This window comes from Scyliorhinus canicula, chromosome 4, assembly GCF_902713615.1.
Source record: "Scyliorhinus canicula chromosome 4, sScyCan1.1, whole genome shotgun sequence".
Lineage (NCBI taxonomy): Eukaryota > Metazoa > Chordata > Chondrichthyes > Carcharhiniformes > Scyliorhinidae > Scyliorhinus > Scyliorhinus canicula.
Window position 1 is genome coordinate 37726353 of NC_052149.1, and position 72089 is coordinate 37798441.

The 72089-nt window shown below is 46.8% G+C and overlaps 1 protein-coding gene across 1 annotated transcript; it reads left to right on the plus strand.

Moving 5' to 3' along the window:
* The first annotated feature begins 14451 nt into the window (after positions 1–14451).
* On the plus strand, positions 14452–39112 carry kiss1ra (KISS1 receptor a). Its single transcript, XM_038794066.1, is given in 6 exon segments — positions 14452–14644; positions 14646–14724; positions 20355–20479; positions 25113–25248; positions 31032–31270; positions 38005–39112. Coding segments are annotated over 6 exon segments (1098 nt in total). The 5' UTR covers positions 14452–14482; the 3' UTR covers positions 38362–39112.
* The last annotated feature ends 32977 nt before the right edge of the window (positions 39113–72089 follow it).

Sequence of the window (72089 nt, forward strand, 5' to 3'; positions counted from 1 at the left end):
GGGGGGGGGCGGGGTGGGTGGTCGTGGGATGGAGTCAAGGGAGGAGGGACAGGGAAGGTGTGAGCCTCTGTGGGAAAGGGGGTTCCACTTGGAAGGGTGGTGGTGGGGGTGGGGGGATGGCGAGTTGGGATGTGGCAGAGGAGCTGTTAATGGCCAGGCCACTTAGTTGGCAAATCGGGAGTTGATGAGGTTGTGCTGTGTGCGGCGGCCCTGGAGCACACATTGGGCAGCCTGCCCTCCCAGCATGGGCTCCATGCCTGTTTTTTCCTGGACACCCTCCTCATCCTCCTCATCAGTTGAGGCCTGGCATTCTTCCTCCTACTCTCGAATGTTGCCACTTCTTTGCACGATGTTGTGCAGGATGCAGCAGACCAGCACATTGCTCAACACCCTCCTGGGACTATATTGGAGCTCCCCACCTGAGTGGAAACACTTCTTCAGTCAGCTGATGCACTGCTCAATGGCCCTTCTGACTGCTGCATGGACATCATCATAACGGATCTCCGCATTGGTCTGGGGCCTCCGGACAGGTGTCGTTATCGATGACATCAGTGGGTAACCCTTGTCGCCCAAGAGCCAACCCCATACTCGAGGGAGCGTCTTGAAGGTGCTAGGAACGTCAGAGTGTGCCAGGATGCAAGCACTAAGCAGGCTGCCTGGGTATCGGGCACAGATGTGCATGATGTGCAGCTGGTGGTCACATACCAACTGCACATTCAGGGAGTGGAACCGTTTCCCTTTGATGAAAGGCATTCTCTAATGACAGTAGGGGGACATGCGTGCGATTGATCACGCCCTGCACCTGGGACATGCCAGTGCTGGTGGCAAATCCTGCTGCCCAGGTATCCTGTGGACCTAGTCCAGACTGCAGGTTATATAGTCTGCTGCCCAGGCACATGGGTTATCCATCACAGCATGGATGCACCTGTGTACGGATGTCTGCTCGAGACTGGAAAAGATTCAGAGGCATAATTGTTCAGGGCAAATGTTACCTTTTTTTTTCTTTTTATAAATTTAGAATAACCAATTAATTTTTTCAAAATAAGGGGCAATTTAGCGTGGCCAATCTACCTCCTCTGCACATCTTTGGGTTGTGGGGGCAAAACCCATGCAAACACAGGGAGAATGCGCAAACTCCAGACAGACAGTGACCCAGAGCCGGGATCGAACCTGGGACCACGGTGCCGTGAAGCAGCATTGCTAACAACTGCACCACCATGCTGCCCTGGCAAATGTCACCTTGACGGCCACTGGAAGCATGTGTCCTCCTCAAAACCCCTGTGGTGCGAGGTATGCCACCATCTGGCACAGGTGGTGCGTGGTCTCGCTGGTTGGCTGAAGTCTTCAGCCACACATACAATCCAGCCGCTCCTTGAAGGGCAGGAACTGACTGTATATAGGTTCTCTCATGCGGCGTCTCCTTCGCACCTCCTCTTTGGCCTGTTGAACAGCTGGCACTTAAGCCTCACCGGTTGGCCCCTGTTCTTCTGGGGCAGGCTTCTCTTGTTCAGGGTCCTCCCTGAGCTGGCCCTGCTCCTCCAGCCTCCATGCACCGCAACAGAAGCTGCGGCCTGCATAGATGGCTGTAATCTGAAATTCATTCTCCGCATGGGGGAAAAGAAACAACATATTTTCAAGATGAATATACTCGTGCCCAACCAGGTTTAATGGTGACGCTGAGTTGGACTTCAGCACCACCCTCAACACATCCCTCCCAGCCCCACCTCCACCCCTCAGCCCGTCCCCCGATGTGTTGCTGCCGCAACCTGTGTCAGTGATCAGCTGTGTGGCCCCTGTCCTGTATCCCACAATGGGGTCGATTGTAGGTTCCTCATTGGGTGGGCTGTGTGTTATCCCGCCAGCAGGGTGGCACCTGCTTGTGCGATTGAGAAGGTAACCGTGCCTCAATGCTAGAGTGTGGGCAGGTATTGCTGATAGGAGTGAGCGAGGGAAATCACTGGTTCTCACGTGAACGCCTGCAAACTGATCTAAATATGGACGGTGGCATTTCTCCATAGGTCATCCCTCATGAAAGAATAATGTACTGGCCTTGTCCTCATGCTGGGAGCTTAGCTGAAGTGTGATGTGGGTCCTGGATGTGACACATATGTTGTGACAACCTGACTGGTGACTGGATGGATGGGAGCAGGGACGCGGTGGACAGGCAGGACTTGGAGACAGCTGGTGGGCTTGAGGGGTGGAATAGCTGAGAGCGTCACTGGTGAGGCCTCTGCCCTGAGAGAGGCAGTGTGCCAGGAAGGATGCCATAGCCAAGGTATTTGTGCCCTTTGTTTGGGGTGAGCTCTGCTATTCTCCTGCTTCCCCTGCAGTGGGACTGCGCTTCTGGTGAGTGTACTGGGGAGTGGCAGCACCTGGTGTGCCACTGACTGAGCTTGGCCAGGCCCTCACATTGATAATACCGCTGGAATCTGATGATTTCCAGAGGAGCAGCCTGGGTGGGATAACCTGTGGCTCTCTGAACATTTTCAGGACACAGTGAGCAGTCAGCAGAGTGAACAGCCAGGGGTCTGTAAGTAGCACAAAAGGGGTGCATTTAAAACACAGACTGCGGCAATGGTGTCTGAGTCAGGCCACCCCAATCTCGAGGGGGACACCCCAAGTCCACTGATTTGTCACCAAGTCGCTTCCCGCTACTCCCCCCTGGCCCAGGCAGCTACCCACCTGTGGTGATATGCCTGTGCACAATTCTGCATGTAGTTAGCAATGTGGCCTCCAACCAGCTGGTGGCGATAGAGATCTATCACGTGACCCACCACATCCGTCAGTTGGTAGTAAGCCGCACAAGATAGTCGCACTTAGAGTAGCTCCAGGAGAATTCACTGAATTCATTTAGTAGCCATCGCCTGCATTATGGTTCACCAGTTATCTTTTCCACGTGCTTGTTAATAAATCATTTTTATATTTAAACGATATGTTCTCTGTACATCATTACAACAGTTATATCACATAACACAACACCCCACCCCCCCACCAAGGCTGACAATTTTGGAGCGTTTTACAAAGTTTCTTTACCTTTTCGCTCCGCCTCAGCAGGCCCCATTTGTAAATACTTGTACTAATTCGCACACATGTGACTTCCACCTATAGGGGGTGCGGAGCATCACAGAAGGGTAGAGCATGACGTTTCCAAGCTGCAAATGAGATTTAAATCCATGCAAATTACATTTTGCATGGGCCTGCTGGTGCGGGGTCCCAACTTTGATTTTGTCGCCAACGAGGGACTGGAGCATGGTGTTGGAATCGGTGCTAAGCGCACACCTCAATTTTATAATTAGGCGTGACTCTCTGCCCAATCGCAATTCCGATGCCTCGCAGCGGAGAATCCTACCCTCAGCCTCTCATCACAGGACAATTATTTAATCCCAGGAACCAATCCAGTGAAACTTTGCTGTACTGACTCCATTCCAAGTATTTCGGGCGCGATTCTCCGCCCCCCACGACGGGTCGGAGAATAGCGGGAGGGCCTTCCCGACATTTTTCCTGCCCTTTCGCTATTCTCCCCCCCCCCCCCCCGCCGAACACCCGACACGAATCGCTGCCGCCGTTTTTTTACGGCCGGCAGCGATTCACAGCTGTTCGATGGGCCGAAGTCCCAGCCCTTTACGCCGTTTTTACGAACGGCAAACACACCTGGTCTTGCCGTTCGTAAAAACGTCGTGACAAACTCGCTTTTTATAACCATGGCACCGATTGGCACGGCAGTACCACGGCCGTGCCAAGGGTGCCATGGGCCCGCGATCGGTGGGCACCGATCGCGGGCAGCGGGCCCGATGCCCGCGCACTCTTTCTCCTTCCGCCGCCCCGCAGTATCCATTCGCGGGGCGGCTGAGGGGCAACCCGGCCCGCGCATGCGCGGGTTTCGCGCAAATACGCGATGACGTCATCCGCGCATGCGCAGTTGGAGTCTTCCAATCTGCGCATGCATGGCTGACGTCATATGACGCGTCAGCCGGCGCTAACTCCGGCAAGCAGGCTTAACGATATTCGTTAAGCCCGTCATGCCGGAGCCTACGGCGTCGGGCTGCTAGCCCCGACCGGGGACCAGAATCGGTTCCCGGTCGGGAAGGGGCGCGCTGGCGTCAAACCCGCCCGGGTTTGACGCCAGCTTTACGATTTCTCCCGTTTTGGGAGAATCGCGCCCTTCATTCCTTAAATATGGAGAGCAAAACTGGGCGCAGTCCTCTAGTTGTAGTCTCCCTGAAGCCCCGTAGCAAAGACATCCTTATTCCTGTACTCCAATCCCCTAGCAATTAAGGCCAATAATTTGCCTACATAATCAGGGTCTGGTTTAGCACCGTGGGCTAAACAGCTGGCTTGTAATGCAGAACAAGGCCAACAGCGCAGGTTCAATTCCTGTACCGGCCTCCCCGACTAGGTGCTGGAATGTGGTGACTAGGGGCTTTTCACAGTAACTTCATTGAAGCCTACTTGTGACAATAAGTGATTATTAATTATTATTAATTACTTCCTGAAGCTGCGTGCTACCTTTTCTGTGCTCCTTGCATAAGCAACACACACATTTCTCTGACAATGAAAATGTTGAAGTTTCACACATTTTCAAAAATACTCTGCTCTTCTGTTCTTAGGATCAAAGGGAATAACCTCACTCCTCCCCACGCTATACTCAATCTGCCACCTTGTTACACAGTCACTTAAACTGTCTATTTCTTTTGCCCTCTTCGCAGCTTATATTGCCACTTAACGTTGTATCATATGTGAACTTAGATACGTTACTCTCAGTTTCTTTGCCTAAAACATTAATATAGTGTGCAAATAATAATCGCTTGTTGTCACAAGTAGGCATCAATGAAGTTACTGTGAAAAGCCACTTGTTCGGGGAGGCTGGAACAGGAATTGAACCCATGCTGCTGGTCTTGTTCTGCATTACAAGCCAGCTGTCTTAGCCCACTGTGCTAAACCAGCATAGTTGAAATTGAAATAGTTGAAGTTTCAGCAGTGATTCTGGCTACATTTCACTGACTTGAACTTGAAAATGCCCTGTTTCTCCCTCCTCTCTGCTTCCTGTCCGTCAACCAATCTTCAATCTATGCTCACATCCCTAAACTCATGAGCCCTTATCTTGCATGTTTGCCTTTTGTGTGTGATCTAATTGAATGGCTTTTGAAAATCTAAAAATGCTGCATCTTCCAATTCCCTTTATCTACCCTTGTACTTACATCCTCAAAAAACTCTAATAAATTTGTCAAGCATTACTTTCCTTTCACAAAACCATTTTGGCTTTGTCTGATCATACACACTATCCTTTTCTTAGTGCATTGTTCAGACTTCCTTAATAATAGGTTTCAGCATTTTCCTGATGACTGACATCAGGCTAACTGGCCTTTACCTCTCTGTTTTCTCTCTCCCTCCTTTCCTGAATAGCAGTTACATTCGTTAACTTTCAATTAACCGGGATTGTTCTGAAATCTCGAGAATTTTGGAAAATCATAACCAATAAATTGACTATCTCTGCAGCTACCTGTTTTAGAACTTAGAATATCGGTCCTGGGGATTTGTCAACTTTTCTTCCCTTAGGTTTCCCCAATATGTGCTGATATTAATGACCTTAAATTCCTCACTCTCATCAGCCCCTTGGCAACACTCTATTTCTGCGATGTAATTTGTGCCGTCCACTGTGAAGGCAAACAAAATATTTGGTCAATATCTCTTCTGTGGCCATGTGTCCCATAATGCTGCACATGTGATGTACCATCAATTCGACTCAAGACACATTTAGGATCCAAACTGCGGCTTTAATCAGCTAGTTGTGAGCCCGGTGGTCGACTACAGAGAATGACCGACCGCCAGGAACTCTGGGTACTTATACGCCGCTTCGGAGGCGGGGCCTACCTGCCTCTCAACCAATTGGAGAACAGTCACATGACTAGTCCCAACCAATCGGACGAGAGGCACATGACCAGCCAGAGCCAATGGGAAGCCAGTGCTCTGCACCAATGGCAGTGCTCATATCCATACCACCACATTCACCCCTTGTGGAGAAAGAAGGGGGGGGTAAGTGGGAGAGAGGGGGGGAGGGGGGTCCGAGGACTGGCGGTATGAGCAGCGAAAATCGATAGGGATGAGCTGCCTACTGGCTCGTGGCGAAACAAGACTACTACTAACAATAGAATAATCACAAAAATGTCCAAGAAAAATAATGGCAAAACAATACTACAACTACCAATAACAACAGAATAAAACGAAATGTCCAAAAAAAAATCCCATGGCCGCATTAGATGGAGAGGATCAGCCTGTCGGGTGCCCGTGTTGTTCTGGAGGACCTTCGCAGTGGAGCCGGTGACGTCGGGCCGATGGTCGTCCTTGCCTCCGGGAGCGTCGGTCGTAGATATGTCTCCGTACCCCGGGCCGGTGGTGGAGACGCTGTAATCAGGGGAGAGGGGGCATGTGCGCTGGGTCGTGGGGGCGCGGGGGGCACTGGGGGGAATTGGGGTTGAAGGGGGGGTGTTGGTGTAGGGGAAGAAGGCCGCACGCCGGCGGGTGCCAGGTCCCGGAGCGAGACCGTATCCTGCCGACCGTCGGGATACTCCACGTGCACATATTGTGGGTTGGCGTGGAGTAACTGGACTCGCTCAATCAACGGGTCAGACTTGTGCACCCGCACATGCTTCCTGAGGTGTTTGATTAGTGGTAGTACAGAGGAGAGACCGGATTGAATGCAGGGCGTCGGGAATGACTTCTTGCCAACGGGGAATAGGGAGATCTCTGGACCGTAGGGCCAGCAGGATGGTCTTCCAAATGGTGCCATTCTCCCGCTCGACCTGACCGTTACCCCGGGGGTTATAACTGGTCGTCCTGCGAGAGGCTATGCCCCTGCTGAGCAGGAACTGATGCAGTTCGTCACTCATAAAGGAGGACGCCCGGTCGTTGTGGATGTACGCGGGGTAACCGAACAGGGAGAAGATGGATAGGAGGGCCTTTATGACGGTTGTTGTGGTCATGTCGGGACAGGGAATGGCGAATGGGAATCGAGAGTATTCGTCGATAACACTCAAGAAATACGTGTTCCGGTTGTTGGAGGGGAGGGGACCCTTGAAGTCTATACTGAGACGTTCAAAGGGACGGGATGCCTTGATCAGATGCGCTCGTTCGGGGCGGTAAAAGTGCGGTTTGCACTCAACGCAGACGTGGCAGTCCCTAGTGACCGTCCTGACTTCCTCGACGGAGTAGGGCAGGTTGCGGGTCTTAATAAAATGGTAGAAACGGGTGACCCCTGGATGGCAGAGGTCCGTATGGAGGGAGCAGAGGCGGTCAATCTGCGCGCTGGCGCAGGTACCTCGGGATAGGGCATCGGAAGGCTCGTTGAGCTTCCCAGGACGATACAAGATATCGTAGTTGTACGTGGACAACTCGATCCGCCACCGCAAGATCTTGTCGTACTTGATCTTGCCCCTCTGTGCATTGTCAAACATGAAAGCTACTGCCCGTTGGTCTGTGAGGAGGGTAAACCTCCTGCCGGCCAGATAGTGCCTCCAGTATCGCACAGCTTCGACTATGGCCTGTGCCTCCTTTTCCACCGAGGAATGGCGGATTTCGGAAGCGTGGAGGGTTCGTGAAAAGAAGGCCACGGGTCTGCCAGCTTGGTTCAGGGTGGCCGCCAGAGCTATGTCAGACGCGTCGCTCTCGACCTGGAATGGGAGGGACTCGTCGATAGCACGCATCGTGGCCTTTGCGATATCCGCTTTGATGCGGCTAAAGGCCTGGCGGGCCTCCATCGACAGGGGAAAGGAGGTGGACTGGATGAGGGGGCGGGCTTTGTCGGCGTAGTTGGGGACCCACTGGGCGTAGTATGAGAAGAAGCCCAGGCAGCGTTTGAGGGATTTGAGAGAGTTGGGGAGAGGGAGTTCCATCAGGGGGCGCATGCGTTCGGGATCGGGGCCTATCACTCCGTTACACACTACGTAGCCAAGGATGGCTAGACGGTCGGTGCTAAACATGCACTTATCCTTATTGTAAGTTAAATTAAGGAGTTTTGTGGTTCGGAGGAATTTTTGGAGGTTGATGTCGTGGTCCTGCTGGTCGTGGCCGCAGATGGTGACGTTATCGAGATACGGGACGGTGGCCCATAAACCGTGCTTGTCGACCATTCGGTCCATCTCCCGTTGGAAGACCGAGACTCCATTTGTGACACCAAATGGAACCCTGAGGAAGTGGTAGAGGCGCCCATCTGCCTCAAACGCGGTGTACTTTCGGTCACTCGCGCGAATAGGGAGCTGGTGGTAGGCGGACTTAAGGTCCACCGTGGAGAAGACTTTGTACTTCGCGATCCTGTTAACCAGGTCGGAAATACGGGGGAGAAGATACACGTCCAGCTGCGTAAACCTGTTGATGGTCTGACTGTAATCGATGACCATCCGGTTTTTCTTCCCAGTCCGAACTACCAGCACTTGGGCTCGCCAGGGACTGTTGCTGGCCTCGATCACTCCTTCCTTAAGGAGCCTCTGGACCTCGGACCCGATGAAGGTCCGGTCCTGGGCACTGTATCGTCTGCTCCTCGTGGCGACAGGTTTACAATCTGGGGTGAGATTAGCAAACAAGGAAGGGGGGTCCACTTTGAGGGACGCGAGGCTGCAAACAGTAAGAGGAGGAATAGGGCCGCCGAATTGGAAGGTCAAGCTCTGCAGGTTGCACTGGAAGTCCAGGCCCAGGAGTACTGAAGCGCATAGGCGGGGGAGAATGAGGAGTTTGAAATTTTTGAAAACCCTCCCCTGGACTGTGAGGTCCGCTATGCAGCACCCGGTGATTTGGACGGAATGCGAACCTGAGGCCAATTCAATTTTATGTTTAACTGGGTGGATGGGGAGCGCGCAGCGTCTTACCGTGTCGGAGTGGACGAAACTTTCCGTGCTCCCGGAGTCCAGCAGGCACCTCGTTTTGTGTCCGTTGAGCTGCACCGTCATTGTAGTCTTGGCGAGCGAGCATGGTTGAGACTGATCAAGCTTGATGGAAGCCAGTCGTGGTGAGAGTTCCAGATCCCCCTCAGTGGCAGAGTAATCGCTTGCAGGGCCTTCTGAGTTGATCCAGGATGGCGGCGCCCAGGACCTGCACGTGGAGTCGTGTGTCCCAAGATGGCGGCGCCCAGGACTCGCACGTGGAGCCGGGGCCCCAAGATGGCGGCGCCCATGGCCCGCTCATGGCGTCCGGGGCCCAAGATGGCAGCGCCCGTGGGAGCCTCGTGGCGGCTGGGGGCAGAGTCAGCGGCGTCCGCGAGCCGGTCGGGGCAGCTGGGGGCACGGGTTGGGAGGACCATGGGGCTGTTGTGGGAGCCGGGAGGCGGGCCGGAGAGGTTGGTGCGCGGCATGGGGCCCTGGGGGTCCCGGGGGGGGGGGGATCCGCGGTCGCTGCAGCAAAAACCGCAGCAACAACCGGAACAGCAGCGACCGACTTGGTCTGGCAGACCACCGCGTAGTGGCCCTTCTTCCCGCAGCTCTTACACAGAGTGGAGCGGGCCGGGCAGCGTGGGCGGGGGTGCTTTGCGAGGCCACAGAAATAGCAACGGGGCCCCGCTAGTTTATCGGAGCGACCCGCAGCGCAGACTTGGGGGGGGGTCGGGGTCCACGGAGGATGGGGGTGGCGCGTGCCATAAAGTCCAGGGGGCTGCTGCGCGGCCGGGGGGCGTATGCGCGGGCATTCAGGTCAGCAACCTCCAGGGAGGTTGCCAGAGTCCGTGCCTCAACTAGGCTGAGGGTGTTCTTTTCTAACAATTGTTGGCGGATAGAAGGAGACTGCACGCCAGCAACATAAGCGTCTCTGATTAGAAGTTCCATGTGCTCCGTCGCCGAAACTTGGAGACATGCGCACGTTCTCCCTAGAGCTGCGAGGGCCTGGTAAAACTCGTCGAGGGACTCACCAGGGAACTGTTGTCTGGTCGTCAGGAGATGCCGTGCCGGCCGGAGAAAGTGTCCTTTGAGAATCTCCATGGCCGCATCAAAGTCGTCTTCGTCTTCGATCATTGCGTAGACCGACGTGCCCACGCATGAGTGGAGGATGTGGAGTTTCTGCTCCTTGGTGGGCTTGCCGGCTGCAGTCGTCAGGTAGCTATTAAAACACGCCTGCCAGTGTTTAAAGATTGCAGACGCATTTGCAGCATGCGGGCTGGTGCGGAGGCAGTCAGGCTTGATGCGAAGCTCCATTCCAAAATTCTAGCTGATTAAATTGATGTACCATCAATTCGACTCAAGACACATTTAGGATCCGAACTGTGGCTTTAATCAGCTAGTAGTTAGCCTGGTGGTCGACTACAGAGAATGGCCGACCGCCGGGCACTCTGGGTACTTATACCCCGCTTCAGAGACGGGGCCTACTTGCCTCTCGACCAATTGGAGAGCAGTCACATGACTAGTCCCAACCAATCGGACGAGAGGCACATGACCAGCCAGAGCCAATGGGAAGCCAGTGCTCTGCACCAATGGCAGTACTCATATCCATACCACCACAACTTGTAAAAGTCCTTACAGCATGTTTTTTATATTCCAGGCTAGTTACTCCTGTATACTTTTTTTCTCCCTTTTTAACAACTTTTTGGTGACTCTTTGCTGGTTACTTAAGCACTCACAATTCTCCAGCTTTCTATTACTCCTGGCATCATTATATCCCCTTTCTCCACAGTGGCACAGTGGTTAGCACTGCTGCTTCACAGTGCCAGGAACGCTGGGTTCAAATCCGGCCTTGGGTGACTGTGTGGAGTTTGCACATTCTTCCTGTGACTCCATGTGTTTCCTCCAGGTGCTCCGGTTTCATCTAACAATACAAAGGTATGTAGGTCAGGTGGATTGACATGCTACATTTTCCCTAAGTGTCCAAAGATGTGCAGGTTGGATGGAGTTACGGGGTTGCAAGGATGTGACAGAGGAGTGGGCCTCGGTAGGGTGCTCTTTCAGATGGTCGGTGCAGACTCGATGGGCCAAATGGCCTCCTTCTGCACTGTGGGGATTCTATGGTTCTAATGCTACCCTTAATTGCTTGTACGGCACAGGGAGACCTGTTTTACAGATTCTTTGATTTTAATGGAGTGTATTTTTGTTGAACATTTTACATTGTTTCTTCAACTGTTTCCTACTGTTTACCTTTTATTCTATTCACTCAATAAACCTTTGCCAACGTATCCTCACGCCTATGTAATTAGCTTTAAATTCAAGATTATTTTTTGGTGCTAGAGTACATCACTGATAATCTTAATATTGAATGCGATTGTATTATTAACACTTTGCCCCAGAAGATCTTTTACTTTGAAGGAAGATTATTCACCAATTCTGTTACTGACAGAGCTGGCAACTGCTCTGAAAAATCAATCCTGTCATACTTATTGCCACTCCCATGATCACATAAGCCTTTGTAATTTGATTTATATTCTTATGGTTAATTCATTCAAAAACATAAGAAATGCAACAAGTATACTAAACAAGATAATTTTTTTGCCAATTCTATCACAATACTCTACTCAATAAACACCCAGTAATTAAATATGAGCAAAATTGGGACTTGAATAGTGGAAAAAGACAAATAAGTTAAACGCCTTTTCATAGGTTCTTAAGGAGCTTTAAAGATGCTGTACTTTATATCACCGCTTTAGGGAAGGGTTAGATCATAAGACCATAAGGCACAAGAGCAGAAGTAGGGCATTCAGCCTGTCAAATATGCTCCGTTATTCTATGAAATCATGACTAATCTGAGCCCAGTGGTTAGCACTGTTGCTTCACAGTGCCAAGGGTCCCGGGTTTGATTCCCACTTGGGTCACTGTGCGGAGTCTACACGTTCTTCCCGTGTCTGCGTGGGTTTCCTCCGAGCGCTTCGGTTTCCTTCCACAAGCACCGAAAGACGTGCTTGCCAGGTGAACTGGACATTCTGAATTCTCCTCTGTGTACCCGAAGAGGTGCTGGAGTGTGGTGACTAGGGGATTTTCACAGTAACTTCATTGCAGTGTTAATGTAAGCCTACTTGTGACAATAATAATGATTATTATTACGTGATAATTCTCAACTTTGTTTTCCTGCCTTATCCCCATAACCGTTGATTCCCTTACTGATTAAAAATCAGTCTGTTCACATCATGTCATAATGTAAACCCAAACATCTAATTAGTCATTCGATTGAAAAGAAACATTGCTCTAGACTCTAGGATTTAAAACTTGCTGTTAGATGAAATGTATACTCCTTGGAAAGACACTAAAAAGGATATTCTAAAATATATTTTTCTCCACCTTGATCTATCAGTAGTTTAAATGAGGAGGAAAATCCACAAATAATTAAACATCACTGGACTTGGTCAAACACAAATCTCTTCATTTTCCTTCACACTCCATACAATGGTATTAAATGAAGCCACTTATTAAATACCTCTATTGCTTCACCTGCTCCTCGCCCCTCACATAAACCATTAGCTGAATCGCCAGTTCATGCAATTCATCAACTTGCTGTTCATAGTCGCGATTTCATATTCTTCTGTTCAGATCCATTCCACAAACAAGTGAAATACCAGTTCATGCAGAACTGTTAATCTGTGAGAAATGGTCACTGGGGAAATTAGACAGATGAAAGCAAGAGTAAGAAACAGTTCAAACTTATTTATTTTGATGCCACATTTTAGGTTTTAACAGTGCCACACTTCAAACCAGGTCAGATTTTGAAATGACCGAGTTAAATGTTGGCTGGTGAAATATAAGAAGACAACTCGACCATTTGGGTAAAGTCTCGCAAACCAACCCATCCAGAAAGGATCAACACTCTGACCATTGAGTTGACCATCAACTCAGACTACATCTGAGGATATAGAAGAGCAGCGAGGCTCACCCCGCGCCCCCTCCCCACACTGCTCTCACGTGTTGTCAACTCGGGGATTTATAAAGAGACAAGATTGCGAGCCGAGGGCATCAGATACCCGGTACCGTCAGCGGATCAGAGTCCCGGTACCGACAGCGGATCAGAGACCCGGTACCGACAGCGGATCAGAGTCCCGATACCGACAGAAGGGGAATCAGAGTCCCGGTACCGACAGGGGATCAGAGTCCCGGTACCGACAGCGGATCAGATTCCCGGTACCGACAGGGGATCAGAGTCCCGGTACCGACAGCGGATTAGAGTCCCGGTACCGACAGCGGATTAGAGTCCCGGTACCGACAGGGGATCAGAGTCCCGGTACCGACAGCGGATCAGAGACCCGGTACCGACAGCGGATCAGAGACCCGGTACCGACAGAAGGGGGGTCAGTGTCCCGATACCGACAGAGGATCAGATTCCCGGTACCGACAGGGGACCAGAGTCCCGGTACCGACAGCGGATCAGAGACCCGGTACCGACAGCGGATCAGATTCCCGGTACCGACAGGGGATCAGAGTCCCGGTGCCGACAGCGGATTAGAGTCCCGGTACCGACAGGGGATCAGAGTCCCGGTACCGACAGCGGATTAGAGTCCCGGTACCGACAGCGGATCAGAGTCCCGGTACCGACAGCGGATCAGAGACCCGGTACCGACAGAAGGGGGGGTCAGTGTCCCGATACCGACAGCGGATCAGAGACCCGGTCCCGACAGGGGTTCAGAGTCCCGGTACCGACAGAAGGGGGGTCAGTGTCCCGGTACCGGCAGCGGATCAGATCCCGGTACCGACAGAAGAGGGGTCAGTGTCCCGGTACCGGCAGCGGATCAGATCCCGGTACCGACAGAAGAGGGGTCAGTGTCCCGGTACCGACAGCGGATCAGAGACCCGGTACCGACAGGGGATCAGGGTCCCGGTACCGACAGCGGATCAGAGACCCGGTACCGACAGGGGATCAGGGTCCCGGTACCGACAGCGGATCAGAGTCCCGGTACCGACAGGGGATCAGAGTCCCGGTACCGACAGGGGATCAGAGTCCCGGTACCGACAGCGGATCAGAGTCCCGGTACCGACAGCGGATCAGAGTCCCGGTACCGACAGAAGAGGGGTCAGTGTCCCGGTACCGTCAGCGGTTCAGATTCCCGGTACCGACAGGGGATCAGAGTCCCGGTACCGACAGGGGATCAGATTCCCGGTACCGACAGGGGATCAGAGTCCCGGTACCGATAGCGGTTCAGATTCCCGGTACCGACAGGGGATCAGAGTCCCGGTACCGACAGGGGATCAGAGTCCCGGTACCGACAGGGGATCAGAGTCCCGGTACCGATAGGGGATCAGAGTCCCGGTACCGACAGGGGATCAGAGTCCCGGTACCGATAGGGGATCAGAGTCCCGGTACCGATAGGGGATCAGAGACCCGGTACCGTCAGAAGGGGGGTCAGGGTCCCGGTACCGACAGGGGGGGGGGGAGGGGGTCAGGGTCCCGGTACGGACAGGGGTGGGTGGGTCAGGGTCCCGGTACCGACAAGGGGGGGGGGGGGGGGGGGGTGATCAGAGTCCCGGTACCGACAGGGGAGAGGGGGGTGGGGGAGGCCGAGACCCGGTTCCCCCGCCGGGCTGCCTGTCCAGACATGGAGCCGGTTACCGGGAGCCAGGCCGCTCTCCTGGGCACCGGGACCGTGTTCGAGCTGAATGTTTCGCTGGTGAACGGAAGCTGGGACGAGGACGGAGAACCGCCTTTCCTGACGGACGCCTGGCTCGTTCCGCTCTTCTTTGCTCTCATCATGTTGCTGGGGACTGGTCGGTAACGGGCTCGTTATTTATGTGATCAGCAAACACCGGCAAATGAGGACTGCAACAAACTTCTACATCGGTAAGAATGGTCAGAGAGAGGAGAGAGGGAATGGTCAGAGAGAGGAGAGAGGGAATGGTCAGAGAGAGGAGAGGAGAGAGGGAATGGTCAGAGAGAGGAGAGGAGAGAGGGAATGGTCAGAGAGAGGAGAGGAGAGAGGGAATGGTCAGAGAGAGGAGAGGGAATGGTCAGAGAGGAGAGGAGAGAGGGAATGGTCAGAGAGAGGAGAGAGGGAATGGTCAGAGAGGAGAGAGGGAATGGTCAGAGAGAGGAGAGGAGAGGGAATGGTCAGAGAGAGGAGAGAGGGAATGGTCAGAGAGAGGAGAGGAGAGAGGGACTGGTCAGAGAGAGGAGAGAGGGAATGGTCAGAGAGAGGAGAGGAGAGAGGGAATGGTCAGAGAGAGGAGAGGAGAGAGGGAATGGTCAGAGGAGAGAGGGAATGGTCAGAGAGAGGGGAGAGGGAATGGTCAGAGAGAGGAGAGAGGGAATGGTCAGGAGAGAGAGAGGAGAGAGGGAATGGTCAGAGAGAGGAGAGAGGGAATGGCCAGAGAGAGGAGAGAGGGAATGGTCAGAGAGAGGAGAGGAGAGAGGGAATGGTCAGAGAGAGGAGAGAGGAATGGTCAGAGAGAGGGGAGAAGGAATGGTCAGAGGAGGAGAGATGGGAACTGGTCAGAGAGGATGGAGAGAGGGACTGGTCAGAGAGAGGAGAGGAGAGAGGAATGTTCAGTACGAGAGAGGGAGAGGAGAGAGGGAATGGTCAGAGAGAGGGGAGAGGGAATGGTCAGAGAGAGGGGGGAGAGGGAAGATGGTCAGAGAGAGGAGTGAGGAGGGAATGGTCAGAGAGAGGGCGGCGACGGACTGGTCCAGAGAGGCGGAGAGATTGAGAGGGAATGGTCAGGAGAGAGGAGAGAGGGAATGTATCAGAGAGAGGGAAGATGGAATGGTCAGAGCGAGGATGAGAGGGAATGGTCAGAGAGAGGGGAGAGGGAATGGTCAGAGAGAGGAGAGGAGAGAGGGAATGGTCAGAGAGAGGGGAGAGGGAATGGTCAGAGAGAGGAGAGGAGAGAGGGAATGGTCAGAGAGAGGGGAGAGGGAATGGTCAGAGAGAGGAGAGGAGAGAGGGAATGGTCAGAGGAGAGAGGGAAAGGTCAGAGAGAGGCGAGGAGAGAGGGAATGGTCAGAGAGAGGCGAGGAGAGAGGGAATGGTCAGAGAGAGGAGAGAGGGAATGGTCAGAGAGAGGAGAGGAGAGAGGGAATGGTCAGAGAAAGGAGAGGAGAGAGGGAATGGTCAGAGAGAGGCGAGGAGAGAGGGAATGGTCAGAGAGAGGAGAGGAGAGGTAATGGTCAGAGAGAGGAGAGGACAGGTGGAATGATCCAGAGTGGCAAGGAGAGAGGGAATGGAACAGAGAAAGAGGGAATAATCAGCGGGAGGAGAGGAGAGGGGGAATGGCCCAGGGTGTAGAGGAGTGGGAAATGGTCAGCGAAAGGAGAGAAGAGCAGAATGAACAGAGTTGAGATGGTGAATGGTTAAGGCGGGGGGGGGGGGGGGGGGGGGGGGGAGATTGTCTATGAGAGCAGAGGGAGAATGGTGTAAGGAGAAGTGGAGAGGGGGAATGGTGAATGGTCAGAGAGAGGCAGAGAGAGAAGGAATGATCAGCGAGGGGATAGAGGGAATGGTTCGAGAGAGGAGAGGAGAGAGGGAATGGAACAAAGAGAGGAGAGCAGAGGGAATGGACAGAGAGAGGAGCAGACAGGTCGAATGATCCAGAGAGACGAGGAGAGAGGGAATGGAACAGAGAGAGAGAGAATGATCAGCGAGAGGAGAGGAGAGGGGGAATGGAACAAAGAGAGGAGAGCAGAGGGAATGGTCAGAGAGAGGCGCGGACAGGTCGAATGATCCAGAGAGGCGAGGAGAGAGGGAATGGAACAGAGAGAGGGAGAATGGTCGAGGAGAGGAGAGGGGGAATGGCCCAGGGTGAAGAGGAGAGGGGAAATGGTCCGCGAAAGGAGAGAAGAGCGGGAATGATCAGAGTTGAGATGGTGACTGGTTAAGGGGGGGGGGGGGGGGGGGAATGGTCTACGAGAGGAGAGGGAGAATGGTGCAAGGAGAAGTGGAGAGGGGGACTGGTCAGAGGGTGGAGAGGAAAGGGGGTAATAGTCAGAGAGAGAAGAGGAGAGGGGAATGATCCAGGGAGGAGAGGAGGAAGGAAATGGTCCAGGAAGTAGCAGAGAGGGAGAAACATCAAAAAGAGGAGAAGAGAGGGGGAATAATTCAGGGAGGAGTGGAGAGGGGAAATGGTCGGAGAGAGGAGAGGGGAATGGTGAAAAAGAGGAGAGGGGGAATGGTGCAGGTAGAATTGGAAAGGGGGAATGGTCAAAAGAGGAGAAGCGAGGGGGAATATTCCAGGGAGGAGAGGAGGAATGGCCCGGAGAGGAGAGGGCAGGGTGGTCAGAGAGAGGAGAGGGAGAATGGTTCAGGGAGAGGGAGAATGGTCAAAGAGAGGAAAAGAGAGGGAGATGAGTCGTGGAGAGGGGAAATGGTCAGGGAGAGGAATTGGAGAGGGGAAAAAGAGTAATTTAGTTGTCCCACTACCTCACTCTTTCCCCATCTCCCTGTTTTTATTTCTCATTCTCTTTTGAATCTGAATCACCAGTCCAAATCCTAACTACTCCTTGCTGTCTCAGTTTTTTCCCCCCTATCGTCTTAAATCTGTGTCATCTGGCCCCTGGGCACTGTCCGTGTGGAGTTTGCACATTCTCCCCCTCGTGTCTGCGTGGATTTCACCCCCACAACCCAAAGATGTGCAGGGTAGATGGATTGGACACGCTAAATTGCCCCTTAATTGGAAAAAAATAATTAGGTACTCTAAATTTGTAAAAAGAAAATCTGTGTCCTCTGGTTATCAACCCTATTGAAGACAGTTTCTCTTTATTTACCCTATCTAAACCCGTCATGAATTTAAACACTGCTATCAAAATGTGTATTAAGCTTATATACACTGGGAACAACCTCCAATGTCTCTGGTCTTTCCAAGTAACCAATCCCTCACCTTTAGAACCATCCTAATAAATTTCTTCAGTACTCTCTCCAAAAACTGCATCTTCTTCCAAACATACAGTGCCTAGTATTGGAAACAGTATGCCAGCTAGGGGCGAACTAGTGGTTTCTGTAGATTTACAATTTTCATTTTTATTAACCTGTGTTGTACCCTTGCTGATTTCTGCATCTGCACTCTTAGATGTATGTGGGGCGGGATTCTTCGTTGGCTGACGGCAAAATCGCGAAATGTGATTGGGCGGAGAATAGGTTCCGATGTTAAAATCGCAGCGGGGGCCGATGTGACGCCAAATCGCAATTCCCATCACCTCGACAGCAGCAGTCCAGAATGCATGTATAGTAAACACCGTTTGCATGTCATTAGCCAGCCCGACCTAGTATTCTCTGGGGCCTCCGTGATTCTCCGCCTCCGATGGGCCGAGTTCCTGATGGTGCAGTTCCCTTGTGCTTTTAAAAATTGGGAAACCAGCATCGTGGCTGCTGAGGGAGAGAGGTGGGGATACGGAAAATGTCCAACATCGCCATAGTTTGCTGACAGTTGTGCCGCTGGCTGGGGGGCTTCTGCCAGGGCTGTGGGGAGTAGTGGAAGGGGTGATCAGGACGTGGGCTGTGGGGTTGGGGTGGATGGGCACGGAACACCATTGCCGCAGCCGGAAAGGCAGCCATGCAGCTGCGCACGCTGCTGACAGCCCACTGTGAACTTAGGGCCATGGCTCGTATAGGTGTCCCCCCCAGACCACCCCCCGAGGTGCTCTCTGAACCCAGCTGACCCATCAGCTGTATGGGCGCGCTCCAGCACAACCAGTGCCCGTCTCGTTGGCTGGGATGAGTGTATGTGGGGATTGTTATGTGTATATGTGGCTGCAGCTTGTCAGCCTCCCGAGTGTCAATCACAGACCCATCGAATCCCACACCGTTTTTCATTGGAATCGCTTGTGTTCCACGTGGCTCCGGTGCGAGCTGAATCGATCCAGGTTCAGCACCAGTTTTGCTGTCGTGAAAGTCACCAAATTCTGTGTCGGCGTCAACACTTAGTCTCAGGAACGGAGAATCCCACCCATGATCTCTCTATCCAACTTAGACTTTTGACAAATAATAATTTGATTTTAATAATCAAAGAAATAGACGAGCCTCTTATTCTTCCTACTAAAGTGTAACATGTCACACTTATCTGTATTGAACTTAATTTACCAAAACATGCCTGTTCTACAAGTTTATTAATGTCTTCTTGTATTTTGTTGCTGTTTTCCACAGTCTTCACTATGTTTCCCAATTTGGTGTCGGCTGCAAATTAATTTGGTGTCGTCCAGAAATGAATTTAGTGTCTTCAAGAAATTAACCTGGTGTTGTGGCTTTGATTGGTTTGGTGCATTCTGCTGGCTTTTTAATGTATTCTGCCACTATGCTACTTGAAGCAATCTATCTTTAATGCTCCAAGCACTGCTGTAAATGGAGTTAGATTTATCAGTGCGATAGATTGCAATAGTAGTGTTGGGCTTATCATAGTGAATGCAGGGCAGCACGGTGGCACAGTGGTTAGCATTGCTGCCTACGGCGCTGAGGACCCGGGTTCGAATCCCGGCCCTGGGTCACTGTCCGTGTGGAGTTTGCACATTCTCCCCGTGTCTGCGTGGGTTTCACCCCCACAACCCAAAAGATGTGCAGGTTAGGTGAATTGGCCACGCTAAATTGCCCCTTAATTGGAAAAAATAATTGGGTACTCTAAATTTATAAAAAAAAAAAAATCATAGTGAATGCTAACAAATACAGTACTGTAATCGAGAGAGCACAGATTACCACAGTCAGGAAGCTGCCGTCCGTGTCACAGATCAGTCCCACTGTGGATGGTGCAGATACTTGTTCAGTTCACAATGGCTCATGTTCCAGATAAATACAAAGGGTACATCTTAGTCATCTCTCCATCTCTTATACAAAGGATGTATCTTACAGTCATCTTTCCATCTCTTATACAAAGGACGTACCTTACAGTCATCTCTCCATCTCCTATCTTTCTGTCCTCTTATATTCTTTGTGCCTTTCTTCCAGAGTAGTTCAAGTTAAAAGTATCATTTCATAAATGCCCGGTCTACTTTTTAGTCATGCTTTGTGATTGGATAAGTTTCAGCACTCTCAACTTTGCTGACTAGTTAATTGGTGCCCTCTAGTGGGCATACAGAAAACACCGCATTTACAGTCAAAAAGCAAAAAAAGAACCGGAGGCACTTGCAATTAGACAGACTAAAGAGTACATTTGTGAACTACTGACAGTTATGTTGAGGGTGAGTGGGATCAATGAGCAATGGGACAGAGCTGAAAAACACTGTTCCCATGTTTGTAAATACTGACAGGACCACAGCTGGTAAATACAGACCTGTACCCTTACTGCAAAAATCAATGATTAAAGATATGAATAATCAGAAAGAAAGTTGACGTGTTGGTGTACATAAGAAATATCATAAATGACAGCTATCAAAGTTTTGATAGCAGAGATCTCCGCTGGTGAGCTGTGGAAGTGATTCCTAAATATGTAGTGAAAAGTCATATGGAATGTAAAAGCTTTTGATCCTAATGATATTTTCCTTCGTGTTGAAAGCTAACTTGGCTGCTACAGACATCATATTCCTGGTATGCTGTGTTCCATTCACTGCGACTCTGTACCCTCTGCCTGGCTGGATCTTTGGAGACTTCATGTGCAAGTTTGTCAACTACTTACAACAGGTGAGCAAGAGCATGTATGCTGGATCGGAACGGAAAGCGGACAGGAATGAATGTTACTGATGTTTAGCACGGCACCATTAAAGGTATCGACAAATAAGGATGAGTTTACCATTCTGAGCCTTTATTCTGAGGTTTGTTTTTGTGAATCAAGGGGTTTTCAATTCCTTTAATCATGCCAGGTTAATATATTCACACAAACTTTGTATACTCTTTTAACTCACTAACTGAATTCAAATAAGCGACAACAAAAATAACTTGCATTTATAGAAGTGAATGAAATGTTGATGCTCTGGACCTAGATATTTTCTGGGTTTGCTTTTCTTTATTCGTTGGGATGTAGGCACATTTGTTGCCCATCCCTAACTATGCTTGAGAATCTGTGCTTGGGCGCATTTACTAAATGTGTTGCTGACAGAACAATAGACCACACTGCACAATGTACACTGACTGATTGGAATTAACTGCAGTGTTTACACATCCTGGGATCATAGTGTGTAATTAATTGCACTGAGAAATGAAAACAGAGCAGAAGAGGCAGTGGGCCTCGAGAATATCACCCCCACTCTTTCAGTTAAGGATGGGGAAAGTATTTTTGTGTTAATGAGTAATGAATAAACAGTACATGATTTTACCCTTGAGGGAATTGCTGAAAGGGTGGCTACTTTCTGTTGATCTTTTAAGGGGTGTGATTGGAGGATTGAGGGATGTCAATAGGTGATATAATGGATTACAAATAGTTCAGTAACCATGGCAACATACTACTGAAATGTACAAATGCAGAAACACGTTTGGTTGAGCAAGTTATTTCAGTTCAGAATTCCCACTGAGACCCATTCAGCTCAGTTTTAAACTAATGTGGTGGGGGATGGGAACCAGATTAGGAAGTTAGAGGTCAGTAAAGAAACAGCAACTAACGCCAGTAAGGTACGAGATAATAAACTCAATGTGACTAGGGGGAAGAGTAGACAGGGAAGAGTTGATGAACGCAAAGGGACAGGTGGTCTGAGGTGCATTTGTTTTAATGCGAGAAGTGTAGCAGGTAAGGCAGATGAACTTAGGGCTTGGATCAGTACCTGGGATATAATGATGCTATTGGTATTACTGAGACTTGGTTGAGGGAAGGGCAGGACTGGCAACTGAATATCCCAGGGTATAGATGCTTCAGGAGAGATAGAGAGGGAGGTAGAAGGGGGGGAGGAGTTGCATTACTCGTCAGAGATGATATCACAGCTGTGATTAAGGAGGGCACGATGGAGGATTCGAGCACTGAGGCAATATGGGTGGAGCTAAGAAATAGGAAGGGTGCAGTAACATTGCTGGGACTTTACTACAGGCCTTCCAAAAGCAAGCATGAAGTAGAGGTACAAATATGCAGACAGATTATAGAAAAATGTCGAAGCAATAGGGTGGTTGTGATGGGAGATTTTAACTTCCCCAACATTGAATGGAATTCGTGTAGTGTTGGAGGTGTAGATGGAGCAGAGTTTGTAAGGAGCATCCGGGAGAGTTTTTTTAGAGCAGTATGTAAATAGTCCAACTCGGGAGGGGGCCAAACTGGACCTGGTATTGGGGAATGATCCCGGCCAGGTGGTTGATATTTCAGTCGGTGATTACTTTGGGAATAGGGATCAAAATTCCGTAAGTTTTATAATACTCATGGACAAGGACAAGAGTGGTCCGAAAGGAAGAGTGCTAAATTGGGGAAAGGCAGAGTATAACAAAATTCGGCAGGAGCTAGGGAATGTGGATTGGGAGCAGCTGTTTAAGGGTAAATCCACATTTGAAATGTGGGAGTCTTTTAAGGAAAGGTTGATTAGAGTGCAGGACAGACATGTCCCTGTGAAAATGAGAGATAGAAATGGCAAGATTAGGGAACCATGGATGATGGGTGAAATTGTGAGACTAGCTAAGATGAAAAAGGAAGCATTCATAAGATCGAGGCAACTCAAAACTGATGAAGCTTTGGAGGAATATCGGGAAAGTAGGACGAATCTCAAACGCGCAATAAAGAGGGCTTAAAGGGGTCATGAAATATCTTTGGCTAACAGGGTTAAGGAAAATCCCAAAGCCTTTTATTCGTATGTAAGGAGCAAGAGGGTAACTAGAGAAAGGATTGGCCCACTCAAAGACAAAAGGGGGAATTTATGCGTGGACTCAGAGGAAATGGGTGAGATTCTTAATGAGTACTTTGCATCGGTATTCACAAAGGAGAGGGACAAGACGGATGTTGAGGATAGGGATGGATGTTTAAATACTCATGGTCAAGTTGTCATACGGAAGGGGGAAATTTTGGATATTCTAAAAGACATTAAGGTGGACAAGTCCCCAGGACCGGATGGGATCTATCCCAGGTTACTGAGGGAAGCGAGGGTCGAAATAGCTGGGGCCTTAACAGATATCTTTAGAGCATCCTTGAGCATTGGTGAGGTCCGGAGGACTGGAGAATTGCTAATGTTGTCCCTTTGTTTAAGAAGGGTAGCAGGGATAATCCAGGGAATTATAGACCTGTGAGCTTGACGTCAGTGGTAGGCAAACTGTTGGAGAAGACACTGAGGGATAGGATCTATTCACATATGGAAGAAAATAGACTTATCAGTGATAGGCAGCATGGTTTTGTGCAGGGAAGGTCATGCCTTACAAACCTAATAGAATTCTTTGAGGATGTGACAAAGTTAATTGATGAGGGAAGGGCTGTAGATGTCATATACATGGACTTTAGTAAGGCGTTTGATAAGGTTTCCCATGGCAGGTTGATGGAAAAAGTTAAGTCGTATGGGGTTCAGGGTGTACTAGCTAGATGGATAAAGAACTGGCTGGGTAACAGGAGACAGAGAGTAGTGGTGGAAGGGAGTGTCTCAAAATGGAGAAGGGTGACAAGTGGTGTTCCACAGGGATCCGTGCTCGGATCACTGTTGTTTGTGATCTACATAAATGACCTGGAGTAAGGTATAGGTGGTCTGATTAGCAAGTTTGCAGATGATACAAAGATTAGTGGAGTTGCAGATAGCGAGGAGGACTGTCAGAGGATACAACAAAATATAGATAGATTGGAGAGTTGGGCAGAGAAATGGCAGATGGAGTTCAATCCAGGCAAATGCGAGGTGATGCATTTTGGAAGATCAAATTCAAGAGCGGACTATATGGTCAATGGAAGGGTCCTGGGGAAAATTGATGTACAGAGAGATCTGGGAGTTCAGGTCCATTGTACCCTGAAGGTGGCAACGCAGGTTGATAGAGTGGTCAAGAAGGCATACAGCATGCTTGCCTTCATCGGACGGGGTATTGAGTACAAGAGTCGGCAGGTCATGTTACAGTTGTATAGGACTTTGGTTAGGCCACATTTGGAATACTGTGTGCAGTTCTGGTCGCCACATCACCAGAAGGATGTGGATGCTTTGGAGAGGGTGCAGAGGAGGTTCACCAGGATGTTGCCTGGTATGGAGGGTGCTAACTATGAAGAAAGGTTTAGTAGATTAGGATTGTTTTCATTGGAAAGACGGAGGTTGAGGGGGGACCTGATTGAGGTCTACAAAATTATGAGAGGTATGGACAGGGTGGATAGCAACAAGCTTTTTCCAAGAGTGGGGATGTCAGTTACAAGGGGTCATGATTTCAAAGTGAGAGGGGGAAAGTTTAAGGGAGACGTGCGTGGAAAGTTTTTTTACGCAGGGGTTGGTGGGTGCCTGGAACGCTTTACCAGTGGAGGTGGTAGAGGCGGGCACGATAGCATCATTTAAGAGGCATCTAGACGGGTATATGAACGGGCGGGGAACAGAGGGAAGTAGACCTTGGAAAATAGGAGACAGGTTTAGATAAAGGATCTGGATCGGCGATGGCTGGGAGGGCCAAAGGGCCTGTTCCTGTGCTGTAATTTTCTTTGTTTGTTTGTTCTAAACTCCTTCTAGCACCATAGAAAGTGCCTGTTGGAAAGCATTCAATTTAGATTGCTACATGTTGTTTAATCTATTGTGAATTATTTGTTAAATACCGTTTCCATTTGGTGGATGTCATTCAGGGTGATAAGAATGAAAGAGACAGGTAAAGGGAGGAATGAGTTAACCAGTCAACCTTGTGTAGAGGGAGGGGAGCTGGCCTTTGCTTAAGAGGTGTAACCTCAACTGCAATTCCCAAGATTGACCTCATTAAGGGAAGCACAATTTATTAATTTTACATCCAACTCATGGGTGTTAATTGTGAAGTGAGACTTCTACCCCAAATGGGTTTCCGAAAATATATTTGTGAAGCAGAAAACAAATATGGGGGAATTCAATTTGTAAGAAGCTATAAGAATCGGCAAATCCTTCATTTAACAACTGAGTGTTTTTGGTGAAATACTTAAAAATTTGCATCACTAGTTCAGAGTGTTTTTGATTAGCTTTTCTCTAAAGCAATTTTATCACAAACTTAACTGCCATCTCTTGGACTGCTCTTCATTGGAATACTGACATGGATTAAATCAATTCTATTTTCTTTCTGTATCTTTACCAGCTGGTCTTTGAAAGGACTTAGTTTTATATTAAATCCCAGCACCTGGTTGTCAATTGCAGCCACCAGCAACCTGATTAAATTCTTTGCTCATTCCATCCATTGCCTCATTTTGTACTAAAGATATTTATGTATTTGTCTTCTACAGGTTACCGTCCAGGCAACCTGTATTACTTTGACTGCGATGAGTGCTGATCGATGTTACGCAACAGTTTATCCGCTTAAGTCATTGCGTCACCGTACTCCCAAGGTTGCCATGGTCGTCAGCATGTGCATATGGATAGGTATATTCTTACATAACACTGAGGATGTGAAAGCATCGACTTTTATATTTGAGTTTACATGTATGCCGTATGATCCCTTTGTGCAGTAAGTATCTGCTGAGCGCAGCCTTGAATATTCAATCACCTGGCCTCTCCCTGTGCAAGAGAATTCCAAAGACGAACGACTCTCTGAGAGAGGAAACTCCTCCTCATCGCCAACTTAAATGAGAGACATCTTTGGCAGGATGCTCCATTGGCTGACGCCAGAGAATTGTTATTGACGCCAAAAGCGTGGCAGGCGCCAGTTTCACGCCAAATTGCAATTCTCTGGTGCCTCAACAGCAGTGTCAATATGTTTCAGAACGCACATATAGGGGCCGTGGCGTGTACTGCTGGCAAGGGCAGCGTCAGCCAATGGTACTCCTGGCAGCAGCAAGAGAACCAGGGCCAGAGGACCCCACGGTTTGGGGCTCCAATGGGGCCAGGAATGTGGAGAGAAGTGGGGAAGGGGGACATGGGGGACAGGGTTTGCAGTGCCAACTGTGGCCACCGTGTAGCCCGTTGGACTTGGTTGGGCACGGGGGTATGCACCATCTTAACACGTCATCCTTTCACCTCCTGCAGACAATGGACATTGGAATACAACCAGCAATGGTGGCCTATCTCCTAATCGCCGTAGCCCTGGGGGGATGCCCTGTGGCTGTACGAGCTGGAACTACTCGAGGAGGATGAAGCTGTAGCAGCAGAGCGTGCAGCAGCGGAACTTGCCCCAGAGGAACAGGAAGCAGCCGCCCAGGATGGAGAGCCTGTCGGCCAACAGGCCGAGGAGGAGGAGGTGCAAAGGAGGCGCTGCATGAGGCCTCGTGTGTACCGGCAGCGCCTGTCATTCGAGGGCCTGTTGGACTGGACATGCCGTCGAAGACGCTGGCTGAGCAAGGGGCAGTGCGACATATCCACCAGATCATGGTGCACCTGGCTGCACGGGGGTATCGGGGAGGACACCCACTCCTGGTGGCCGTCAAGGTGATGGGTAGCCCTGAACCTCTCAGCAACGGGCGTCTTCCAGGACCGAGTGGGTAACTGTCCAGGATCTCACACAGCTTGGTACACAGGTGCATTTGTGCCGGGACAGAGGCCCTATGTGCCCAGTCAGCATAATACATCCATTTTAATGTGGACCGAGCCCACCAGGGTGCTCAGGCAGCGAGGTTCACTGTCATCTCTGAGATGCCTCAATCCAGGGGGTGATCGACGGGATGCATGTCCCCCTACAAGCATCGGCAGATGACAAGTTGCTCTACATAAACTGAAGGAATGTGCAGCTGATACGTCACCATCAGATGCGTACCATGCACGTCTGTGCCTGATACCCGGGCAGTGTGCATGACACCTTTATCCTGGCACAGTCGACAGTTTCTGGCCTCTTCGAGGTGCACCCGCAGCTGGGGGTTTGCTCCTTGGTGACAGGGGCGATCTATTGCGATCGTGGTTGATGAGGCCTATCCGGAGGCTATAGACTGAAGTGGAGACCCGATGCAGTGACCAGGGATGCTGCAGTGCGTCGGTCTCCTGAAGATGTGGTTCAGGTGCCTGGACCGCTCTGGAGAGGCCCTCCACTTTGGCGCCGGAAGAGTCACCTACATCGTGGTGGCCTGTTGCACCCTCCAAAACATTGTGTAGCAGAGGGGGCGATGTGCTGGAGGAGGAGGTTGTGCATCAGTCCTCGTCCGATGAGGAGGATGCAGGATAGGGCGTGAATGGGTAGGACATGGGGCCCAGGCAGGCATGGTAGGTCACACAACGTGTGCGCGAGGGTCAACGCGCTTTTGGTTTCTCTGATCATCTTCAGGTTCACCGACTAGGTGGGGACTGGCCAGGGACACCGCATTCCCCCCTCCCCTCCAGGCCAAATCCCCCGCCTGCAATCCCCTCCCTGATACATACCTGCCACACTGCCGGAGTGCAGGCCCTGGGTTTACAGTAACAGTGGGTCTGCTCCATGGGATGAAGCTCTGCGATGAGCTCTGGTGCTCCGTATCATTTGACAATCTCTGAATCCTGCCCACAGTAGCACTTCCCACTGTCCACCTGGGTGATCCCTGGTAGGCCCACTTCTGTGTTGACCAGAGTCTGCATGCTCGTCTGGGACTGCACCACATCATGCTGCGACTGTGCCACCACTTTCTGGTTTTCTGTCACATCGGCCAGTGACTGCGCCACTTCCCTCTGTGCTTGTGCACGTTGGCCAGTGCCTGTATGGACCCGTCTGGAGGGGAGGCCAAACCTTCCCTCCAACTCCCCCAGGGTCGCAAACTTCCCAACTACAAATAGGTCCCCCAACCGCCTAATACCTGCCCTGTGCCAGCTCAGAAACCCTCCGTCCATTCTCCCTGAGACAAACCAGTGGTTCCCCCGTATCGGGGACCACACTGAAGCCCTCACCTCCCCCTATGCCGCCTCCATTGCCCCCAAATTTTGAGGGTAGCCGCCACTACCGGGCTCGTAGTATACCTCGTTGGGGGAAGCGGTAGCGGCGCCGTCGCCAGTGCCTCCAGACTCGTGCCCACACAGGACGCCACCTCCAATCTCTTCCATGCCGCCCCCTCCCCCTCCATTACCCACCTACGTATCATCGTCACGTTGGCGGCCCAGTAGTACCCACAGAGGTTAGGCAGCGCCAACCCCCCCCATCCCTGCCCCGCTCCAGGAACACCCTTCTCACCCTCGGGATCTTCTGCACCCACACAAACCCCATAACACTCCTATTGACTCGCCTGAGAAAACCCTTAGGAATCAGGATAGGGAGGCACTGGAACAACAACAAAAACCTCGGGAGCACCGTCATTTTGACTGACTGGACCCTACCCGCTAGGGAGAGCGACAGCGCATCCCACCTCTTAAACTCCTCCATCTGCTCCACCAGCCTCGTGAAGTTAAGCCTGTGTAAGGCCCCCCAGCTCCTAGCTACCTGTACCCCCAGGTACCTAAAACCTCTCTCCGCCCTCTTCAGCGGGAGCTCCCCAATCCTCCTTTCCTGGTCCCCTGGGTGTACTACGAACAGCTCACTCTTCCCCACATTGAGATTATACCAGGAGAAATCCCCAAACTCTCTAAGGATCCTCATCACCTCCGGCATTCCCCCCACCGGGTCCGCCATGTACAACAGTAGATCATCCACATATAACGACAGCCGATGCTCCTCCCCCCCGCACTATCCCCCTCCAGTTCCTCGACTCCCTTAGCGCCATAACCAGAGGTTCAATCGCCAGCGCAAACAGCAGGGGAGACAGGGGGCACCCCTGCCTCATCCCCCGGTACAGTCGGAAATTCTCCGACCTCCTTCCATTCGTAGCCACACTTGCCACTGGGGCCTCGTAAAGCAGCCTCACCCACCTAACGAACCCCTCTCCAAATCCGAACCTTTTCAACACCTCCCAAAGGTATCCCCATTCCACCCTATCAAAGGGCTTCTCCGCATCCATTGCCGCCACTATCTCCGCCTCTCCCTCCACTGCCGGCTTCATTATAACATTTAAGAGCCTCCGTACATTAGCATTCAACTGCCTCCCTTTCACAAACCCCGTTTGATCCTCGTGTATGACCTGCAGCACGGTGTCCTCAATCCTCATGGCCAATATCTTTGCCAGCAACTTTGCATCTACATTTAGGAGTGAAATCGGTCTATATGACCCACACTGTAGGGGATCCTTATCCCGCTTCAGGATCAGGGAGATCAGCGCCCGAGACATCGTCGGGGGCAGAGCCCCCCCTTCCCTTGCCTCGTTGAAGGTCCTAACTATCAGCGGGCCCAGCAGGTCTGAAAACTTCTTGTAGAATTCAACCGGGAATCCGTCTGACCCCGGTGCCTTCCCTGCCTGCATGTTCCCTATCGCTTTGACCAGCTCCTCCAGTCCAACTGGTGCCCCCAACCCCCCCCCCCCACCTGCTCCTCCTCCACTCTCGGAAACCCGGCCCTCCAAGTCTGTGCTGATCATGATGCCCTAACTTCAAAAAAGTACCTTCTGCCAAGTGAGGTCGTTGAGGCAGATATGTCAGCAACCTTTAAGACTTATCTGGAGAGACACATGAACAGATGGGGTATTTCATAGAATTTCATAGAATTTACAGTGCAGAAGGAGGCCATCCGGCCCATTGAGTCTGCACTGGCTCTTGGAAGGAGCACCCTACCCAAGGTCAACACCTCCACCCTATCCCCATAATCCAGTAACCCCACCCAACACTAATGGCAATTTTGGACACTATGGGCAATTTATCATGGCCAATCCACCTAACCTGCGCATCTTTGGACTGTGGGACGAAACCGGAGCACCCAGAGGGAACCCACGCACACACGGGGAGGATGTGCAGACTCTGCACAGACAGTGACCCAATCCGGAATCGAACCTGGGAACCTGGAGCTGTAAAGCATTTGTGCTATCCACAATGCTACCGTGCTGCCCGTGTATAGAAGGATGCAGGCGGTTGGACTAGATAGGATACGTGATCAGTGCAGGCTTGGAGGGCCGAAGGGCCTGTTCCTGCGCTGTATTGTTCTTTGTTCTTTTTGTTCTTACTTGGCCCGGGGATAAGGAAAGATGTAAGGCTAACTGGCCTTCAGATGTAAGGCTAACTGGCCTATAGTTTCCTGCTTTTTGTCTCCCTACTTTCATGCATGGAGGTGTTGGATTTGTGCTTCTCCAACCTCCTGTGACCTTTCCAGGAACTGGGGAATTTGGGAAGATTACAACCGATGCTACCACTATTTCTGCAGCCACTTCTTTGAAGACGCCAGGCGGTAGACCTCCAGGTACAGGGGATAGCGATGCCTTTAGTCCCAATGGTGTTTCTATGGTGATTGTGATTGTTTTAAACTCTTCCCTCCTTTTTACTCCCTGATTTTTTAATTATTTTTTGGGATGATTTCCCGGGTGAAAGTGTGAAATTGTACAACCTTCTACTTTATTGAAAATTCCAATTTCTATTTATTTGATAGATTCACAGCCAATAAAGCCACGCACATTCATTTTATGTGACTGAATTCTAATACATGCATCATATCGGTTGAATAAACTGATTTTTTTTTAGGTTTCAGTGTAGGAAGATGTTATTTGGCTCATTATGTCTGTTTTGATCGTGACTCCACATTGCAGCTAACCATTTGCTCAGGGGTCCTCTTGTTGAGAAATTCTAAGTATGAGGTGGGGGAATCAAAATACAATTTATTAAATGGAAACGGCACCCATTTCAGTGAGACATTCAACTGATTGGCTGGAAGTAAATAATCCCATGCTACTGTTTCAAAGAGGAGTGAGGGACCATTCTGTGTTGTCCTGGCTGATGTTTATCCCTCAATTGAAATCACAAAAGCGGACTATCTGGCCATGGTCACATTGCTGTCTGTGGCTGTTTGCTGTGTGCATGGTGGTTGCTGTTTCCCACTGTACAGCACTGGCCACACGTCATTGGCTGTAAAGCAATTTAAGATGTTTGGTTGTGAAAAGCATTTATAAATGCAAATCTTGCCTTTTCTCTTTTCCACTCTCATAAGAACAATTTTGTTGATGCAACTTTTTTCACATTCTATTACCCACACACTTATTCACCATGCTTTTACTGTATAACATAAAGGATGCCAAAGGTTACAGGAGTATAAAGCATAAAGACCTTGAATGTTCTAACAAATTACTAAATGGCATCCGAGCTTCTTGATTTAATGGCAGCCCTGTATTGCTGTGTCTGCTGCATGACCTTCACCTTGTATGGCCATGAATGATCTCGGTAACATCAGTGCCTTTTGATTCTAGGTTCCTTTATTCTGTCTTTCCCAATTATTATGTACCAGAAGATTAAAAACGGTTACTGGTATGGACCTCGAACATATTGTGCAGAAGCCTTTCCATCAGATTCTCATCAGAAAGGCTTCATACTGTACCACTTTCTTGCTGTCTACCTCCTGCCTTTGCTCACCATCTCTTTGTGCTATTCATTGATGATTAAGAGGGTTGGACAACCTGTCGTTGAACCCATTGACAACAACTATCAGGTGAGTACATTGATTTAATTAATCTCTCAGGCCAAACACCAAAAAGAAAATGTCTTTGATAATCTCTAAATAGCCTTTCTCTGCCTATCAACTAAGGCCAGACATGTGGTAGTGGAAGTGATGGTATTTATTTTGGCTGTGTTTCCTTTCTGACTATTGACAACAACTATGAGTGTTTCTTTCTAACCACTCATTTGTTTCAAACCCTATACTTTGAAAATCCTTTAACCTTAAACTGAAACTTCATAGTTGAATTTGTTATTGATCTTGCAGGCCATAAACTTTTCCTCCAGTAAACTAACATAACAACATTGTGCGGCCAGTGGTAATCGTAACAAGGTCACGTCACTCACAAAATCAATGTTTGCTAGAAAGTTTCCCAGGGTCAGCCAGCCCTGGAGCAGAATTAGGGTCATGGGGCAATGGGTCCAGGGATGGGGGGCGGTTTATCTCCAAGGTTAGGTTGGAGAAGCTGTTATTGTTCTCCTCAGAGCTAAGGTGATTGAGGGGAGATTTGATAGAGGTGGACAAGATTGTGTCAGGTTTAAATAAGATAGACAAGGAAACACTACTCGCAATAGCTGATGGTACATGGACTTAGGGCTCAAGATTGAGGGTTTAGGGCAAGAAATACAGAGTGGATGTGAAGCAAATGGGAGCAGGTAGCCGTGGAGGATAATTCTAAGAGGCTGGCCCGAAAACCTGGCTACAGTGCTGGAAAAAGTTTAATGACCTCATATGTCTGGTAAATGCCTCTGCAGATGAAAGTTCCCACCCACCACACCACCAAACTCTTACACTACTCAATGCACCACAGCTCCATCACTCAGACATCAGCAACCGGGATTCATGCCTGCCATTCAGATGCTCTCTTTGCCCTCACATATATACCAATTCGGCAAGCCTCATATCCACTTCTTGCTGCTTCAAAATACTTGCAGCTATTCAGCTATAGCAGGAATATCAGCCAAGAACATTGCAACATAATCAGTGACATTCATCCCTCTCTCTTGTAGGACAACATCACATATAACGTCAAGGAGCAGCAGGACACTAGTGGGTGACAGGCACCCAGCATTGACTGAGCCCTTTTGAGTACATAGTGCTCTGCATGACAGGACTGGCAACCGTAAGCGTTGCTGAAAACATGTGTTATGACAACTTTACCCTTATCCTGCTGCCTGGCATGAAGTGCAAGCTGCAGGGAGTGTGACCATAGACCTCTTGCTTTGCTTTATATCCCATTCCCTCAGCCCAACCAGCCGCTTCAACATTTTGGTGGTGGCATAGTGGTATTATCGCTGGGCTAGTAATCCACTGACCCTGGATAATGACCTGGGGACCCGGGTTTGAATCCCACCATGGCAGGCCATGGCATTTAAACTCCATAAAATATCTGGAATGAGAAGTCTAATGATGACCATGAAACCATTGTCGATTGTCGTAAAACCGCAACTGGTTCACTAATGTCCTTTAGGGAAGGAAATCTGTTGTCCTTACCTGGTCTGGCCGACATGTGACTCCAGTCCCATAGCAATGCGATTGACTCTTAAATACCCACTGAAATGGCCCAGCAAGCCACTCAGTTGTATTCAACCGCTACGAAAACACAAAAAAGGAATGAAACTGGACAGATCACCCAGCATCAAACCAGGCACCGGAATCGACAACAACAAACCCAGCCCTGCCAACACTGCAAAGTCCTCCTTACTAAAATTTTGGGGCTTGTGCCAAAGTTTTGAGAGCTGTCTCACAGACTAGTTAAGTAACAGCCTGACATAGTCATACTCACAGAATCATACCTTACAAACAATGTCCCAGACACCATTATCACGATTCCTGGGATGTCCTGTCTCACCGGCAGGACAGACCCAGCAGAGGTGGCGGCACAGTGGTATACAGTCGGGAGGGAATTGCCCTGGGAGTCCCCAACACCACCCTGGACCACATGAAATCTCATGGCTTTAGGTTAAACATGGGCAAGGAAACCTCCTGCTGATTACCACGAACCGGCCACCATCAGCTGATGAATCGGTATTCCTCCATGTTGAACACTACTTGGAGGAAGCACAGAGGGTGGCAAGGGTGCAGAATGTACTCTGGGTGGGGGACTTCAATGTCCATCACCAAGAGTAGCTTGGTAGTACCACCACAGACCGAGCTATCCGGATCCTAAAGGACATAGCTGTTAGACTGGGACTGCAGTAGGTGGTGAGAGAACCAACAAGAGGGACAAACATACTTGACCTCATTCTCACCTATCTGCTTGTTGCAGATGCATCTGTCCATGGTAGTATCAGTAGAAGTGGCCACCACAGATTCCTTGTGGAGACAAAGTCCCCTCTTCACATTGAGGATACTCTCCATCATATTGTGTGGGACTAACACTGTGCTAAATGGGGTAGACTTTGAACAGATCTAGCAACTAAAGACTGGGCATCTATGATGGGCCATCAGCAGCACCTCATGGCCTGGCATATCCCCCACTCTACCATTACCACCAAGACAGGGGACCAACCCTGGTTCAATGAAGAGTGCAGGAGAGCATGCCAGGAGCAACTTCAGGCATACCGAAAAATGTTAGGTGTCAACATGGTGAAGCTACAACACAGGACTACTTATGTGCCAAACAGTATAAAAGTGGCAAGAAATAGACAGATCTAAGCAATTGCGCAACAAATGCATTAGATCTAAGCTCTGTAGTCCTGCCACATTCAGCAGTGTATGGTGGTAGACAATTAAACATCTCACTGGAGGAGGAGGCTCCACAAATATACCCATCCTCAATGATGGAGGAGCCCAGAACATTAGTGTAAAAGACAAGGCTGAGGCATTCACAACAATCTTCAGCCAGAAGTGCCAAGTGGATGATTCATCCCGGTCTCCTCCGGAGGTCCCCAGAATCACGGATATCAGTCTTCAGCCAATACGATTCACTCCATGTGACATCAAGAAACGGCTGATGGCACTGGATACTGCAAAGGCGATGGGCCCTGACAATATCCCAGCAGTGGTACTGAGGACTTGTGCTCCATACCACTAACTAAGCAGTTCCAGTAGAGCTACAACACTGGCATCTACCCGGCAATGTGGAAAATTGCCCAGGTGTGTCCTGTACAGGACAATTCCAACTGATCCAATTACTGCCTTATAAGTCTACTTTCCATCACCAGCAAAGTGATGGAAGGAGTCATCAACAGTGCTACCAAGCGGCACACACTCAGCAACACCCCGCTCACACTTGCTCAGTTTCAGTTCGCCAGGGTCACTCAGCTGCTGACCTCATTACAGCCTTGGTTCAAACATGGCCAAAAGAGCTGAATGCCAGAGAATGAGGTGAGAGTGACTGCCTTTGACATAAAGGCAGCATTTGACCGAGTATTGCATCAAGGAGCCCTAGCTAAATGAGTCAATGGGAATCAGAAGGAAAACTGATTGGAGTCATACCTGCACAAAGGAAGATGGTTCTGCTGGTTGGAGATCAATCATCTCAGCTCCAGGACATCACTGCAGGAGTTCCTCAGGGTAGTGTCCTATGCCCAACCATCTTCAGCTGCTTCATCAATGACCTCTCTTCCATCATAAGGTCAGAGGTGATGGTGTTTGGGGATGTCTGCGCAATGTTCAGCACCATTCGCGACTCTTCAGATAATGAAGCAATCCATGTCAAAATGCAGCAAGACCTGGACAATATCTAGGCTTGGGCTGACAGCTTGCAAGTTACATTCACACCACACAAATGCCAGGCAATGACGATCTCCTGCAAGAGAGAATCTAATCCCGCCCCTTGACATTCAATGGCATTACCATTGTCGAATCTCCCACGATCAACATCCTTAGTGTTACCATTGATCAGAAACTGAACTGGACTAGCCATATTAATAATGTGGCTAACAGGGCAGGTCAAAAGCTAGGAATCCGCCACCGAAGTCTGTCCACAATCTACAAGGCACAAGTCAGGAGTGTGATGGAATACTCACCACTTGCCTGGATGAGTGCAGTTCCAACAACACTCAAGAAGCTCGACACCATTCAGGACAAAGCAGCCCGCTTGATTGCTCCCCCTTCCACAATTCACTCCCTCCACCACTGAAGCACAGGATCAGCAGTGTGCACCATCTACAAGATGCACTGCAGGAGATCACCAAGGCTCCTTACACAGCACCTTCCAAACCCACGACCACTAGAAGGAAAAGGGCAGCAGAGACCTGGGAACACCACCACCTGGAAGTTCTCTTCCATGACACTCACCATCCTGACTTGGAAATATATCATGTTCCTTCATTGTCACTGGATTAAAATCCTGGATACCCCTCCCTAACAGCACTAGTGTACCTACACCACATGAACTGCAGCTGTTCAAGAACGCAGCTGAACACCAACTTCTCAAGGGCAGTTAGGGATGGGCAATAAATGCATGCCTAGCCAGTGATCCCGTCCAATTAATAAAGTAAAGTCGCAGCTTCCTGCTTAGGTATTGGCACTTGCAAATTTTAGAGTGTAGCGTAGATACAAGACCAGCACGTAGCACAGGACATAGGTGGGCAGGAGGAGAGGATAGAGTGTGTAACAGTTCAACAGAGGTAAGTTCTGCTGTTACAGATTCAGAAAATGACTTTGGTAGGGCGACGTACAGAAGCAAGTTACACATGGAAATGTATGGTGTATTCACTGGCTTGCCAGGGAGACTGCATTGACTGATGTCATTGTCAAGGAGCATGGTGGCTTCTATTTCAGGATATTAGCCTCTGTAATGGTCTGTAGAAGAGTTGGAAATGTGGAACAACGGTGATGAGAGGCTGAGATTACAGGGAAACCGATGTCTCAATTGCTGGTCATGGACAGCTCATCTGGAGCAATGGGTTCCCAGATGCCACCTCCCTGACCTCCTCTCCCACTTCCTCCTCCACCGCAGGTACCCTCTGAACACCCGGTGACAAAACCCTCATGAGAGTCAGGCTGTGGAGGTTGCAGCCAACTTTGGAGACATTTTCTGATGGGTATTGGCGGGCCTTTTCCGAGCAGCCCAGGCAGTGGAACTGTTATTTGTGGCTGTCGATGGTTTGCTCAGTGATGTTCCTGGTAGCAGCAGGGTATCATTGTAGGTGCACAGTGTAGTTGGAGGAGAGCAGGCAGCCTCTGTCTACAAGGAGATAACCTTGTCATGAAAGGCATGGTTGCTAGATGCAGGATGAATACCTGCTGCCAGGATAATGGGCATTCACCAGCAGGATATTTTGTGGATGGCTGGACAGGAATTGCACCTTCATGGAATTGTAGTTGCAGTATCGCTTCTCGTTAATATGTAGAGCCTGTGAACCATGTGAGTAGTTGCCACTAACCTGACAAATCTATGGGCTAGCTCCTCCTGCTAGTCTCTGGTAAGGGGTTAGTCTGTGTGGTATTTTCTCCTTCTTTGCAGGGCCTCTGTCACCTCAGTGATGGATGGTGAACTGTGAAATGCTGCAAACATTGATGCCTCCAGCCTGGAAGTATACGCTGTAATAGAAATTTAGCACCACTGTGATCCTTGTTGAAGTGTAACTGTGTCAGATATTGCTTCTGGCTGAGGCTGAAGTGATCTTTAAATATGTAGGCCTTGGATTGAGAGCCTTCCTCCACATCCCTCTTTGCTACCCGTCCTCCATCTCTGTTACTGAATGCAGACTTTCTCCTGACACGGACTCCAGCTCCTTCGATTTCCTCCATCCAAACGTTCTTCCAAACTGTAACAATAACAATAATAATATTGATTGAAAGAACATGATCGCAGACTGAAGCCTGCATTGCAGAGAAGCTAACAATGGAAAAATCACATGACGGTTAAATAATCAGGTTAAAAACATGTCGCAATAATGTAGCTGCAAGATAAATAAATAATTCAGCAGAGACCAGAGAAGTGGTGGGTGGGATATTGAAAGAAGGGTAACATTGAATTAAACCACTACACCATTCGTACATTACAGGCACAGAAGTGTATGTAAATTTTATCATTTAAGTCTAATATTCGCACTCACTCTGCAGCAGTAAAGCAAGTCAAAAGTATTTAATCTGGAACTTCCAGGATAAGCCCTTGAAGTGGTGCTGATGGGGAATCACTCGTGCAGCTGAATGTCTGCGAGGTCCAAAATGGCCATTGATCTGCTGAAGTGCTGTCAGATGCTGTTCAGTTTCATGATCTGCCCACTTTAGTTGCTTCCAACGCATGCTTGGCACATTCCCATTACACCTAACCGTCGGTGTGTGCTGTGCCAGAAATGGTGCATTCACTTTTTTGAGGTTACGTTTTTTTTGTAATGATGGCACCAGTGGTGCTATAGAGCTGAATTGTGCAGCCTATGAATTTTAATTTGATCGATAAAAAGGGGAATATTTTGAACAAAAGTGATTTGGCCTTGACTTGCCTTTTTAAATAGGTGAACTATTTTACACATTGGTAATTTTCAAAATAGACTAACAATCAAGTTGTTACAGAAGCACTGAAAGAAATATATAAGTTCCTGAGGGAGCAGGAAGCGGAGGATGTGTGAACAGTTGCCAGGCAAAGCGGGATATAAATAGTCTGTGCAAGTATTGAACCAGGCCAAGTGAGTTGTGAATGCTCCTTTCTCAGTCCTTCCTCCTTTTGTTGTTAATTGGTCTCATAAGACCTTTCATTTCACACGTCAGCAATTCAAATTTGGCACAATTGTTTTTTGAGAGTCTAACACCAAAATATATCTGTTTTCAACCAGGTTCAACTTTTATCTGAAAGAACAATAGCAATGAGAAGCAAGATTTCTAAAATGGTGGTGGTTATTGTGCTCCTGTTTACGATCTGTTGGGGACCCATCCAGCTCTTCATCCTCTTCCAGGGATTTTATCCAAAATTCCAGGCCAACTATGACACCTACAAGATCAAGACTTGGGCCAATTGCATGTCATATGCCAACTCCTGCATCAATCCCATAGTTTATGCGTTTATGGGAGCCAGCTTCAAGAAATCTTTTAAGAAAGCCTTTCCATTCATGTTCAGAAGGAAGGTGAGGGACACCAACATGACGTGTGGCAGTGGCAATGCAGAAATGAAGTTTGTCACTGCAGAATCATAATGGTTATAGATTGTCATGAATGAACATGATTAAAGATACAAAAGCACAGACAGTTGACTTGTTTGGCCCACAGAATTCCTGGAGGGCAACTGTACTTTCAATACGATAGTCAATTACTTTAAAGAAAAAACTATGGCAACCTCAGTGGAGCTTGCCACCACTAAGTAGCATTTACAAATTTGACTGCGTTTTGTGGATCATTATAAAAACTATTTCACCTCAGAAAGATTCATAAACACAACAGCATCCATCGTAACTGGTTTTCCAAGAAATATTGTCCTTGGATTTGGAATTCTGTAAACTGCAGGTGGGAGCAGCCAATACTCCGCAAAAATCTTTTATGACGTGGGCATTTCAAACACTCCTTGAAGAATTCAACCGAAAGGCATCAAGTAAAACACTTTCAAGTTCGGACTAAGACCAGGCTTTACTTCTAGAGTCAATATTTCGATCAAAAGTATTACTTACATATGGGAACACATGGAAAGTGATCTGAATTATTGGAATTGTATATGAGGAGAACAGTAGTAAATTGCTCGGCTCATTGAAACGAGATTTGTATTTGTTGTAAAAGAGAAGTGATTCCGTTCACTGAAATTCCAGATGGGGAATAGTTTTGGAAATGGCTTAACCTATTGGGAATTTATCTAGTGGCCTGAGACCCACTCTGATTTTATATAATGGAAGCCAATGCGTTACCCACTTGAAGTTTACCTCACTGTGAAAATAAATGGGATCTTGATTAGCATTAGTTCTGATTGATGTGCAGGGGAATTGATTCAATACACTGGCAATTTTTTGTTGTCACATAAATACATGGGTATATGCTGTGCATTTGTGTATTAGGGAGCTCATCAAAACATCTCATTATAGTTGGACCAATTCATCTGGAAAATGCAAATTAATTTGCGATTTGAGTTTGAGTGATATTGAAGAAAACCAAATTGGATCAATAGCATTTTAAATGTTATGATCTCTGTGGAGACTGATAACTTTTTAAAAAGAAGTTTGAACTTCCAGTTAATAGGTGAAAGGCTGACTCGACAAGATTTCACATTCAGACTTTTACTGTAGCAAAAGACTAAAAGACTTATTGACTAATAAGTCAATAAGGAAGGCAACAATTGACACCAACAACAACTTGCATTAATATAGTCAGTTAACAAAGTAAAAATGTCCCATCAAAAATGACCATTATTGAACACTACGCCACACATGGAGATATGTGGACAGGTGCTCAAAAGCTTGGTCAAAGCAGTAGGGCTAAAATGCACCTGTATTTAAAGCTTAAATGGTGGAAGGGTAAAGATTTGGATGGTGATGGAAGGCGATGATGGGGCGTCAGTCCAGGAACCATCCTGAAGATCTCAATCTGAAGGTGATATTGTAGGGGTGATTAAAAGCTTGGTCACAGTTAGACTCTAAGCTGAGTCTTAAAGAAAGAGAGAGAGAGAGTTTTAGGGAGAGAATCATTAAGGTTAGGTGAGACTCAAGAGATCACAGACCAGAGACTGGAGTAGGGGGACTGCAGAGTTTCCATTTTTAGGCACAAAGGGTATATTCTTTCCATGAGCTTTAGGCCACCATGAATATATAAACTAGGAGTCAACACCAATTATAGAACCCCTTTCTGATATTAGTGATTGATGAGCAATGCAAGTTTCAATTCTTCAGTGGCTCCTTTGGTTGGCAACGAAAGGAAAGTTTTTATAATCTTGTTTTATTTAACAAACATCTTCCTGTGGATCTAAAAGGAATAGGAATGCACAGCTGACTCTACAGGAGTTACCACTGACCTCCTAGCCCAACCCTTAATCTCTCCCGATGGGTGAGCTGCATATTAAGATGAAATACGCAAACATACAAATTAGCAGGAGTAGGGTACTCTGTCCCTTGAACCTGCTTCGCCATTCAATAACATCGTGGCTGATCTATTTTTAATGCCAACTTCACATTCCTGCCTTGCCCAATAACCTTGCTTGTCAAGGATCTATCTACTTCTGCCTGAAAGATATTAAAAGACTCTGCCTCGACCACCTTCTTGAGGAAGAGAATTCCAAAGTCTCACAAACCTCTGAGAGTAAATAATGTTTCTCATCTCTGTCTTAAAAGGGTGACCTTTGTGGGAAGCTCAGTTACTCAAATGAGGGCTGAGGACAGGTTTCTACTCTTCTGTGAGCTTCTGCATTGAGAACAGCTCTTTCCACAGTTGCAAATCTGGGAGAAAAAAAGAGCCCAGATATATTTTTACCCCATAATCTTTACCTTGCAGTCCTGAATGCTTAGCAGCCAGGTGATTGTCATGGTTCTAACTCCAGACTAGTTTTCAGCCAGTGAATTGCTGTTTAACACTTGGTTGCTGCTTCAGAAATGAGACCCAAGTTATTTTAGCCCTCAGATCGTATTTAAGTACAACCAACTGGGAATGGCAGAACATAACGTTGCCCAGATCCTGCCCTCAGAGGCCAAGTAGGTCAGGAGATTGACAACTTGGGTTGTCCTAGGGAAGGGGAAGGCTGAATATGTCCTAATGGAGTTGAAAGTACACCGCCACTACTTGTGGTCATTTTATATTTTAAAAAATCTTACCTCTTCTCATTGTGTTGTTCTCTTGAGAATTTTTAAAAATTGTCTCGTTGGATGTGGGCATCATTGGCAAGACCTCCATTTGATGACCATCTTTATTACCCTGAGAAGGTGGTGGTGAGCTGCCTTGTGGAACTGCTGCAGTCCACTGTGCTGCTATGGAGGGTGTTCCAGGTTTTTAACCCAGTGACAGTGAAGGAATGGTGATATATTTCCAAGTTACGATGGTGTGTGGCTTGGAGGGGAACTTCCAGGTGGTGATGTTCCCATGCACCTATTGCCCATGTCCTCCTTCATGCTAGCGGGTGTAGGTTCGGAAAGCGCTTCTGTAAGAATCTTGGTGAGTTGCACACTGCTGCCACTGTGCAACACTGATGGAGGGAGTGAATGTTGAACATGGCGAATGGAATGCTGGCCAGGCAGGTTGCTTTGTCCTGGATGGTGTCAAGCTATTTGAGAGTTGTAGAAGCTACACTCATCCAGGCAAGTGGTGAGTAATGCATCACATTCCTGATTTGCGCCTTGTGGATAGGCTTTGGGAATCATGAGCTGAGATACTCGCCACAGAATTCGCAGCCTCTTGTACTAACAGAGCTTAAGTGGCTGGTCCAGTTAATTTTCTGATCAATGGTAAACTCCAGGAATGTGATGATGGGACATTCAGTGATGGCAATATTGTTGAACGTCAAGGGAGATGATTAGATCCACTAGTTTTGGAATTGGTCATTGCCAGATGTGACATTCTTGTCAGGGACCCTTAAACTTTAAAGATGAAATCGGAACAACCAACAATTAACCTACAGAACTGCACCACAATATTTCATATAGATTTTTGGACCATATTGGATTTGACCTGCGTTGAGCGGACAGGACATACCTAGATAATTTTCCAGGTTGCCGGGTAGCTGCCAATGTTGTACATACAATTATAGAATTTTCAGTGCGCAGCTTGTCTATGGGTGTGGCTCGTCCATGGGCACAAGTCTTTAGTACTACAGTTGGATTCCATGGGCTGGATTCTCCGCTGTCAGGATTCGCCGTTCCGCTGGCAGGCCGGGAATTTCCCGATGGCGTGGGGCTGCCCACAATGGGAAAGCCCGTTGGCCGGCTGGTGAGACGGAGAATCCCGGGGGCGTGCCGCACCAGAAATCTGCTGCAGCGGGACAGAGTATCCCGCCCTATAGCTTTCGCTGTATCCGTTGTGCACAATTATTTCTTGGTATTATGTGGAGTGAATCGAATACGCAGAAGATTGGCATCTGTGGTATCGGGGTCTCCGTTCATCTGCTCAGCGTTTCATGTTAAAGCTGGCTGCGATTGCTTCAGCCTTGGCTTTTTGCACTGATGTGCTGGACTCTCCCACTATTGCGGATGACGATGTTTGTGGAGCCTCCTCCTCTTGTTCGTTGTTTAATTGTCCAAGACTATTCATGACTAGATGTGACAGCAATGCGGAGCTTCAACGTGATCTGTTGTTTGTGGGCTTGCTTTTCTCCATCTCTGTTGCTGCTGTTTAACATGCAAGCATTTTTGTAACCTTTATAAGTCTGAATGTTCACGTCCAACACTGCTTCTTTTTATGAGACTTTTGCTTCTTATTTCTGTCACTAGTCTGTATCAGTGCTGCCCACTCTGAACATGTGATGCAAATCAAAAAATCAACATTGACTGCACAGTTCTTCACGGATTTTATTTTTATATTCCTTCCCAAGGTCTAAACATTAAAATCTATAACAGAAAGTTAACATTCTGCCAGATACAACCACCCCATTTTTGTATGCAGCAGCAAGCATCACAAGAATGTATCAATAAATAAACCATTAAAGCTCATCTGGAACAGTATTTTGTAAAGACTGATATATATTATGTGGACCCAGGTGAATTATGGAGCACAAATATCAGGATAAGGATCCAATATAAACACTGAATTACTGGAGCCCCACATGAATTGCTTGGAACTGGATGACTTAGAGTGAATCATGGGCTAGAAAAGGGACTTCCCTTACAAAACATAATTTGTTGCTGGAAAAATCCAGCAAACAGAGTCTGACTGAATCATAAAACATTTTATGGAAAAGTTTACTGTCGGAAGGGATTTGGTTCCCAAATAGAAAACGAGGTAACTAATATGCCTGCGCTTTACAAAACAGGGTCTGGATCTGAGTTTCTGATATGAAATCAACTGTTGATGCATCTAACATTGGGCATTGGGTAACACATTCAATCTGTAATCACAGTCACAAGTCAATTAATGGGATTTAGATGGTTAACTTTGAAAGATACCTAGTTATCTCTATCCCTCTCAAGTTTTACTCTGTCATCTGTCCCACACTCCCTTCTCCCATTTCTAACTGCCTTCTCTATCTCTCGGCTACACCCCCCCCTCTCTTGGAGGTGTTTCCTTGATTCTTATTCTCTGCTGAATTATTTTGCCCTCAGCGATATTCTTTTGGTTTTTTTTAGCTTGACAGACATTCCAACAATCATCTGCTATCTCTTTGACCTTCTCTCTCCTACTCCTGGCTCCTCACTTTCACTTCTGTTTTCTTCTGCCTCATCGATTTTCAATCTGCTTTATCCTCACCCTCTTCCTAGATTCTCTTAGTAAGAAGTCTTACAACACCAGGTTAAAGTCCAACAGGTTTGTTTCAATTTCAAGGTGATTTGAAACAAACCTGTTGGACTTTAACCTGCTGTTGTAAGACTTCTTACTGTGCTCACCCCAGTCCAACGCGCGGCATCCTTGCATTATAGATTCTCTTAATCAGTCAACGATTCAATCTTTCCAGCTTCTATTTTTTGGATTCTTTTCCTTTCCTCTGGCTATCTCTCTCCCGCTTTGTGCCCTCCTCTCTATCTCCCAGTCTGCATAACTTATTTTCCTGCGGCTCTCTTGGGCGGACATGAAAGTTTCCACTCCATTATTTTGAAGAAGAACAGGGAAGTGTCTTGGCCAATGTTTATTCCTCAACCAATGTCAACAAAATAGATTATCTGGCCATTATCGCAATGCTGTTTGTGGGGAGTTTGCTTTGCACAAATTAGCTGCCCCATTTCCTGCATTAAAACAGGGCCGACCTTTCAGAACTATAGAATTGGCTGGAAAACACTTTACGATGTTCTGCGGTGATGAAAGTTTCTATATAAATGTAATCCTTTCTTTCCGATACTAATTACTTTATTTCCTGATTTGACGTTTTGCTCCTCACAACTTTGGCTCGGTTACACAATTTCCTTCTTTCTCCAGGTTGTTTCTCTACTTCTGGGTTGCATTCACCTTGATCCTTCATCGTGATCACCGGCTGGGGGCATAGAAAGAGAAAATGCTAAATGTTCTAAAAGCGCAAAACAAATATGCTTCACTTCATTGCTCATAAAATTCATTTTAAAAAGCATTAATTATGATGACGTACCTACAGGAGACTAGCTACTTAAAGCACTGACTGTTTGGACCATGCAGACTTCGAAGGTTCCAGTTTCAATCCCCATCCTCTGCTGAAGTCACTGATCTTCTTGGCCATGTTGGCAGGACTGACACAATAAGGATGCTCAGCAGCCCAGGCTTAAGTTGGGAAAATTGTTCAAGTTCTTGTTCCAAACCCTGCTGCAGTTGCTCATGTGAGCGTTTTGGGTGAACGCAGCATGGACTTGTTTGTAGATAACTGACTAACATTTATTGTCAAGCTGAATACATTATTATTGGGCCACTTGGGGGCGATACCAGAAGGTGGCATGCATCTGTAGAGCCATAGGCCAACATGTGGCATTCACCTATAGAACTATACAAAGATGTGATTACACTAGAGAGAGTGCAGAGGAGATTCATCAGGTTGTAGCCTGGGCTGCAGCATTTCAGCTATCAAGAGAATCTGGATAAGTTGGGATTGTTTTCCTTCAAACAGAGGAGGCTGAAGGGAAACCTAATCGATATGCTCAAAATTATGAGGGACATAGATAGAGTAGATTGGAAGGAATTCTTCCCCCTAATAAAGGGATCAAAACCAGGGTCCATAGATTTATGGTAACGGGCAGAGATTTTGAGGGGATTTGAGGAAAAACATTTTCACCCAGTAGGCGGTGGGAATCTGGAAATCACTGCCTGAAAGGGCGGTAGAGGCGGGAATCCTCATAAAATTTAAGAAGTATTTAGATGAGCACTTGAAAAGCCATAGCATACAAGGCTACGGACCAAGTGCTGGAAAATTAGATTAGAATAGAGGTTCTTGATGGCTGGGGCAGACACGATGCACTGTAAAGCTCTGTCACCAACAAGGGGCATGTACCTATAGGAGTACACCCCAGCAAGTGACATAACCTTCAGGAATATACTCTAGCAAAAGGTATATAACTCTAGTACGGCCGCATTTGGAGTATTGCGTACAGTTCTGGTCGCCTCATTATAGGAAGGACGTGGAAGCTTTGGAACGGGTGCAGAGGAGATTTACCAGGATGTTGCCTGGTATGGAGGGAAAATCTTATGAGGAAAGGCTGATGGACTTGAGGTTGTTTTCGTTAGAGAGAAGAAGGTTAAGAGGTGACTTAATAGAGGCATACAAAATGATCAGAGGGTTAGATAGGGTGGACAGCGAGAGCCTTCTCCCGCGGATGGAGGTGGCTAGCACGAGGGGACATAGCCTTAAATTGAGGGGTAATAGATATAGGACAGAGGTCAGAGGTGGGTTTTTTACGCAAAGAGTGGTGAGGCCGTGGAATGCACTACCTGCAACAGTAGTGAACACGCCAACATTGAGGGCATTTAAAAATTTATTGGATAAGCATATGGATGATAAGGGCATAGTGTAGGTTAGATGGCCTTTAGTTTTTTTCCATGTCGGTGCAACATCGAGGGCCGAAGGGCCTGTACTGTGCTGTATCGTTCTATGTTCTATGTTCTATGTTCTATAGTATATCCCAGCAAGGTGTGTGTATATCCCACCAGGAGCATGAACTTTTAGCAATATACCCCAGCAAGGGCCATGTCCCTATAGGATTTTTAAAAAATGTTTATGGGGCGTGGCCTTGAAGGCTGTGCCAGCATTTATTGCCCATCCCTGACTGCTCATTACATAGAATTTACAGTGCAGAAGGAGGCCATTCGGCCCATCGAGTCTGCACCGGCTCTTGGAAAGAGCATCCTACCCAAGATCAACACCTCCACCCTATCCCCATAACCCAGTAACCCCACCCAACACTAAGGGCAATTTTGGACACTAAGGGCAATTTAGCATGGCCAATCCACCTAACCTGCACATCTTTGGACTGTGGGAGGAAACCGGAGCACCCGGAGGAAATCCACGCAGACACGGGGAGAACGTGCAGACTCCACACAGACAGTGACCCAAGCTGGAATCGAACCTCGGACCCTGGAGCTGTGAAGCGATTGTGCTATCCACAATGCTACCGTGCTGCCCTATGATGGGGCAGTTGAGAGTCAACCACATTGCTGTGGGTCTGGAGTCACATTTCGGTGAGGGTGACAGATTTCTTTCCCTGAAGGACATTAATGAACCAGATGGGGTTTTACGACAATTGACAATGGTTTCATGATCATCATTAGATTTCAATTTCAGATTTTTTATTGAATTCAAATTTCACCATCTACAGTGGCAGAGTTCGAACCCTGAATCCCTTGAGCATTACTTTAGGTTTCTGGTTTACGAGTCCAGTGACAATACCACTACTCCACGGCCTCCCCAATGTACCCAGCAAGAGATATGGACCTATCGGGTATATCCTATTAGGAGCTTGAACATTTAGGAATATATCCCAGCAAGGGGCATGTGCCTACAGTAGTATATCCCATCAGATAGATAGAGAAATACAGCACAGAACAGGCCCTTCGGCCCACGATGTTGTGCCGAACTTTTGTCCTAGGTTAATCATAGAATTTTGGACACTAAGGGCAATTTATCATGGCCAATCCACCCAACCTGCACATCTTTGGACTGTGGGAGGAAACCGGAGTACCCGGAGGAAACTCACGCACACACGGGGAGGATGTGCAGACTCCACACAGACAGTGACCCAAGTCGAAATCGAACCTGGGACCCTGGAGCTGTGAAGCAATTGTGCTATCCACAATGCTACCGTGCTGCCCTTAAGAAGAAATTAATCTACACTCCATTATTCTACCCTAATCCATGTACCTATCCAATAGTCGCTTGAAGGTCCCTAACGTTTCCGACTCAACTACTACCACAGGCAGTGCATTCCATGCCCCCACTACTCTCTGGGTAAAGAACCTACCTCTGACATCCCCTCTCAGGGGCATGAATGATTGGGAATTGGGATTAGCAAGGGGCAGGTACCTATAGAAATATAACACTGCAAGGGCTATTTACTAATTGAGTAAATCCTAGCAAGGGTCATGTATCCAAAGAAGTGTGTGGCATTGAGATAGAGAATCAGCCATGATCAGATTGAATGGTGGAGTGGCTCGAGGGGCCAAATGGCCTACTCCTGCTCCTATTTTCTATGTTTTTAAGATGCATGTGCCGACAGGAGCATGCCCCAGCACGGGGCAACGTTTTGGTTTTCTAATACATTATCCCTCTCCACGTTAAAAAATTTATATTAAATTAATAATTCTTCCTGTGTTCAAATTCTTCCATTAATTTCTGCACTCGTCCAATTTTAACCTCTTGCACATTCCCACCTTCCATCACCACCAGAATTGGTGGCTGTGCCTTCAGCTACCTCGGCCCGACCTAGGCCTCAAAGCAGATGCTGCAAGGACGTTTCCTCTTGTGGGAGAGACTATAGAACCAGAGGACACAGTTTAAAAATGAAGTGTCTCCCATTTAAGACAGAGGTGAGGGGAACGTATTTCTTTCTGAGGGTTGTGAATCTTTGGAACTCTTTTCCCCCGGGAGCAGTGGAGGCAGCGTTATTGAATATTTTCAAGGCAGAGTTAGATAGATTCTTGACTAACAAAGAGTCAAAGGTTATCTGGGATGATCTTATTGATGATCCGATTGAATGGCGGAGCAGGCTCTGTGGTGATTTTTGTGAGGTTGACTCCAGGATGGAAAGCGTAGTGTTCACAAAGACATGAAAGCTATGTTCATTAACAAAGTTACATTTATTTACACTATTTAAATTAAAGTTCAACACTTATTCCTATAGTAAACAAATAGATTATATTAAACTACACCCGCTAACACTATCTCAATACTCTAACTATTACTATATTCTATCCTCTCTAGCTTTACTATGCACTTCACTCCAGTCTCCTCTCCTCTATTCCACTCTCTCCCGGAAGCCTAAGAGTCAGTGCCTTTTACAGTAGTGTCCCTAGCTCCATCTGGTGATTAATTGTAACATGCTGTACGTTTCTATATTGTCACAGGCTCGAGGGCCCAAAGGGCCTACTTCTGCCACTCATCCATATGCCCGAGAATCTACCTTTTTGATGATGCTTTTGGTCACTTCTATTAATATTGCTTTCAGTGGTTTGGTGTCAAATGCACCTGTGAAGTACTGTGGGATGTTTTACTTATGACCGGGATTTTCCAGCCCCCCCCCCCCCCCCCGCAGCAAATTTTCCCGTGGTGGAGGTGGCATGCCATTGGCAACCAGCGGGATCTTCCAGTCCTGCCGAAGTCACTGACCATTTGCATTACTTGCCAGCCATGCTGTTGCGGGGAGGCTTTTGCAGGACCGGATGATCCTACTGGCAGGAATGGCCAGAAAATCCTACCCGATAGATTTTATATAAATGCTGCAAGCTGTTGTCTTTGTTCATAGTTTCTATTATTGATTCAGTGAGCAATGAGAAGTCTTTTAATCAGTTTTAGAAGTATAAATTACAAAAATATACTTTATATATAAAGTTTTAAGAAGGAAACTTGGAGATAGTTATAGGATTATATTTGGTTCACTTTGAACAGGAGACCGCAATCATCTAATTGCCCTGCGGGTGGAGCCAGTGTTGGCTGTATCCACGATGAGAGCTCGTCTGCTGAACTCTCATGTTTAAGTATGGTCACAGTTAAGCTGGTTGAATAAACAGAGAAATCAATTTCTGCAAAGGTCAGAAGAGATCCTTGTGACTAAACACTGTTATTTGATGAGTCACCGGCCACACATAAACTGAAAAAAATAAGTCATGAGGTTCCCACAGTTATCTGATACCATGCAGAAATGCCACTTGAAACATCATTGGAGAAATTTGTTATAAGAGCTGCATTGTTTTGTGATGATTAAGGATCTCCTAATTATGTAAGCATAAATAGAAGGGCAAATACAGTCTAAATATTCTCAATTCACTGCAGTCTCTGAGATAACAAAATTCATACTTGCCTTATTTGCCCTTTCTGTTTCTCATTTTAGCCTGAACCTCTTCAACATTCTTGGCATCTTCTTCAATCCTGATTTTCTCTATTTCCACCTCCAGTCTTCCTATCTTGATCAATTGTTTCTCACCACAATTCAACTTTCTTAAGGACTATTTTCCCTTCCAATTTCTGTCTAGCACTTTCCATTCAAACTTTGGATCCAAAGAATAGATATACCACGTGCTCCTACTATGTACAGTTGCTCCCTGAAATTATCTAACTCTTTTTTTTTAAAATTTAGATTACCCAATTATTTTTTCCAATTAAGGGGCAATTTAGCGTGGCCAATCCACCTAATGTGCACATTTTTGGGTTGTGGGGGCGAAACCCACGCAGACACGGGGAGAATGTGCAAACTCCACACGGACAGTGACCCAGAGCCGGGATCGAACCTGGGACCTCAGCGCCGTGAGGCGGTTGTGCTAACCACTAGGCCACCATGCTGCCCAAATGATCTAACTCTTAATGCCTTAGGTGAAAAACATCACTCACAAGGTCACACAACAGTAAATATTAGGGGCAGGAGTAGGTCATTCGGCCCTTCGATCCTGCCCCACCATTCGATAAGATTGTGGCAGATCTGCTTATAGCCTCAATTCCACTGTCTGATCCCCCATATCACCTGACGTCCTTGTCATCCAAAAACCTACCTTTATTTATTCTTTATTATTGTCACAAGTAGGCTTACATTAACACTGTAATGAAGTTACTGTGAAAAGCCCCTTGTTGCCACACTCCAGCGCCTGTTTGGGTACACAGAAGGAGAATTCAGAATGTCCAATTCACCTAACAAGCACATCATTCGGGACTTGTGGGAGAAAGCCAGAGCACCCGGAGGAAACCCACGCAGACACGGGGAGAACGTGCAGATTCAGCACAGACAGTGACCCAACCAGGAATCAAACCTGAGACCCTGGTGCTGTGAAGCAACAGTGCTAACCACTGTGCTACTATCTCACTCAGCCTTGAATATATTTAATTTTCAGCTAAATATTCAGCCTCCATCGATCTCCAGGCAGAGAATTCTAAAGACTAAAGCCCCTCCCAAAGAGCAAAATTCTCCTTTTCTCAGCCTTAAATAGGAGGCTCTAAATGTTTAAACTCTGCCCCCTTGGTTCTAGTCTCCACCACAAGGGGAAACATCCTCCCAGCACCCACCCTGTCAAGCCCCGTGACAGTCTTTTATGCTTCAACAAGATCACCTCTCATTCTTATGATCTCCAATGGGAATAGGTCCAAGCTGCTCAACTTTTCCTTCTAAGATAACACCTCTCCCATCTCCCCCATCCAAAGTATCAATCAAGTGAACCTTCTCTGAGCTGCTTCTAATACAATTATATATTTTCTTAAGTGAAGAGATCAAAGCTATACGCAGTACTCAGTACACAGTACTCCAGTACTAATACTCCACAGTACCAAGGCCCCGTACAATTGCAGCATAATAGCTTCCCGAAATGCTCTTTATTCCATTCCTCTTGCAAAAAACAACATTCCATCGGCTATTGAAAACCATTGGTTGGTTTGGATCTTTTAATGTTTGTCTCCAACTAGAACATGCAGGCTGTAGAATTCTCTCTGGGGAGTCACTTTCCTTTGAATAACCTCCACCAGTCTGGCTCTCAGCCTCACTGAGATTATATTAGAAATTTTCACTTGAGGATTTGAAATAGGATTTCAAACAACCCCTCATCCTGTAGGTGTCGCTGGACTTCATCCACCCGTAGAGTGACCTGACTGCGGATAAAGAAAGGTCTTCAAACACAGGCTATCAGTTTGGAAAGATCAGTTTCAGCCCCCTAGCCTTTTAATCAGAAGTGAAACCTTCACAGGCTGGGCTGAAAAGTGTTTTAATCACTAGCCTTATCTACAGAGAGAGTCCAGACCTGCTGCTTGCTGCCTTCTACATCTCACAAAACTGGCTGCAGACTGCTTGCAGTTTTTTAATCTGAGGTTAACTTCACGGGCCTGGCTGGATAGACAGAATGTTTTAAGCCTGCCTCTGGCTGCTCTTGAGACCTAAGCCAAATTGAGAGCCACAAAGGGATCTGTCTTCTGTTCCAGAAGGTTTACATTTATGGATTAACTCATAATCGTCAGCCATAATGGCTGCTTGTCCAGCAGTTTGCACCCTCTGGTCTTCACATGAGTTCTTATTATTGAAGGTAAGGAATTCTTAAATTCCTCTGAGAAAATAACTTCTCTCTGAGCATCATAGGTAGTCTCAACTCCCAATGCTCGTACCCACCTATTAAAACTGTTCTGCTTACTCTGTTTACATTCTGCATAAGTCTATCCCGTCTGTCTCCTTAAATTTCTAAATTTCATATATATCTAAAATAGCCTTTTTGACAATGTCATAATCCTTAGACTCCTGCTCAGACTTTCTGTGCTCACCCCGTCAACTTACCCTGCAAGGGTAATGTCCACTTCTCTTTGGCCGCTCCATTTGGATTGCTCTAAAGAACGGTTCTACTTCCTTCTCTTTAAATCTTGGGAGAGCCTGTATAAACAAACAGATCACCATTGAGTTCCGTTCTAGGATTAGTCTTCCCTCTATGTTCTGGCAGCTTCCCACTCCTTTCCAGTATCTCAAGCTGGAACTTGCTCTCGATTTCTCTTCTCTCATTGTCGTTATCCTCTCTCTTTCCTGTTCCCTTTCTCTTTCTATTCCCTCGTTCTCTCTTTCCTCTTTCCATTTCCATTTCTGTCAGCTTCATTCGTTTTCATTCCCTTTCATACTCTAACTGCAACCGAGTTCTCTCCAGCTCCTTTTCTCCACCAAAAGATGTCTCTCATGCTACACTCGCTCGCTGGCTTCCATGTGCTCCTGGCATTGCTGTCAAAATCAAATGTTTAGCAATCACATCAACTGCCTCTGCCTTCGTAGCTTTAGCTGGTACCACCATTTGTAATTCACTTTACAACTCAACATGCTTGTCTTTGTGAAGCCCCAATAAGTAAAGCAGAGCCAAATCTTCCACTTGGAGAAAATGTTTGGCAGCTTCCATGCTTTCACAGCCATTCACTTATAGTACTACAAACCTGGGTCCCTTTATAATTTACACTGTATCCCAAATTTGCCATCTACTGCTCTAATCCCGATAAGACCCCAATTTATGTTACAACATCCTGGGCTAGCCATGGTCAATTCCAGCCCCACAGGCCCTGGAGTCCCAACATAAATAATTTGTATGGTTTCCTGAGTTCTTTGATCCTCGACTGCTCCAATGATTTATAGGCACCAGATATGTAAGTAAAACATTTTAAAAATTGTTTATTTACAATAAGAGAAGATATAAACAGGTAATGGCAAAAATAAAACAATGGTCTGCTAATTTAATTACTCCCCTATCACCATCCCACTTTCCACCCACAAACACACAAGACAGGCACACAATGGAGAAGGATCAAAATAATGGTGGTTAAATTTGGCAAGAGATGAGAATCTTCGCTGGTCTTTGTAGGCAGTGATCTCAGAATATGTGTTGTTGAAAACCATTGGTTGGTTTGGATCTTTTAATGTTTGTCTCCAACTAGAACATGCAGGCTGTAGAATTCTCTCTGGGGAGCCACTTTTGTTTGAACGACCTCCACCAAACTGGCTCTCAGCCTGACTTTGATAACATTAGAACTCTTCACCTGAGGATTTATAATGGGTTTTCAAACAGCACCCTCTTCCTGCAGGTGTCGCTGGACTAGGATCCCCCCGCAGATTGACCTGACTGCGGAGAGAGAAAGGTCTTTAAACACAGGCTATCAGTTGAGAAAAATCAGTTGAGTAAAATCAGTTGCAACTCCCCAGCTTTTTAATCAGAAGTGAGACTTTCACAGACCAGGCTGAAAAGGGTTTTAATCATCAGTCTTAACTGACATAGAGAGTCCAGACTGCTTCTTGCTGTCTTCTAGGTATCATGGAACTGGCTGCAGACTGCTGGCAGTCTTTTAATCAGTTACCTTCACAGGCCAGCTGGAAAGAGAGTGTCTTAAACCTGCCTCTGGCTGCTCTCGAGATCTAAGCAGAGTGAGGGCCAAAATGGAATCTAACTTCTCTTCCAGAAGCTTCTGAAGGGCCCCACCAATCAGAATCCAAAATGGGATAAATCCTGGAATCTCAAAAGAGTCAATTGTCTGCTAGCCAAGTCCATCAAAATGGCTTCATGGGAGTATGCCACATAGCACACAGGATCACTGGGTGTGCCTGGGCCACTTCATATAGCAGCTTGCTGCAGGGGGACGGGGGTTTCAAAAGTATGTAGTTTGAAACAAAATTAATGAAATGAAAATCGCTTGTCACAAGTAGGCTTCAAATGAAGTTACTGTGAAAACCCCCTAGTCGCCACATTCTGGCGCCTGTTCAGGGAGGCTGGTACGGGAATTGAACTGTGCTGCTGGCCTGCCCTGGTCTGCTTTAAAAGCCAGCGATTTAGCCCAGTGTGCTAAACCAGCCCCTATCTGCAATGTGCAATCTGCAATGTCGAAGCAATCAGCAAGACAGGGACTAAAAAGGACACACCGATCAAAGAATTCCTTACATACTCCATCTGTCAACTTGTTGTCGACTCACTTAACATATCTAAATCCCTCTGATCATGCTATGTCCCCTTGCCAATGTAATTTCCTACCTAGCTTTATGTCAGCAGCAAATTTAGCTATCTTGCCTTCAGTCCCTTCATACAAGTCATTGATGTGAATTGTAAATAGCACTGATTCCTTGTTCCCTGTTGTGCCAAATTCACCTGTTGTTTGTTGCTCCTCAACCATGATGTTGACCGGGACCCTTGTTCCTGTCAATTGATATGCACAACAACTTTTTCTTTAAATCAAATCACGTCTTTATCAGGAAAAATGTAAAAAAAACTTTAAAACATATGACTGCTACCCAGACAGATAAATGCTTCTATTCTCCTCTAAGTCTACCACGAAAACTTTACAAGCACAGATTGTAACTGCTAATTGCGATCTGGCCCTGTGCATATCAATGGTGCCGAGGTGGTGATGGTTGACAGCTTCAAACCTTTAGATATGGACATCACCAACAATCTATCCTGGTGCACCCACGTCTGCGCTACGACCAAGAAAGCACAACAGTACCTATACTTCCTCAAGAAACTAAGGAAATTCGGCATGTCCAAATTGACTCTTACTAATTTTTACAGATACACCATAGAAAGCATCCTATCTGGCTGCATCACAGTTTGGCATGGCAACTGCTTGGCCCAAGACTCTAAGAAACTTCAGAGAGTTGTGAATCCAGCCCAGTCCATCACACAAACCCGCCGCCCATCTAATGACCCTGTCTACACGTCCCGCTGCCTTGGGAAAGCAGGTAGCATAATTAAAGAGCCCTCCCACCCTGGATATTCTCTCTTCCAACCTCTTCCAACAGGCAGGAGATACAAAAGTCTGAGAACAGGCACGAATAGATTCAAAAACAGCTTCTTCCCCGCTGTAACCAGCCTCCTAAATGACACTCTAATGGACTAAACAGATCTCTTTACACATCTTCTCCACTGAATAGTACTACACTCTGTATGCTTCACCCGCTGCCTGTGTCTATGTATTTACATTGTGTATTTTGTCCTATAGTTTGTGTTTTCATCTATGGAACGATCAGTATGGACTGTACGCAGAACAATACTTTTCACTGGACCTCGGTGCATGTGACAATAAACCCAATCAATCAATTAATCAAATGGATCTGCAGGGGCATTACTACCCACTCACAATGGCCAGGCGTAAAGAGGGATCAGACTTTGTCAAACTCAGAGCTTGAGGTCTTCTTCTGCGAAGTTGTCCCTCAAGGTTTCACAGATGAAATCCCTCTGTGTCCTCTTCTTATGCAGTTCTCGCTGGCACTGATCACATGCTTCCAGTCATGTTTTCACAGGGCAGCACTAACCATCACTGCCTTCTGGTCACGAGTGCTCAAAGAGTCGTGACTCACTCAGGGGTCGTATTTCTTCTCAGCAGCATGACACACAGGAGTGTATTGTTCTAATTAGTTTATTGCAGGATGCCTGACCTTTGGGCCAATTGTCCTTGATTATCTCAGTAATTCCTTCCCTCTTTCTGTCCATTTGATCGATTGGGATAAATTTATTATCAGGGGCAGATGTTGCTTTCTATCCTGCTAATTCATCATGGTCAGTATTTCTCTTGAAGACATTTATTGTCCAGTATCCTGCTGACTCTTTATAGCCGATCGTAACATCAAGGACGTTTGTCGTAAATTACATACTCACAGCCTAAAGTAATTTGTTCTGCTGACCATATTCCTGAAGTTAAAATCTCTTTGTTAGCCACATTTCCCATCAGGCCATAGTAGTGTCCTTTCTTTGCTTAGCCATTTTGTATTAGGCTGTAAATGGCCAGCTACATTGCTTTTAACATTTTCAACTTTTCAACTTTTTATCAAACAATATTATTTCTCCTCCACTCCAATGGAACCATCCTCAGACTTCTGTCTGTTACTATCACTGCAGTCAGCATTCCTCTGAACTTGCCTCTTTTGATTCATCTGGGCTAAACACCAATTTTACTGTGAAAAAGAGAAGGGGGTTCCCTGGGTGTCCCAGGCAGCAATGTTTCTGCAGCCAGTTGTACCAGAAAAACCAGATTAATGGGCATTTGTCTCTATTTCTGGCACAATCCGGAATGAATGCAATGGTCGCCTACATAAAAATTCCCGTACTCTGCTGTAGCAACTGTGCTAATACAGTTCCCTCCAGCTATCAGCCTCAATAACACCTCTGTCAGCAACTTTCAAAATGTTGAATAAATTCATACACAAAATTAACAACAAAGCGTATTAAAGATAATACTGCATAAACCAGGGGCTGATTTAGCTCACTGAGTTAAATTGCTGGCTTTTAAAGCAGACCAAGCAGGCCAGCAGCACGGTTCGATCCCTGGACAGGCGCCGGAATGTGGCGACTAGGGGCTTTTCACAGTAACTTCATTGAAGCCTACTCGTGACAATAAGCAATTTTCATTTCATTTACCTCTTTAAGTTTGCAAGAGGTCCTGATGTTAAGGTTTCTTGTTTAATTACCAACTTGATGCAGAGCAGACTGCTCAATTAACCCTAACATTAAGCAAGTCTGGTTTTGGAACTTGCATCTTGTGCTGAGGGGATATGTTGTAAATATCTGAATAATGACATCAAAGGAGCATACTCTTAGCTTTGGGCAAGGTGTATAAAAATGTTATTGAAAACAACATTTCCCTGTTGGTGGGATTATATATCCTGTTATGCACAGATTTAATATTTGGCATCTTGTGCTCCACACCCTTCACATTCTTCTTGTTTGACAAGGAAATCTAAACCCTCCACACTTTTGTGAAAGATTGGAAGTGTCCTTTTTGAACTCCTTAGTTAGGGCTGGATTGTAAACCTGTGAATAAGCAGCGCGTGCTTTTTGCCTGGGGGGGGGGGGGGGGGGGGGGGGGCAGGAGGCACTGCGGTATAACACAACCTTTAGGACAGCACAATGGCATATTGTAATGAAGTCCAATGCACTGTGCCAAAGGACAGCAAGATGGGGGCTCGTGCCAATGCCATCATATAGCTTCAGGTCTCCGGATCTAATTTATGAAGAAAAGTTAGGAAAATTAGCTTTGTTCTTTGGACATTGAAGTAATCTATGGAAGTTTTCAAAATAATGAAGAAAATTGGTAAACGGTACTGGCAATTTGTTCACCCTGACAATAAGTTTACAAACTAGGAGATGTAATTGTGACACCACAAAATTATGAGTAAATAGAAAATAGCGAGAATTAATTGATTCACAAATGTTAATTTTAGCTCTGCCTGTCTGACGGAAACGGTATGTGGTGAGTTAAAATGGAGGTCGGGGAAAGGGGGCTGCATTCCTGCCGAGGTCCCACAGCGTCCATGTCCTACTTGAACATTTTAACTCCTGAGATTTTGAACTCACTGCATGGGAATGGAGGCATTAGAAATATTGAAATGGTGGGGTCTGATGATGTCGTTTGGACTTGAAATTAATTCATTTTGGATCTGTGTGAAATGCCCAGGCCACCTGGCGTGAGGCTGCATCGGATGAGAGAGATAGAATCATACAATTTACAGTGCAAATGGGAGCCATTCGGCCCATCGAGTCTGCACTGACCCTTGGAAAGAGCACCTACTTAAGGCAACACCTCCATCCTATCCCCATAACCGAGTAACCCCATCTAACATTTTGGACACTAAGGGGCAATTTAACTTGGCCAATTTATCTGACCTGCACATTTTTGGACTGTGGGAGGAAACCGTAGCATCGGAGGAACCCACACAGACACGGGGAGAAAGTGCAAACTCCACACAGGCAGTCAACTGAGGCTGGATGTGAACCCCGGTCACTGGAGCTGTGAGGCAGCAGTGTTAACCACTGTGCCACCGTGCTGCCCATGATCCAGGTAGGTATTACTTTATTTTTTACATTTCTGAGACGTTCCTTGTTGCATAGGAAGAATAAATGTGCCTATTCCGGTCCAAACTTTAGGACTCCACTTTCCCAGGCTTCCCACACCAAATGCCCGCCCCATACCTCACACACGGTGGCACAGTGGTTAGCACTGCTACCTTACAGCACCAGGGACCTGGGTTCAATCCGACTGTCTGTGTGGAGTTTGCACATTCTCCCCATGTCTGCATGGATTTCCTTTGGGGTCTCTGTTTTTCTCCCACAATCCAAAGATGTGCAGGTTAGGTGGATTGGTCGTGTTAAATTGCCCCTCACTGTTCAAAAGGTTGGGTGGGGTTATGGGGATGGGGTGAGGGAGTAGGCCCAGGTACAGAGAGGGTTGGTGGCCTCCTTCTGCATTGTAGGGATTCTATGATTCTATACCAGGCCTCAGATTCTTGCCCCACTGTAAAATCTAGCCGATAATGTGTCAATATCTAGTAAGTTACCATGGAAGGCCATTTCTGCAAACAGTATAATCGAGTCAAATGGCAAGTAGCTTGGGGCGATATTCAAATGGTGAAAAACAGACAGTCGTAAATTGAATATCGGGAGAGCACCTCAGCTTCCCAGTTGGCTTGCAAGGCTCAGCTAAAGTATTCAGGTGAGTCGATAAGCTGTGAAGTATTCTACCGCCTAAAACAGGAAAAAGGTTACCTTTCCTGACCAAATGAGGTCCTCCACCAACACCTACTACATATGTTTGTAAAGTGACTTTAATCCAAAATAACATAAGAACATGTCTCAAAGACATTATTGTAAGAGTTCTTCAGGGGAGTGTCCTAGGCACAGCCATCTTCAGCTGCTTCATCAATGATCTTCCTGCCGTTAATGTTCACAGCACAATGTTCAGTATCATTTGCGACTCCTCAGATACTGAAGCAGTCCATGTCCAAATGCAGTAAGACCTGGACAATATCCAGGCTTGGGCTGATAAGTGACTAGTAAGATGCATGCCAGGCAATGGCCACCTCCAGCAAGAGAGGATCTAATCATCACCCCTTGACATGCAATGGCATTACCATCACTGAATTCCCCAGCATCAACATAATGAAGGTCACCATTGACTAAAACCTTAACTGGGTCAGTCACATAAATGCCATAACTACAAGAGCAGACCAGAGGCTGGGAATTCTTCCGTGAATAACTCATATCCGGATTTCTCAAAGCCTGTCCACCATCTACAAGGCACAAATCAGGAATGTGATGGAATACTCTCCATTTGCATGATTGAGAACTGTTCCACCAACACAATTCTACTGACTGCCTTTTCCTGGTCCAGTTCCACTTAGCTTTCTATCCTACAATATTCAAATTAAAGTGCATCGTGTAGGGGGTAACATGTTAGCATGGACAGAGATTGGCTAGCAGTAGGAAACAGAGAGCTGGCATAAATGGGTCATTTTCTGGGTTGGCAAGATGTAATGAGTGGCATTCCACAGGGTTCAGTGCTGGGGCCCCAACTTTTTACAATTCATATAAATGACTTGGATGAAGGGGTTAAAGTATGTTTGCTAAATTTGCTGATGGCACAAAGATAGGTAGGGGGGTAAGTTGTGAAGAGGCCACAAGGAGGCTACAAAAGGACACAGATTGGGTAAGTGAGTGAGAAAAGACATGGCAATTTGAGTATAATGTGGGAAAATACAAAATTGTCCATTTTGGCAAAACAAATAAAGAAAAAGCATAGGGTGTGATTTTACAGGAAAGATATCAGAGTACACTTTTGGGAGAGTATAGCGGGATGTTTCTTGGTGGCTGCAGTGCCAAGAAACACCTAGCTATTCAACAGCATTTCGCTGCTTTGTTTGGCCTTGGCGAGGAAGCCGCGTTGAGGCCACACTTTAGTCACGTCAAGACTACTCGCAGAGCAGGGTACCATTTTTAAAGGCAGCCCTGATTGTTCTACCTCTCTCAGTGATCCCTACCTCAGCCTCCAGATCCCCCCACTTCACTCAACTTACCTCTTCCGGGGTTCTTGAGCTCCCCCTCACTCCACTTCTTAAGGGCAAGCCACCCCTGGTCTGATACCTGGTACGGGCAACTTGGCACCGCCACCCAGGCACCCTGGCAGTGCCCCATGCAAGCCTTGCAGTGCCACCCAGGCACTCCAAGATACCCAGGGTGGCAACAGGAGTGCCAGGATACCACCCTGCGCTGTCCCCCCCCCCCTCCCCCCTCAGCTGCCATTCTGCCTGGTCCATGTTTATGTGGATCAGTATGAAACGGTGCTGGTTGAGACCTTGCTGGGGCGGCCTCTCATTCCCGGGTGCCAGGAGAATCCATTGCAGACATATTTAAATGAGCCTAATGGCTCATTTAGGCCGCGACATCTCGTGAGATTCTGTTGAATCTCCCAAGCGTTGCGAACCTTGCAAGCGGCCTCTCGTGAGATTCAACAGTCTCTTTGTTTCACCAAGTTGGGCACAACTAGGCCGGTAAATCCCACCCTTATTATCTAAATGGTACGACTTTGCAGAGCTCTGAGATGCAGAGGGTTCTGTGTGTCCGAGGGCATGAACCACAAAAGATTAGTATGCAGATACAGCAAATAATTAGGAAAGCTAATAGAATGTTATAATTTATTGCAAGGGAATTGAAGACAAAGGTCGATAGGTTTTGCATCAGTTATCCAGAACATTGGTGAGACCACAGCTGGAGTACTGTGCACAGTATTGCTCTCCTTATTTAAGGAAGGATGCTAAGGTGTCAGTAGCAGTTCAGAGAGGTTTACTAGACTAATGTCTGGAATGGGTGGGTTGTGTTGTGAGGAAAGGTTGGATAGGCTGCCCTCTATCCGCTGGAGTTTAGTAGAGTAAGCGGCAACTTGATTAAAACATATTAGATCCTGAGGGATCTTTTTAAAACATATTTTTATATTACGTTTTCAATTTTATATATAACACCAAAACAACACAACATCCCCAATTACAAATCTCCCCACATAGAAAACAAAACAAAAGAACCAACCCCGCTAACTCCCCTCTGCCCTACAGCTCCCTGCCCCAGCAACTAGTCCCCAGCAACTAATGGTGACTAGCTCTTTGAAGTACAAGACAAATGACTGCCATCTTTGGTAAAGCTCCTCAATTGCTCCCCTCACAGTTTGCAATTTCCTAAGGTAAAGAAACTTCATCAGATCCCCCAACCACACCGAGGCACTGGCTGGAGAAACTGACCTCCATACCATCAGCACTTGCCTCCAAGCAATCAGTAAGGCGAAGGCCAGTACATCGGCCCCCGTGCCCGTCCGCAGTGCTCGTAAAGTTTGACAACCCCAAATATAGTCACTAAGGGACAGGGCTCCAGGTCAATTTTCAGAATCGCTGACTTGGTGCTAAAGAAGTAGACGCAGGACTCTGCGAGCTTAGAACATGGCCAGAACATGTGGATATTGAGGGATCTTGATAGTGTGGATGTGGAGAGGATGTTTCCTCTTGCGGGACCACTGTTTAAAAATAAGAGGTCACCCATTAAGGAATGAGATGAGAGATTTTTTCTCTCAGAGGGTTGAGAGTCTTTGGAACTCTCTGCCTAAAATGACAGTAGAAGCAGAGTCTTTGAACATTTTAAGGCAGAGGTAGAGCTAGAGCTATGCCACCCCATTAATTCCATAAGTTTTACTTGTCTGCAATCAGGATGGGTGGCCCTTTAAGTAACACCACCGCAGGCCTCATCCTGTTAACACTATTTATTTAAGAGTGGACAAGGCAGGTGTTACCAGGACGTGTGCTCAATTTTGGTATTCTGCCATCAATTGATTAGTTGGATCATGTTGCATCAGGATAGCACCGCTTTCATGTGCCCGAGTGTACAAGGTGGACACAGCTGCACACACCTGAAGAACTGAGGTTAGTCCGGCAGCTTCAACATTGGCCATTCTCATCCCATATCTTCTCATCAAGTAGATCCTCGAATCATGACCACTTGCCTCTAGATGGGATGAGGCCACAGTATCGGTTCCCTCACAAACACCACCAGCACTGTTTCTCCAAGGGGAGCTACTTCATGCAGTCATGCTTCCCTTCCACCAGTCAAGTTCTGTTGTGTGCTATCTTATTCTGGAAGAGAAAGACAGGTGATTGTGAAAGAGTGTATTGGCAGGTGAGTACGATGCCGCATGTGATTGTGAGATATGTCTGAGCTGTGAGTATTGCTTATGAAGGATGCCATAGTATGGATTATGTTAATGCCAGCATTAGTTAGCTGGTAGATGCAATGTGTTGATGTTATGATGCTGCCGGTGGTGGAGCAGTTATTGAGAAGTGTGTTTGTGAGATGGAATCTTACCGTGGCCCGCTCGTGTCAAATAAGGAGCCATGTCCTGGGGGCAGAGCTCCTGGCTGTCACCTCCTCACCAATCTCCTCCAACAGCTGCTGCATTATTTTCTCCAAGCCCTCCTCCTCCTCCCCTGCGGGTTCAGGACATCCTTCATCCTCTCTTCCTCCTCCACAAGGAGATCCTGTGCTATTCCCAAGAACCGACTCTCTCCCTCAGCCTCTGAACCATCCTGATGTGTGACACAGCAGGGGCTGGTTTAGCACAGGGCTAAATTGCTGGCTTTGAAAGCAGACCAAGGCAGGCCAGCAGCATGGTTCAATTCCCGTACCAGCCTCCCCGAACAGGCGCCGGAATGTGGCGACAAGGGGCTTTTCACAGTAACCATTGAAGCCTACTTGTGACAGTAAGCGATTTTCATTTCATTTCATTTCATTATTGTCTTGTCAGGCAGAGCTTGGCACATCATCAATGGAAGTGTATGCGTGGAGATACCCCAGATCCATAGTTTTTGATCAGCGACGAGGGGCTTTTCACAGTAACTTCATTGAAGCCTACTCGTGACAATAAGCGATTTTCACTTTCACTTTCACTAAAAGTGCAGGTATCCATTTTAGCACCTCACCAATCACTAATTATCTCCAAAACGATGAGCAAAAACCAGACTTTGAAACAAACACCTTGCTTTTATCTTTCCCCCAAAATAATTCCCCATGGCTTTAATGTCTTTTCTATATAGGATGCCCAGATTTGCACCTAATACTTTAACAGCAGTTGAACCAAAAACAAAACACAATCCCCTTTGCAATGTTTATGCTTTCTAAAACACTCCACATACTCAGTGCTGTTAATTGTAAGTCAGTCATCATCGTAAATTTAATGTGAATGTGGCAACTGTCCTTTCTACTGAGTTGTAAACTCAGTAAAATATCTCTTGAAATACTTCGATGTCAATGTTAGAATTTTAATTATTCCTCAATGCCTCTGCATAACAACTTAAATGTCATTCTCAATTTCAGTGCCGATTGTAGATCATTAAGCATTAAAGGCTTAGAGATGTGAAATAAAACCTGGGTCAAAAATAGTGATTGATCATTTGAATTCACAGTCTAATGGTAAGAATGGATGATGGGGTAACATGCATTTTCTTAAACCATGCCTGTTTTTATTTGAACACTCAGCTGGAACTTTCAACACTGTTCGGGTAAACAGTTACGATCCATATGCATAGAATTCATAGATTCCCTACAGTGCAGAAGGAGGCAATTTGGCCCATTGAATCTGCACCGTCTCTCTGAGAGAGCACCATACTTAGGTCCACTTCGTCTCCCCTATCTCCATAACTCCAACTCCACCTAACCTGCACATCTTTTGGCATGAAGGGACAATTTAGCATGGCCTAACCTTCACATCTTTGGACTGTGGGAGGAAAGCGGAGCACCCGGAGGCAACCCCTGCAGACACGGGGAGAATGTGCAAACTCCACACAGGAAGTGACCCAAGGCTGGAATTGAATCCGGGTCACTTCCGCTTTGAGGCAGCAGTGCTAACCACTGTGACATTTTCCTTTCTTATCGTCCAATTACACTGAGTGTAACTTTTTTTTTAAATTTAGAGTACCTAATTATTATTTTTCCAATTAAGGGACAATTTAGTGTAGCCAATCCACCTACCCTGCACATATTTGGGTTGTGGGGGCGAAACCCACGCAGACACGGAGAGAATGTGCAAATTCCACACAGACAGTGACCCAGATCCGGGATTCGAACCCAGGTCCTCAGCGCCGTAGGCAGCTGTGCTAACCACTAGGCCACCGTGCCCCCCCCACTGAGTGTAACTTCAATGTCAGCTGAGCAATATGGCAGCAGCATCCTGAATGTCTGAGGTAAATTTTCATTGATTGTCTATTTTATCACCAAGTGTTAATGACTGCACTCGCATTGCAGCTGCCAGGAAAGGGTTAAGTGGATAGACTATTTTGAAATATATTTTAATTCTCCTGGAGTCAAAGAGTCTGTGAGGGCGGGTGTTTGCAATTAGTGAGTAATTCTCAATAGTTAAAATCTCCTCTATTTACTTGTAATTCCTGTGAGCTTTAGTCAGTGGGTGTGAGGTAGAAGCCACGGGAGTGTCCTGTTTGAACATCATCACACCTCACCCAATAAGTGATGCACCAGATTTTAGGGGTATCCTTTTACCTTGGGTTGAATTGTAAGAAAATTGGTTATTGAGGCTCTATGATCAATTGCGTTGTTTCCACAAAGGTTCGGTGTCTTAATTCACATAGTTCCATTAACGGCATTTATCTTGATTGAAGCAGTTGTGATTGTGATTGTTAAACGTTTTATTTGTGTCTTTGGGGTTTTGTGTTTCATTTTAGTCAGAACTGTTTGCAGTAATAGTGCGTCCACAATACACTTTTGACGATTCATCCATTCTTGAATCAATACCACAAAATCGTCCTAGGATTTCCACAATGTGTGGTGGCCACTTTTCTTTGTTTGTCTTCACACTCTCATAGGTGCATATTATCAGTTTAATAGACATTCGGTGGAATGACTTGTCCTTGTGTTTTTTTTATTCATTCAAGGGATGTGGGCTTCGCAGGCTGTGCCAGCATTTATTGCCCATGCCTAATTGCCCTTGAGGGGCAGTTAAGAATCAACTGCATTGCTATAGTTCTGCAGTCAGACTTTAGGCCAGACTGGGTAAGGATGGCGGATTTCCTTCCCTAAAGGTCATTAGTGAACCAGATGGGTTTTTACGACAATCAATACTGGTCATCATTAGACGTTTATCCATCTGCAGTGGTGGGGTTTGAACCGGGCATTACTCTGGGTCTCTGGTTTACTAGTCCAGTGACAATACCACTAGGCCATTACCTCCCCCTGTATTTAGTACATTTTAGTGGACTTGATGATCAGCCATGATCATAATGAATGGCGGAGCAGGCTCGAAGGGCTGAATGGCATCCTCCTCCTTCTGGTCACCCTATTATAGAAAGGATATTATTAAATTATAAAGCGTGCAGAGAAGATCTACTAGGATATGACCGGGACTTGACAGAGTTATAAGGAGAGGTGGATAAACTGGGACTTTTTTCCCTGGAACGTAGGAGGCTTTGGGGTGATCATATAGAGGTCAATAAAATAATGAGGGGCATAGATAAGGTAGATAGTCAACATCTTTTCCCGAAGGTAGGGGAGTCTAAAACTAGAGGGCATAAGTTTAAGGTGAGAGGGGAGAGATACAAAAGGGTCTAGAGGGGAAAACTTTTCACACAGAGGGTGGTGAGTGTCTGGAATGAGCTGCCAGAGGCAGTAGTAGAGGCGGGTACAATTTGTCTTTTAAAAAACATGTAGACAGTTATACCGGAAAGCTGAGATCGAGGGTTATGGACCAAATGTGGGAAATTGGGACTAGCTTAGTGGTAAAAACTGGGCGGCATGGACAAGTTGGGCTGAAGGGCCTGTTATCATGCTGTAAACCTGTATGACTCTATGCTTCTACTTTCTATTTATGTTTCTATGTATGTTGACACTTCGGTACAATCAACATTATAGCATTCACACTGAGATGGCATCTGGTGATGCTGAACTGTCCATTTAACATCCTCCCAAGAGGGAGGTGAATTTCTCTCTAAGTATACAGACCTACTGAGCACCTTATCAGACATATTGCAGAATAGGTGTGGGCATTGAACAAGGTCGAAAAAATAAACTCAAAACAACACATTCACATGTACCGGAGCAGTACAAAAAGCAGAGGTTCAGAGTAGGATATATTTAGGAAGGACTTTTTTTTTACCGATAGCTAGAATGGGATGATAGTGATTATGACCAGAAACGCTAACCGCATTAAAAATAAATCAACTCACTGCTGTAATTGTAAACTAGCAGAGCTGAAATACTGGAAAGTTATCAATAGACCGGAAGTGCCTCCTTCACCGTGTTACAATAATGGAGTAAAAACTTGGAATCATACATGGAAATTGTTATAATTCCAGCAGAGGCCAGGTACCATGCTTTGTCCCAGCCTCGGACCATCGGGAACCCTCGGTGTGGGCCTGGGTCACAGTATTTAAGCTCCCGCCAGCGAGCCCCTATTGTGCGGGCCTCCGTCTGCTCAATATGGGAACGTGTCCTCCATGAACACCATGGGAAGATCAATTGAGGATCCCCTCTGGCCTTTGTGGGGGTTATGACAGATCTACTGGACTTTAAAAGAACCTGAGTTGTATATTTTTTAAAAATAGACATGGGACACCGAAGATGGTTGAGAATGTACCATCAGCCACTGACAGGAATAGCTGCAGGGAGGCTCTCTCAGGCACTGGTTCCCAACCTTTTTACATGGCACATCTTTATACTATAAAATGCTTGAGGCACACCTCCTATTTTCTCCAACTGAACTGCCCTCTTGCAGAAGCCTTTTAACTCTAAAACCTCGTTAAAAGTTGTCAAGCCACCATTTAACACAATTTTCATTAGTTTAAGAAGTTTACAATGAAAGCCTGATCACCATTTGTGTGTCAAATGCAACACTGGGGCCTGCTCCTTCTTTTCTTAAATTTATTGGTTCCTGTTTCTTACCCCTGTCTCCTTGCCTTACTGGGAATTTTGTTTTTTTAAAACTTCTCCCTGCCTTCTCTCCTGTTTTTTTCAACTTCTCCGTTTTCCCCGCCTCTCCCGGGCTTTTAGGGCCTTTTTGTGTTTTTGCTTTTTGAGCAGGCACACAGGGTCTTTGTCTTCAACCCCATGGTCGCCACCATGCTTCGGGACATCCTTTCCTGCAGTGTATGAGGTAGACAATATTGTCCCGAAGCGTGGTACATTGGCGAGACCATGCAGATGCTGTGACAACGGATGAACGGACATCACGCGACAATCGCCAGGCAGGAATGTTCCCTTCCAGTCAGGGAACACTTCAGCAGTCAAGGACATTCAGCCTCTGATCTTCGGATAAGCGTTCTCCAAGGCGGCCTTCAGGACGCGCGACAACGCAGAATTGCCGAGCGGAAACTTATAGCCAAGTTCCGCACATATGAGTACGGCCTCAAACGAGACCTCGGATTCATGGCGCATTACGTTCACCCCCCACCATCTTGCCTGGGCTTGCAAAATCCAACCAACTGTCCTGGCTTGAGACAATTCACACCTCTTTAACCTGTGATTATCCCTCTCTCCAGTTGCTCCGTTTGGACTTGTAAAGACTTAATTACCTGCAAAGACTCGCATTAAAAGTATCGTCTTGCATCTTTGCAGTGCTCCGAAAGCTAGTGATTTGAAACAAACCTGTTGGACTTTAACCTGGTGTTGTAAGACTTCTTACTAAGGAACAACGGCACAGCTTCCTGTGGTTCCAGCCAAAGCACTCGTAAAAACCATCTAAAGTTCTAATTACCAACTCCAGTAAAGACAAAGGGACATAACGACGATCTCATCTTAAAGACCGTGGCTGTTAAATACCTGGATGCACCAGTATCCCAGTTTCCTCTTCAATTGTATGAGGAAGACGGTTAAAATATAGCTAAGACAGCTATCATTTGGTTATTCTATGATTCTGCCTCTCTCTCTCTCTCTGTCTGCCTGTCGGTTGGTCTGTGTGTGAGTGCTGAGAATCATCAGCTGAAAATCACACACATTGAAGGTAATACAATGACCAGGGCAGGACCTGATAATGATTTTAGCTGGAAGAAGAACTGAAACCTTTCCATCAAATTACAGGACACCAGCAGAAACCAACTATACTGAAAACCAAATGAAATGGCCACACCGCATCATCATCCACTCATTGCAACTCAAGGACTGTTCCGCATAGCTTTTTAAATTTATATTTATTTCTAATCCATATGAATGTAGGTGCATGCGATTTCCCTATTTCTCCTTACTCTTTCAGTAATTAATAAACGTACTCTATTTTAACTCAAAGAAACCTGGTTGAATTGGCTTTTTTTTAACATATGACAGGGTATGAAAAAGGTATCAAAGGGAAAGGGAAGCCTTATTAGATAAAACCTTTGTTGCTACAGGCAGAGGGTGGGCTGAATAAAGACATGGAGCCAGGCATCCCTCCTCACTTGGGTTTGTGGCAATAAGGGTGTATCCCAGTCAGATAATGACAAATTGGGGGGGGGGGGGGGGGGGGTTTCACCCAGTTCAATAACTTTTGGAGAACCCCACCTGGGGCCTGTCATAACAAATGGGGGCTCGTCCGGGATATTCCAAACCTAATTGGGGGCTCATCATGCCGATGTTGTTCCCACAGAGTGTTAACAAACTATGGATTCAAATGGTCCCAAATTTGTTCCCACAGGTGAAATGAATTAGAGTGGGGAAAATAGATTGTTCTCTGAAACGATTTTAAGAAAGTGAAAAAAGGCTTTCTTGAGTCTGAATGGTCAGAATGAAATTTAAAAATGTCCACTTTTGATGCAGATGCACTTCTAGAAGCAGAAGTTACTTTGTGGATTTAAAAGGTCTGTTGCTTGAAGACTTTAAAGAGATATCTAGGCACTTAAGAGTTGAGGTTCCCTCGAATGTGTGATGGACGGTATTGCATTGCGTACTTTGAAAATTACGTCACGAACATAAGCTACAAAATAAAATAGAATTGCTGAGAACCCAGTTGGAACTCATAAAATTGGAAAGAGAGAGAGTGGAAAGGGAAAGAGATGCAGCTCACCAAAGAAGAATGAGCGAATTGGACAGAAGCATTCAAGGCATCCCATAATATACTACACCTAGGCAGCCTGGGAGAATTGCTCGAGCCAAGAGATGCTAAAAAGACTGGAGGAAGCCAGCCAGGATCTGTAGGAATGCAGTGAACCCAGAAGGGTTCAAAAGTCTCAAGGGAGACAGTAGAGCAGTGAGGGTTAGAGTAGCTAGGCAAGGGCTACTTGCAATCAAAGTGGCAGGGAACATGTAGTCTGCAGCAAGGCACAGGGGTGGGCTGGAGAGTGTTCAGTGGCCCAGAGAAGGCAGTAGAATCAGTTGTGGTTGGAGTTAAGGAACAGACTTGCAAGTTGAAAAGGCCTGTATAATTGTCGAAAGCCCAGGTGAAACAGATGGTATTTAAGCCAGGCAAAGAAGATGACTGGGAAATTGAGTTACTCAGTACATTTTTTGCAGTCTTCAGAAAGGACCAGGTGAATTCTGAGACAGGTAAGGGGGCAGGAAGAGGGGTACCATGCCGAGGACAGGCCAGCAGTAACAAACAAGGTCAACGAGGGACTTGAAAAGTTTAAACAGGCGGATAGGAGTGGGTCAATGATGTGTTTGGCAGACTGTCTGAAGTGAAAGAACATGTAGTTTTAAATAATTCATTATAGAACAAACTGAGTGATAAGATAACTAGGATAAACAAACTAACAAACAACTAACACTAAACAACTCCTGTGGAACTGCTGCAAATATGTCTATCTCCCAGCACAATCAACTCCCAACACCCAGATCACATGGTGACGTGGCGGGTTTACACGACCACCTAGTGGTCGGAAGTCATGCATAACATTATGTACAACTTACATTATGCATATCATCACAGAGGACAATGGGACACCTTCCTGTGCATCCAGACAAGGCACTCATAAAAAACTATCTAAAGACTGATTAACATCTCTGGTAAAGAAAGAGGGACATTAACACTATCTCATCTCAAAGACCCAAGGTGTTAAATTGTCTGGATAGACTAGTACAGTATTCCAGTTTCCTCTTGCAATATAAGAAGAAGGTTAAAAGCTAGGTTACCTGTCCTCTTCCACCATTCTGTGATTCTCTCTCTCTGTCTGCCTGTCGGCTGATGTGCGTGTGTGTGTGTGCGCGAGCTGACAAACAGCAGCCAGAAGTTACTACACACACCAAAGGCAATACAGTAACCCAGGCAGGGCCTGCAAAGGATTGCATCTGCTGAAAGAGCTGAAGCCTCCTTATCAAACGACAGGACACCTAAACTGAAAAGTCCACTGTTCATCAGCAGAAGCCAACCATACAAAAACCAACACGTCTTCATCTACTCCTTGCAACTCAAGGACTGTTCCGCATAACTTTTCATTTATATTTATTTGCTACTTAATTCAATTCTTATTTCAAATCCGCATGAATGTAGAATCAAAAACAAGGGACGGTAGCACAGTGGGTAGCACTGTTGTTTCACAGCTTCAGGGTCCCAGATTTGATTCCCGGCTTGGGTCACTGTGTGGAGTCTACACATTCTCCCCGTGTCTGCTGTGGGTTTCCTCCGGGTTCTCTGGTTTCCTCCCACAAGTCCCGAAAGACGTGCTGTTAGGTAATTTGGACATTCTGAATTCTCCCTCAGTGTACCTGAACAGGTGCCGGAATGTGGCGACTAGGGGCTTTCCACGGTAACTTCATTGCAGTGTTAATATAAGCCTAATTGTGAAAATAAAGATCATTAATGAACAGAAAATACTGGACAATCTCAGCAGGTCTGACAGAATCTGCGGGGAGAGAAGGTAGGTAACACTTCGAAACTGGATGTCTCTTTCTCAGATTTGACAGAGAATCATCCAGACTTGAAACGTTAGGGCCGCTCTCTCTACACAGATGCTGTCAGGTCTGCTGAGATGGTCCAGTATTTTCTGTTTTTGTTTCAGATTCCAGCATCCGCAGTAATTTGCTTTTATCTCAACATAGATGCATGTGTTTTACCATTTCTCCTTGCCTTTTAGTAATAAATAAACTTATTTTATTTTAACTTGAGAAAAGCTGGTTAAATTGGCTCCTTTTTAAACATAATTATGTGGTCTGGAAAAGTTATCCAAGGGAAAGGGATCCTTGTTAGGTTAAACCTTTGTTGCTACCAGCAGAGAGTGGGTTGAATAAAGAGACAAAGCCAGCCATCCTTCCTCACCCGGAATGGTGGCAATCTAGGGGAATCCCAGCCGGACGCTGACAAACCCAGGGGTTTCGTCCAGATCATTAACTTTAGGGGAACCCCATCTGGGGCTGGTCGTAACAAAACAAACGGGAAGAAACGTCACCTGGCACAACTCACAAACTGGCAAATTTCTTTTTGTTTATTTACCATAACACCTCACACTACTGCCAGCAGAGCGCCAGCAAAATTGCTTCTTCAAAGACAGCCCAGAATGAGGTTTTGATTGCTGAAACCGCATTTAACACAGTCAGCAGGAGACAAAAAAAAACTAGGCAGAAAGAGAGTCACGATAGGAGTAAAGTATGAGAAAAAAGTCTGAAGTTGAACCAGACATTTACAGTGAAATAACATCATTATAAGTGGTTGAAGTGATTTCCACGAGGTGTCGTGAAAATATGTGGTGCTCGCACATGTATGGTGAAGATGTTTGCTCGTGGAAAGGTTCAATTTGTACATACAGATCATGGGGGTGGTTTACAGCGCATCCTGCCGCCATGTGTTTCGCGGTGGCGATGCAGGCCCGCCATTGGTCGGCAGGAGTGTCATCTGGTCCCGTCGCTGTCAAGGGTGTTTCAAGTGAATCGTTTCGTCAAATAATTCATAGGAATGAACATAATTCTTTCAGAGCTCATGATGTATTTCTTTTGTTGTTAACTTGTTTAAGAGTTTATCAAACTCTTTGTTATTTCATCAGTCATTTGATATCACCATACCCCAGTGCCAAGTCATCTGCACTGAGGGACATGCTAGTAAAAAAGCCAAGCTGTATAAAAATAACACAATAAAGTTTGCAGGATGCATTGTTTAAAAAAATGTTCAGATGACATTTAAAATCTTTTGAAATTTGCTGTAGTGGTTTATTATTGCAGTCGACCTCCTTAATGAGGTTGCTAATTTGGAACTGCTCCATCATACTTTGCATAAACTAACTGGACTATTTGATTAGATTACAGCCTTTTCCAGGTATCCATTAAGTTAACTACTTTTCTTAATTGGATTACAGCCTGTTAATCACTCCCAGAGACCTATTATTCTCTTGCATAAGCGAACTGGCCCCCTCATTTAAATTCTACTTTTGTAGTCACTCCCAGGGATCCATCACCCAGACCATCTAACCCCTTATTTATATGAAAGTTTTGTAGTTACCTCTGGGGATATTCA